General features: G+C 43.4%; 5 protein-coding genes across 5 annotated transcripts; 3 read left to right on the top strand and 2 right to left on the bottom strand.

The window, feature by feature from the left end:
- LOC110437658 lies at positions 15,218 to 16,912 on the bottom strand. Its single transcript, XM_021466188.1, has 3 exons — positions 16,463 to 16,912; positions 15,585 to 15,845; positions 15,218 to 15,463 (listed from the first exon to the last, which is right to left on the bottom strand). The coding sequence occupies exons 1-3, from the start codon at positions 16,833 to 16,835 to the stop codon at positions 15,441 to 15,443; spliced, it is 657 nt and encodes a 218-aa protein (XP_021321863.1). The 5' UTR covers positions 16,836 to 16,912; the 3' UTR covers positions 15,218 to 15,440.
- Positions 45,514 to 46,916, top strand: LOC110437639. Its single transcript, XM_021466143.1, has 4 exons — positions 45,514 to 45,674; positions 45,992 to 46,160; positions 46,246 to 46,467; positions 46,549 to 46,916. Exons 1-4 carry the CDS (start codon positions 45,514 to 45,516, stop codon positions 46,645 to 46,647), a joined length of 651 nt encoding a protein of 216 aa, XP_021321818.1. The 3' UTR covers positions 46,648 to 46,916.
- LOC8086110 (auxin-responsive protein SAUR71) lies at positions 50,301 to 50,931 on the top strand. Its single transcript, XM_002443562.2, has one exon. It carries the CDS (start codon positions 50,322 to 50,324, stop codon positions 50,673 to 50,675), a length of 354 nt encoding a protein of 117 aa, XP_002443607.1. The 5' UTR covers positions 50,301 to 50,321; the 3' UTR covers positions 50,676 to 50,931.
- On the top strand, positions 61,490 to 64,146 carry LOC8071503 (protein YIF1B). Its single transcript, XM_002443561.2, has 5 exons — positions 61,490 to 61,660; positions 62,854 to 63,026; positions 63,106 to 63,204; positions 63,296 to 63,447; positions 63,530 to 64,146. The coding sequence occupies exons 2-5, from the start codon at positions 62,856 to 62,858 to the stop codon at positions 63,909 to 63,911; spliced, it is 804 nt and encodes a 267-aa protein (XP_002443606.2). The 5' UTR covers positions 61,490 to 61,660; positions 62,854 to 62,855; the 3' UTR covers positions 63,912 to 64,146.
- LOC8071502 (phytoene synthase 2, chloroplastic) lies at positions 64,759 to 67,844 on the bottom strand. The gene is made up of 6 exons (XM_002442533.2): positions 67,351 to 67,844; positions 66,409 to 66,459; positions 66,119 to 66,291; positions 65,751 to 65,986; positions 65,285 to 65,477; positions 64,759 to 65,179 (listed from the first exon to the last, which is right to left on the bottom strand). Exons 1-6 carry the CDS (start codon positions 67,739 to 67,741, stop codon positions 65,030 to 65,032), a joined length of 1,194 nt encoding a protein of 397 aa, XP_002442578.1. The 5' UTR covers positions 67,742 to 67,844; the 3' UTR covers positions 64,759 to 65,029.

Genomic DNA, 71,758 nt, shown 5'->3' with positions numbered 1-71,758 from the left:
GACATACATTTATTACAGTCTCTTTGGACAAAAAAGAATGGGAGATTGGTGTCCGTTCCCCAGCTTCAATGTCGTTTCACAGTTTTTTTTTTTTTTTTGAATCTGAAGCCACCATTCGCCCCTGTTTTAGACTATATTAGCTGAAAGCTGAAAAAAGAGTTAAAGAAAAAATAAAAAATCACATAAAAATAAAAGACAACAAAAAACCTTTACCTTATCCTAACACTCTCAACTTATGCCTAAGCATGTTCAACTTGTTAGACTTTTCTTAGATTTGAAATATTTAGAAGTTCGGTTGTAAATTCTTTTCAAAATGTTGGCAGAATAATTGGTCATTGTGTGGCCTCATATTGGGAAGGTGCATGATGAAGAGGAGGGCTACAGATCATGCCGATACTGAGGGTCATCGAGCAACCTCGCCACCTTCATCTCCATGCATGCATGGCTGTGGTGCCAGGCTGAGGCACATCTTGTTCCCTACTGCGACACCAAACACAGTGATACACCTGAGGCATGCACGATGTCCACGAACGCGAAGCTCTACCTTGAGCGTGGTGACCCTGCTGTAGCAGACGACACAGCCACGCATCGCTCAGCGAGTCGGCGGTGAAGCAGTCTCAGACACAGGACGGGGCCAGCAAGATCTGACCAGCATCCTATATGTGCTGTCCATACTCCTCAGATATCCAAACAAGCTTAGAAAGGATGCATGGTGCGAGCTGATGATGATGCCCTGCACATTCACACTCACACCCCACATGCTATTGAGGTGTAGCTTGATCGAGATGTGAGGATCAATGGTGCAAGCTGAGTTCCCAACGCCTCTGATTCCTATGCTGCAGCGAGCCAGCGAGTAGATAATAAGGATCACTTTCCTCATTTGCAACAATTCAAGTGATGATTCTCTTTCTACTATAGCGCATATATATGAATGAAATAGATGATAATACTATATATTGTAGCTAGCTATATGCATGTCCGTTATTGTCATGTACACGGGGAGAAAGGATATGTAGGCCCGGGAGAACAATTAGTTGTCACTCTAGTAGTAATAATGTTGCATGCAGAAACCCTTTAGTCTCAAATAATACAAGTCTATCCAACTTCCATTTTGTGAAATAAAATACAGACTCATACGCTTGCAAATGCCCATCTGCAGTCATCCAACAAATAAATACATGTAAAAACTACTCCTGGGACTGGGACTAGGAGCAACTTCAATTCACTAAACTGGTATATATTGAAAGGTTCCAGAAATAAATCCAAGAAGAGTGAGCGTTCATGTTAAGTATAGAATTTCAACTCAAGTGGATAGTATTGTACCACTTAGAACGTAGAGCCATTGGAGCTGAGCCACAGGCGCGTGAAGACACGGAAATGGAGCCAACTGAGCTGGCCAACGAACAAGCACGGGTCGTCCAAATTAGTGGTCATTGGATTAATTGCCTGTCCATGCATAAGCTTCAAAGCAGTTGTCTTATAAGCGATGTACTGAACCCAGCGTCCATTCAATTTTCTTCCCATGGACTGGGCATGGTTGAAATGATGGTGACTGGTGAGTTCTGGTTTCCTAGCGCCTCCCATGTCTATACTATAACCAATAGGAAGTAGATGTGTATCTGGGACCTGCATCTATTCCTAATGCTAGTGGTGAGTCGAGTGTTGCTTATTTGCAGCGGTGCTGATGGATGTGTGTATATATCATCAGACCAGAAGGGTCTGAGAGTACAGCAGAAAATAATAACAACTGCACTCTGATCTTTTTAAACTAACCTGCATACAACCCTATTTCTGCTCTGCCTACCAGTGATGGGTGAATCATGGATTAGTCAATGACGGGACCACCAAATTTCCAAAATGATTTCTTCTAGTTAAGATGAGTGGAATATTTACTAATAAAAGCAAATCATTTCGTGGTAAAGATGATGGCCATATATAAATATAATCGAAGTGGTCATGCGAACAGAGGCATCATGGGAGCCTGTCATGTACCCTAGTTATTGAAGAAATCTTTAATCACCAATGTAAGTCCATCCTATTTTTCTCTTGGGTTAGAATATAGTTTGGGTCGAACTTTGTAACTTGGGGCCATAAATATGAAACCAACCTGGTGTTTCACTAATGCGAAATCTGTAATCTGAGACAGGCAAAATTGATTTTCACAGGCATCAGCCACGGCCGCCTATTGTAAAATGCTAGGGATGAAAACGGATTGGATACGGACGGATATCACCGATATCATATTTGTTTTCATATTTCTGGTCGGATTCGGATTCGAATACGGATAATATCAATCACATCGGATAAGATATAATTGGATGTCGACATCATAAATATACGATTTAAGTATTTGGATACGGATACGGTATCAGATGTTGAATATTCGGACTCGAATACGGACAGATCATAACCTCTCCAAACGAATTCGGTCTCGAATATGGTCGGAAAATATCCGTACCATTTTCTTTCCCTGTAAAATGCCACTGTGAATCAATGGTTTCTAGAAGCATTGACAAGACCTGCCTATCAACATTGAACTCCAGAGGCCTTGTGCTTACAATGCATCAATATTTGCCTCTGGAAAATGATTCCAAAAATTGGAAAATATACACCCAGTAGAACGACCTCGCAACCTCACCGCCATGGCCGCCTCCATGTACACACCCTCTCTGCATGATATCAGCTGTCATCTTAGAAGCCACCTCGTCGGATCCATGTATATTATGATTATTGACACATTAGTGCCATGAATCACCTTTTTGTACTTGTCAGTTAGTTTCTGGATACTTGTTTCAAGCTGTCCATGCCACTCGTCTCCATAGATGTTATGGATTAGGAGGCCAATATATCACCTACCTGTGGAGCTTAATTATGGACGTGGAACAATATTAATGTAACGTACATGAGGCTTCTGTGGTACGAGAGGTCACTGGATTGTTTGGAGGAGGCACTTTTTTCAATGATGACTTGACCACTTCTTTGGTGGGAGAGTAGCAACAGGGGTGGCACTTGTTTCAATGATGACTTGATCACTTCTTCTGTGGGAGGAGTTGCAACAGTCAATGCAAAGGCAGCAGGACAGTTCAACCTTTCATGCATGAGATGTCGGTCCGTGTATTGGCTACCTTTTCCACCATGTATGACTAAACAAATACGCTAGATGTGGTTCTAGTGTCATGGACTGGATGTATAGCCATGCTTCTGCATAAACCAACCATGGGTTGCTCAATATAATTCCTGACACCTCTCATGCCTAGAGATCAGGGACAGATCTTATTTGCTACCCTGCTATACCTAATGAGCTGGAAGCGTTGCTCCATTTGTGTTGCGTATATATTTATATCAGACTATACTAGAGGTTGGGGTGGGTGTAAACCCCGATACATGAAATTCAAACAATAACTACCCTGGCCTGACCCTAAAATACCTGAACCTGAATCACCCAAACCGGAAGTTTTTATTGTGGTTATTCATTATTGTCTCAAAAAAAGACTAGAACATTAAAATATGTACTGAAATCACAATTAATTAAAAGCACTAAACCATTGCTGATATCTGTTAAACCACACTTCAATTTGTCAGTATCTTTATTGCAAAATGAATTGATTGATCAATGTTTCCTCGCAGCTGATGGTACAAAAATGCATTTAGTGGTTTTACGTGGTCCCTTGATATGATCAACATGGGTAGGGAAAGCATAAACATGCGCTCTTAGGTAGCTTTATAGGTTAAGAGGAAATCGTTGTTGCAGTTATTCTTTTTGGCCCCTCTTGCTCCTGCTGGTCCAACAATATAAAAACACATATCCATCAGTGTGTGGCTCAAAGAAGCAACGATTGCAACTCAATAGTAGCATTGTGAATGAAATGTATCCCTGATCTAGGATTATCTCTAGTGCTTGGCGGTCATTATATATATTATAGGCATGCGAAGCATGAGGAAATCAGCTCTCACTTGTTCTTTACAACATTTAAGGCTATATATATTCTGTAGATGACTTTAATCTCACATCAGGTACGTGTGTGGCACAGAAGCTGGTACATAGGGGATGTAGCAAGAACGAGGACTATATGGCATTTACAGAAACGTTTTCAATGGCCTGCCGTTTCTTTGAAGCCAGGAATTGTCCACGGCAGATTTGTGCCTCCCAAGTTATGGAGAAGACGATGTGTCCAACTGGTGCAACCTGTGTACCAAGTATGTACAGACATGCATGAGCCGTGCAGCCCGACAAAAGCCCCACATGCACGCAAGACACACTGTCATATTGTTGGGTATCACGCAAACTTCGTTTTTGAGATTCCGTGGTTTTGTTTTGCTCGTGTATAATAATGAATAGCTATATGCATTAGCCGATGCAGAGGCTGGGATATTATTATATTCCCTTCTCTAAAAAAAAGATAGCCAAAAGCATGCATACAAGAATGGGAAACAAGTTGGAGCTCAGTTGCCAGGTTGAAGGGAATTACACTACTCTCACGAGCAGTACGTTCAACTTGCACTGGTGAGCTCAGTAGTACTCTCACGAGTCAGTACTATCGTGGCATTGGGAAAATGTTTATCCTGATTACTTTTGCTTCTCTTTACTAAATTGCATGCTGATCACTCTTTGGTCATTGTTTAATTTGTTGTCTTACTCTTAAATAACACCGGACAGGAGTATACATAGCTCAGATGCACTGGGAGATAGACACAATTCATGCGTATTTTGGTTACAAAAAACTTTACCAGATACTTTTTCATAGCTATATATTTCATAATGGCAGGTGGGTTTTTTTTTAGAAAAAATAGAATAGTTCTAATGGCTATTAATATAAATGGTCATCAAATTGAGGGCTAGATCTTTCTAATTATTGTGGGAATTTCTATGATTTATCTCTTTTTCTAGCACACCCGGTAAGAATTAACATGGAGGCTCCGTCGAGGCCTCCAATTAGTAACATTAAGTGTATGTCATAATGGCAGGTGGGTAACTTTTACAGGAAAACAGAATAGCACATTATATATTTCATAACGGCAGGTGGTTAATTTTTTTTAGAAAAAATGGAATAGATCTAATGGCTATTAATATAAAATGGTGATCAAATTAAGGGCCAAATCTTTCTAATTATTGTGAGAATTTCTAGAGTTTATCTCTTTTTCTAGCACATCTGATAAGAATTAACGTGGAGGCTCTGTTGAGGCCTCCAATTAGTAATAGTAAGATAAGATGGGATAAGGAGGGCATAAAATAATTAATGAGACTACTGCAGGATTGTTTTTTATGTGTGCGTGTAACTTTTTTATACATGAGCTGGGCATAAAAGAATGAGGCTGCACACTATCACAGAAATGATTTTAACGGTGCAGTGTAGCCTTTTTTATAAACGGTCGGCATAGAAAATATCCTTAAAATAGTCCTTTGTGCCCTAACTTCACCACCCCGATAAATCCAATTTATTGACACTTGCTTTACTATAATCTGACCTAACATTTATAGGTACACCTAAAAGTTGTATTTTCATGTATTTATTTGGGGTAGTTTCTCATGCCAGCTGCCTCTAAAGATTGGTGATTTCTAGGGGCAGTGAGTTAACCAGCCCTAGAAAATCCATTTTTAGCCATGGTTGATACAAATATTTGTAGTTGCCATAAAAATTTGATAACTTCTTTTTTTTCAAACCGAGACAGATGAACACACTTTATATGAAAATTGAATTGATGCTCAGTGAGATTTAAATTTTTGGATTTGACTGGGATTGTTTAGGGACCAGGATCGATATTCATTCATTTTTACCTCTCAGATTTTTAAATATAATATTTCGAGTTCTTTAAATGACCTCAGATCCATGAGGATATGGTGTATACAACAAAGTTGTAGTACTTGATGTTATCCAAAACTTTCCAGTTCATCTAGAGACCCAAATATTCAAAATTATATTCGGAGAAATGAATTCAAAAGAATAGCTCTGCATGATATCTATGTCATGTTTGCTTTACTCCTTGATGCTGTGACAGCAGCTCAACAAAAAAACTGAACAATCAATTTGGCTACGCGCGCATAAGCTTCCTTGATCTGCTGCGTACTGTGCTGCCGACTCCAACTAAATGTGACGCAAAAACACTTTCCGGACTCTACGATATATAGATGGCCGCTGCGATGAGAAAGCTTCTCCAGATGTGCGTGCGAGTGCTTGGTATAGATGTCTTGCCCAAGTTGGCGTTTGCATGTTCCTTTTATGTCCTGAAAGACAGCTAGCATATATAATTAAAGGAGTCAGTGCTGATACTCGTGATGGCACTTTAATTTGGAAGCGAACAACGTTCAATGCAATAAACTTGGACTCAGTGCAATATATAAACTTGGAGCAGGACTACAGTTGTTGGGTTCAAGGAAAGCCCCCAGCAAATTGATGGCTAAATAATCGACAAATAAGGAAGGCTATGATAACAACCTCAGATAAGAGCTGCCAATTTCTTAAAGGACATCACAGAAGACTCATAATTGGCACATTCGTGCATATGCTATTGGCACAAGTAAGAACTGATTTCCCATTGCCTCTTATGCCTATACTATATGACCACCAGCTGGCACTAGATATGCCTAGATAGACGGCAAATGTCATTCAAAATGCTACTGTTGAGTTGCAAGTGTTGCATGTTTTGAGCCTCGCGCGCCTATGGATGTGTGAGGTGGTTATATAGTATGCCACATGGGCGTGATTCTGTGCAAATAAAACATAATGCGCTCATAACTCTAAGACAGAACAGAACAGCAGCATTCCACATGGGCGAGTACATCATCAGAGGTCCCCGCAACCTGTAAGCAATTAGGTGAGAACCGGGCAGCTGTCTCATGCCTATATATATCGATATACGTATGGTAACACTAGTATATATATATATATATATATATATATATATATATATATATATATATATATATATATATATATATATATATATATATATAGGACGCATTTATTTTACACGTGCGTGTAGTCACTCTCATCTATATATCTCTAGATTTAAGATGTATATGACCGAACGAAATGTATATAGACAAAGTATATGATCATACTAGACCATCTAGAGTGATATGTATGTTAAGTATGCATGCATACATAGAGTATATGGTTATACTTATTATATATAATATATTAGTGGCATTTTAGTAATATATTTAAAATATAATTTTTTTTGAAAAATTTTCGTGTGGTAAGATCTATAGTATCTTAATATGAGTATATAAACATACTCAAACCGATAAACAAATATGAATACATACAAAATGTAGTTTATTGAAGATGAGAGTAACTACACGTATGTGTAGAAAGGAATTTCCATATATATATATAGATCGTTCAGGGACTACACCACATGTGCTTGTACTGTTGTACACATATAAGATGGCATATTGGACTTCTTTAAACCATCCTGGAATTGAGAAAAACAAATAATGAGTACCTTTTGAAAAAGAAGGAAAGAATAAGAGAAGTATGCTATATTAACTTTTATAACATAAAATCTGATACGTATCTTGTTACTCTTAGCTGGACTTTTAATGTCTACACCTAATTGCGCGCCACGGAAAAATAATGCACATAAGATTTATAAAAATGTTTTGAATGATGAAATGCAGACAAAAGGTATGAACCTCTGCTCCTAAGTCAAATAATTAAGAGTCATGTGCAATTATATTATTGGATATTAGTGAGTTACAAATTTCTAAGAACACAGCTAGTACAAAATAACATGTTGTAAATAAGAAAACATAGTATATAGCTAGGTGGATTGCTACCTCGTGCATTACATAAAGATCAGTATAGGCATTTGGTTCATATTACATGCTATCATACTACATGTTGTGTTGTTCAGTTGGACTAGCTAGACACAAACTATGAGCATGAGAAGTCGTCATCTCCATCGATGAGGCTCTCTGCACTAGCTACCGTGACGACTCCTGTGTTTAAACGAGGTAGTACCAGACTCTTCCTGTCTGAGGCCTCTGTTAAACAAAACACAGGATGTGGCACTAACCTCAAAGAACCTCATCACGTGGCTGTGCACACTATTGTTATGGTGAGAGCAGAGTTCCAGGTGCCTCTCATGTCTATACTCTATACTATAGTAGTAGCCGCAAGATATGTCATCCATGATACAGTATATATGGATATGCATGTCTCATTGACAATCTTGATGGAGTATGTATATACTTGTAATGTATTGAGCTGCAAGTTTGTGAGGGTTGTTTTTCTCTTTAGAGGTGTCAATGGATGTGTGTGTGTATATATACATGTTAGACTAGGAGGGCCCAAGAGGACAGGAAACCACAGCCGGCATGTGCAGACGCCACATGCCCAAGGTGGGAGTGTGGGACCCGACCAGACATGTTGAGACATTGCCTCCTCGCATGGTGGAGGACGTGGCCCGAGGAGCGGAGGTATGAGGCCTCCTGCTCAGGCTTGGCCAGAGGCTGCTGAAGAGGGGATGGCCCGGAGGCTTCGCGCTGCGCTCTTGCTAGTCCGGTGGCCCAAGGAGAGCCCATGCCCGAGGCAAGGGCGACCTTCGGATGTATAGCGGCGAAGGTCCCAAACAGAGTAGAAAAGCTAACGCACTTTTTCTTTTTGGTCTTATTGCAGTGGAAGCCGCTATGGTGCACGTGTCGGAACCTTCGAACAGCCGGAGGCCGGAGGTTCCACGGAGCCCGGCAACTGCGAAGAGGCAGGCGGAGGATCTCATGGGCCGGCAGATGCTAAGAAGCTCTGGCTTGGGCCGCACGTGGGCCTGTATTCCGGCCTACTAAACTAAAGTTGGTTAGAAGGGAGATTTACCTGAGTGTTGTTAGCTAAAATGGCCTGAGAAAGATATTATGTGGGAATATCCTACCACCATCACAGGGTATTTGTGTAAAAATCTATTAGCAGGATGTGTGCCCTATAAATTGAGGGTCGTAAATGTTTGATGGGTGGTTGGTGAATGAATTTATAACACTAAAGTTAGTTTGAGTCCTTTCCCATCAGAGCGACTAAGGACCACCGCCGCAGCGAGCGGAGGCCCTTTATCACTAAACCCTGGGATCACCTCCGCCGCAATTAGCGGAGGCCCACATTCCCATCGTCGGTGACCTCATCGCCAACAAGACACTTTGCCACGATGCAACAAATCGGTGAACATGGTTAGGCTATATAAAATGTAATGTAGTAACACTTAAAGAGATATTCTTAACGTGAGAGAAAAAAATAAGCATCTATATAGGAAGCCAAGTCTTCAATATAATGGAAAAATGGTTAAGAACACTATAGTAGTATAAGACATTATATTGTTTCCAAGTCTTAGATCTACAACATCGAACCAGCACAAATCCTCTCCAACCCCACTTTCCAACGCTGGTATAAATCCACAAAATCCATCCCCTACTCGGACAATCCTCAACCTGTTCCCCTTTTGGCCCATTGTTTTACCCCCACCACATCACGTCCCACTTTAGCATCTCTGTGACCAATCCCCCATATTATAAATCACACCACCAACTACAATCGGTAACTACTTCAAGCTTATAGTGTGATAGAGTACAATTCTTTGAGCATTGCTGCAGCTATTAAGAGTGCCAAGATCTGGTGTGAGGATCAGCTAGCTGGGAACATTATTGTTTTGGCATGAGGTGGGGTAGAGGCCATGAAAACCACACATTAGGAATCATATTGAGGTTGGCACCAATCTAGACACAAAATAGATGAGAGCTGAATTCCCAAAGCCTCTCATGCCTACTCGCGACTAGGCATGTGTAGATCACATATGCTTCAATTGCAACACTTTGAGTTTATTTTGGTACAAGTGTTGCATCCTTTTGTTGTAACGCATTTATATACAGAGTACGTCTTTTTTTTGCTTTGACAGCATTAATTTGTGCAACAAATTTGAGCTCTAGAGGACACACAACCATTGTTGTCTCGTTGCACTGCTATATATTGTCACCAAACCCAACTGCAACATGCACAACTATTGTAGCAAAGACACTATGAAAATAAGTAGCATAGCAGATATGCACAACTAGGCTATTAATGAATGAGTTCCCAATAGGTTGGTGAAGAAAGTAAAGATTATTATATCCATATATTTACAGATGAGTTTGATGACACATGTTGAATGATCCATGAAAATTAGTGTCATGTAACACCGCTGTTGTAGGGACGGAGACAGTGGGCCGACAATATATGCACTCTTAGGTTGCATGCATAAAAAGACAAAAAAAATCATTTTTCTCTTAATCATAAATATATAACTCTAGCCAACATTGTATTTCTAAACATAATACAAATGCACACACTTACAAACACATGCATACACAATGTGAAAATGCAAGCAAACACTAGGTGTACTCCAGAGTGCACACGAGTTCACCAGGCTATGCCCTCAACCTACCTCTAAATCCATCTAGAAGGAAATTACATCTGTGTAGATCTATTCTTTTGGTGGCCCATTTGGAGAGTGTAAAAATATGTTATCTGGTAAACTGGGTACTAGGATCGACTATAGTTCATCATCCATGAGGTTGGCTATCTTGCGTGATACCCAGCAATTTGCTGGTGTGCTGCATGATTCATGGTATCCAGTAGCTGGTACACAGCTAGCACATGTCATGCCTATATTGTAGCCACTTGATATGTTTGTAGGTCAGGGTGCCTCATTCACTGTTAGTTGGGCTTCAAGTGTTGCCTCTCTGTACTGTTTTAGCACATATGCACAAAACTGTTTCTAATTGTAGCTGTGCTTGAACTTAATTTGAGTAACAAGAGATGGAGCTGGAGGATGGCCACTGCTGACTGAAGTTTCTAAACTATCATTGTTTTTATTGTGTTAATCCCAACTGTGATGGACAAACTATATAGCATATGCATGAAAATATGTAGCAGATATAGAGAAACAGGTCAATGAAAAAGTTTCCTGTAAAATGTACTCTTAATGGTAGTTTGGAACCATCCAGTTCTGAATTAAAAGAGTTAAGGGAAATGGACAAATTTGCCATTCAATCCCTCAATCCTTGCATGTTTGGTTTGTTGGGTAATTCCTGACCAAGCTAGGATTGTAGCTAGGTTAGCCCAGCCCAGGTTCAACCAAGCAACATGGGGCTATTTGGTTGGCCTGCTATGTGTGGCCTGGTTGGTCTGAGTTGGTGTTTCGTTGGGTGAATAAGATCCAGGCTGCACAACTTGGGCCAACCAGGGGTGTGTTTTGTGGGTTGTAAACTGGATGCATGGTGCCTTCACCACTAGGAATCAGTGGCATTACCCCTCCCCATCATACGCCTTGTTATAAATGCGAGCTACAGTGACCCTTCGCTTTGTTCACCGGTCGCTCACCCCTCATCTTCCTCACTCCACCGCCCTCTCTACTTCCTATGACCACTTTCTCGCGACTGCTGCCGCCATCTTCTCGTGCTCCTCCTCGAGCCACTCCGATGGCTATCCAGCCCTCCCTGAGGAGTCCGGTGTGGAGTACCTTTGTCCTCGATGGTGCAGGGGTGCGTCCAGGTGCACCTATGTGTCACACACTTTGTCTCCGGCGCGCTCTACGCCATATGGGTCGCAGTCAAGGACCCATTCGCAGCAGTCCGTGGACAGCAACTCTGGCAACTCGTCCTTCATCATCGACACCGAACGGGATCCAAATCCTATGTGACATCTATTCCCCTTCAACCTCCCCTACGGTTTATGTTACAATGTGCAAATGCCCTTTTCCTGTTCAAGATTGATGAGATGGAATAGTTATTGTCAGTGGCGGATCTACAGGGTATGCCAGGTATGCACCGGCATACCCTGTGATCCAAGGAATTTATACCGTATATATACATGCTTTTGGGAAACAAAACAAAGAAAAATAACCTAGCCGCTGGGCGCTAGCTCACACGCAACGTGTTCGTGCTCTCTGAGTCGAAGATCATGACCACGTGATAGGAGGCCCACCGGCCCACAAGGCCATGCGGCCATGGCCACGCACATTCAGGTCTCGCCGTCACAGCTTTTCGAGCCCCTTCGATCTTGCGTCCAAACGCACACGCGACCAAGCCACATCATCACGCCGCCTGACCACCGTGATACCTTACTAGCCTGATCTAGCGATTTTCGGCTCATCGTCCACACTGTGTCACAGAGAAGTCAACTCCGCACAGCCGCAGACGAACGCACAAGTGATGGAGGCAGGCACGCGGCGAAAGCACCACACACCGGCACGGAACCTCATCCTCTCGGTAGTCGCCATACATTGTTGGGTTGGTCTAGGTGAGATTCAATCTTTTCTATTCGGCATCTTTCGCTCTTTGTCTTTCCATAGAAATTTTTTGTTTATTTAATTAATTTCTTTGCTATTGGCTAACACCATAAAATTATCCTCCATAGAGTGTAGCGCGATCAGGAATTTGCCCTAACAAGCGAGGACATTGCATGGTGACAGGCGACAGCGGCTGCTGCATGCTACCTCAAATCCTTTCTCTGAGTGTAAATCTCTTACTCTATTTTATACCTATATTTATGAATCACTGGTACGACGTTTGAATTATTTATATTGTATTTGTGGATGTTTTCAACTTAATTTTTGAATAAGACTTATCTTGTAATTTAGTGCATATATACTGAATTACATTTAAAAAACTTCAATTGTTACCGAATTGCTAAATGGTTTTACCGAATTGTATATTACAACTTTTGAACGGCATACCCTGAGTTAAAATCCTAGATCCGCCACTGGTTATTGTGTAATCTATAGTACATTTGTTTCTTAATTGCGGTTTGCTGTCGACCTCCCCTAGGGATTATGTTAAAATGCCCAAATCACATTTTTTCTGTTCAAAATTGTTGAGATGGAATAGTAGATTTGACCGTTAATTGTTGTTTGCTGCCATAGTGGTGACCAATTTCTGTTTTTTTCCCTTCTGTGTACAGGGAGAAAATTGAATTTTAGGACTCTAAACAATACACTTCGCAAATTTAGGACTTCAGATATCAACTTCGTAAAAATAAGCCTTGAAACACTGATCCCTTGATTTCCATGACATTTGATGTGTTTTTTCTCTTTCTTAGGACATGTTTAGTTCCACATATAATACAAAAATGCAAAATGCCAACTACTTTGGAATGATGAAATATAAAATGCTAAAATTCTCAAGATTAGTTTAGTTCAATCTAAAATACAGAATTTATTGCCCTAGTCAGCATCGTTGTACATCACAGCCTGATTATCGAGTGCGGCATCACCTTCTTCAAGTTCAAAAAGGCCAGCCGGCCGGTCCCCGGCGGCGGTGGCACCGACTCCGAGCCTATCATAAGATCTCGTCCGCTTGCTAAAATACGTGTATTTTTAGATTAAGAAATATAACAAATGCACCAATTATCATGGAAATCAAGAGACCAGTGTTTCGAGAGTTATTTTTATGAAGTCGATGTTTGTGGTCCAAAATTTGCGAAGCACATTGTTTAACTAATGTTTCAAGGGTTATTTTTACGAAGTCGATGTTTGAAGTCCGAAATTTGCGAAGCGCATTGTTTAGAGTCCTAAAAATGCAATTTGCTCATGTATAAGGGAACAACAAAAACACCTTAATCCATTAATTGCTGTTTGACCCTAGCCAAATGGATGGACCATCTGGTTCATCAAAGGGTGCGCCACCTAGATCCACAAAGAAATCATGGACTTGACCACCAAATGAGAATAAAGTAGGGTTTGGGGAACCAAATATTTCAACATTCACTAGTACAGATTTTCTTTTAGGTGGCATCGGCATTTTTTGAGTGAAGCCGGACACCCTTTTTGCCCGCCTCCATTATTCTCGGCTAGCCTAGCCTCCCGAACGACCGCCTTGGTTAAACATTAACGAAGGCAAACGCCTTAATGAGTCCTCCTCGGTTAATAACCCATTAACCGAGGCGGTTATTATAGAGCAACCGCCTCCGTTCAATGATTAATGGAGGCGGTCAATGTTGCTCAACCGTCTCGGTTAATAGCCTATTTTCGAAGGTGGCCACCTTAGGGTGTCTGCCTTCATAAATCTATTTTCAGAGGCGGGCACACTATAAGACCCGTCTTCGAAAAGGCCAACGCCCAACAGGCCCAAGCAAGGCCTGATAGCTATCTCCGATATAAATAGAGGGAGTTAGGGTTTCATGCTTCACTCACTAAATCGAGCACTCTGCCTCCTCAGCCAAGAGCGGCGCTCTCCCTCTGACTCCTTCCCACTGTGCCCTTCCTCTCCCCCGCAGACTCTCCTTCCCTCGTGCCCCTCCCTCTCCCACGGCACCCTCTACCTGCCTCGGCCCTCTGCCTCTTCCCTGTGCCATCTCCCTCTCGGCGCGACCTCACCGCCTCCCTCGTAGTGCGGCCTCGCGCCCTCCTGCTCGATGTCGCCTCCTAGTTACGGCAGCGGATCTGCAAGCACGTGAGCAAGGGCCGCACGGGCCCTCCCGGTAGCAGATTTGCAACCCCGACAATGGATCTACGCCCTCGTTGGCGGATTTTCATTGGGGGCCACATGCGGCGCAAAGCAGGTGGAGGGCACGGCAGCAGGCTTGCTCCGACCAGAGCAGATAGAGGGGCACTCCTGGTGGCGGCGCCACACCCTTAGCGAGCCAGGCCGGGGCAGATCCGGTGACACTACATGAGCGGGGCCCTCTTTTCCTCTTCCTCCCTGCGGATCTCTATGGCCTGTGATGGATCCGACATCAATGCAGCGGATATAGCGAGCTACGGCAGCGCACGTGCGGATGGGTAGCGTGCTCAATTGGACCTGATGGTGGCCTCGATTGGGCTCGCTATTTTTTAAAATCGATTAACGGAGGCAGACAAGTTAATGCATGCAACCGCCTCTATTAATCGATTAATCGAGGCGGGCGGGGCAACCTCTTCCATTAAGCCTCTATTAACCAAGGCTTTCGATTGGAGGCGGTTGAATACCCACCTCCATTAATCTATTTTGATCGCCTCCATCAATAAGCTAGCTATAGCTACCTCAGAACAGAAACAGATCACTCTCATAATCTAGATCTCCCAATCGACATAAACAATCCATGGGCCTCAAAAAGCTCATCATTGTTCCACAAATTGAAAACTTAGAGAAGATCAGATTATTAGAAAAAAAAACAAATAATAAAATAAAAGTGACAACATTATGCAATAAAAGATATCAGTGCCATGGACACAGAAGCAGTTAATCACGCATCGAAACAACACAGGAAAAAAATGCATCTGGAGGCAATGGATTTGAGGCATCAATCCTCACTTCTTGGCACACATGTCACCGCTTACGAGCAAGGATAAAATTCGGTTGCTTGCATTGTTTAACCGATTTAGAAACATTGGATATTTATATATTACTGTTACTAACAGCTTTCTTTAAGCTAGGCTGAGCTCATGCAATACTCAAAGTCCGGACATCAATTGCTCCACGCAGCCATCAAGACCTTTTTCGTTCATGTCGGAGGTGGATCATCAACTGCAATAACAAGACACAATCAGATATACATAAATCGCCTGCAGAGGTCCATTCGAATCAATAAGTAATGATTCCAACATTATTGTAGTGGGGAATGAAGAGAGTGAAAAATAGATGTTACATTGACGAGTCAGAGGAATAGCGTCATAGCTGCAAACGAAGCAGATGCTGGCAGCATTGTGGACAAGACTGTCAAAACATTTCATGGCGGCATTGTAATCGTCTTGTTCATCACAGGTCCAGGCAGCATCACGTACAAGACTGTCAAAGCACTTCCTGGCGGCCGTGTAATCACAGTCCTGTTCATTGCTCCGCCAGTTGCTATCTGCGGCAGAGCCGCTACTGACTGGCAGCACCATGGCAGCTGCTGGTTTCTCCCATTCTGGTGTTTGTGAAGAACGTACACATGGTCGTCAGTAGAGAAGAAAACATTGTTCACACTATGCAAACATGAAGTTCGATTGATGTGCACTCGCCATCACTGACATTTGTATATATTTTTCAAGTAAATCGATTACACAGCTAAACTCAAGAAGAAATGCACAACATGTTCATGGATTGCCATTCGGAAATCGGATCAAGGAGTTCGAGAAACTAGCTAGAGTATGAAACAATAGGGCAAGTACTATAAGTAGTAGTACTATACTAGCCTAAGAAGATCTTGCTCCAGAGTCCAAATGAATTAAATAATTTTGTTCACAGTATAAGCATCCAGTTGCTGGCTGCTGCACTGCTGCAGACGTGTGATAATCCAGCAGCTTTTCTAATTTCAATCCAGATCAGATCCATCAAGAACATTCGCAGCAAGAAAACCCACAGAGAGATATGCGACGACAGTAAGATCCGAGGTGAGAGGAGTGAGGACAGAGATTATCGAATTTCAATCCAGATCGGATCCGTCAAAAACATACGTAGCAAGAAAACACACAGATCGAGATATGTTTGAAGATGGAGAGAACGAAGTGGATCGACCGGATCGGAGTCGGAGGGCATGCGTACCGTAGCACACCGGCGGCGTGCTTAGGGCGGGTGCCGGACAGGTTGGAAGCAGCGCGAGGGCGGTCCAGCTGGACGGCGCCGGAGAGGACTTGATCACGAGCATGTGCATAATTCTGGTCAGAAGCAGCGCGAGGACGTTGACGATGGAGTACTCGTCGTCGAGCAAGAAGCCACGGAAGTGCAGGGCGGTGATGCAGACGACGAGCACGATGACTAAACAACCGACATAGTCCAGCAACTCGAGGCGTAACGGCGGCGGCGGCGGCGGCGGCGGCCGTCGTCCCCACCCTGCGTCGTGTACAGAAGGAACCCAGCCCCGGAACGCGTAGACCTCCGACGCCGACCACACAGCTTGGAAGTCGGACGCCGCCATCGTCGATCTACTATCGATCCCGGACGAGGGATCGATGCGCGACGAGGGTGGTGGCCGGCCGGGTGGGTGGAGTTGGAGTGGAGGGGAAAGCGAGAGGTCGAGGCCTGGCCTGGGCTGCTAGTGATGATGAGGGTGGTTCATGCGCAGCGGTGAGCTAGCTGTGTGTGCGGGCGTGGAACGGACGGCCGGAGATGTCAGTTGTCGGTTGCTTAATTTTCTGGAATTTGCTCGGCGGCCGTCGTCTGGCCGGCGGTGGTCCCCGTCGGTCAAAACGCGGATCGTCTTTGTCTTCACGCTTGATACATTTTATTCACAACTAGAATCTTCAAGTTCTCCTAGTGATGTAGGGTTCACTTAGTGTTTTAGCATTTAAAATTTAGTATAAATTTCCCTAGTAAATGCCTCCCAATGAAAATTTCCTAGTATTTTGACTAGTGGTAGTGTTTTATTACTAATTAAAAATACTTGGAGAACTTCATCCTTTTGGTAGTGATTGGTCTGCATACAAGTATAAATACGATTATATTTTGTTAATTAGTTTTTAAGGGTAAATGAGTTAATGTGACATCACAATGACATTATATGTCCTCAGGTCCGCGTGGACATGCATGGACGCCGGTCGGCCACCGCTCATAAGTCACCAGTCCTAGTACTTGCCGAGTTTTGTATATATATCACCTTCAGAGGTGGTTTGGAAGAATCATCAATCATGTATTGATTCCAAGATTGTACTGGAGAGTCAAGATAGTGAAAAAATAGGTGTGTTACATTGACGGGTCAGAGGAATAGCGTCATAGCTCCAAACGAAGCAGATCCTGGCAGCATCGCGCACAAGACTGTCAAAGCACTTCATGGCGGCCTTGTAATCATCCTCTTGTTCATCGCAGGTCCAGGCAGCTTCACCGTACCTACAAAACTGTCAAAGCACTTCCTGGCGGCCATTGTAATCGCCGTCCTGTTCATGACGCCGCCAGTTGCTACCTGCAGAGACACTACTGTGCCCGGCAGCACCATGGCAGCTGCTGGTTTCTCCCATTCTGGTGTTTATGATGGACAGATGTATCATGGTAGTCAGTAGAGAAGAAAACATTCACACTAAACATCAAGTGACCTGGACTCGCCTTCGAGGTGTCATTCCTTTGAATCACCCTAATTTGAGAAGATGTTCATATAGTACAATGGTTTGGTGGAGCCTTTGCCAAAAGCTATGCCTGACCTATATTGATGGTGACGCACGAGAGCGCTTCAAACCTTGGTGTTGATATCTCTCCACCCCTGTTGTTTTATGTACTTCTAATTGAAAACCGTTCCCCGGTTCATCCAGGCTACTAGTGGTGGTGGCATCATCAACGTCGTGCCCTACTTGTAGGCATCACTATCGGGTTCTGCAAGGCCCATTCACTTACCCTTCCATATGGGTGCACACAATTGTTTGCTAGATGGTGTCCACAGCTAGTCTCCTTGCATTGCCTTGATATCCTTAGGCTTCTTGATTGCATCATCTCACTATATCCCGCGTTAGCGAATCTATGATCCCTTCTCCGAGACCTCCTCACTCTCCGGTCATAGGTCCTCCCTCCCTTGAGGCTTCACCCCCTCTAAAGGTGTTGGTGTACGATGAGTGGATCCTGGATGTTCCTCATAAAGGATGTATATCACGACTATCATCTATCAACCCTCACTCTTTGCCTTATAGTCGCATGTGGAATGAAGTTCATCGGAGTTTGGCTGCTTGGTGGTGCATGGCTTGGCCATCGACGACCTACCCCCACCGTGGGCACTTATGCCTTGACCTTGTGATCTGTTGTACCCCTTGTGTGTTTGTTATTGTGGTTGTTCCATCATGTATGTTATTGTCTCCTTGCTTGAATTGTATCTCGGAGTCATGACCAAGCCATGTAACTAGCATTATTACTGGTTCTATCAGCATATGTGGTTATGAAAATTCAGATAGGGATATATCATCCCCTGATATCTAAAAAATGTATATATACAAGAATGAAACAACTAATATAGGAGTTCTGTTTTGTTTATATAGTGGCAATATTTCTTGCAATTAGGTTGGTTCGTGAAAAACAAATCAAGAGTACAAAAATGTATTCCTTATGATAGATTAAAGATGACAATTAATATATGAGTCTAAAATACTTTTATTACCAAAAAATTGACATTTTCTTTAAATTTCTCCATGGTGCTATTTTCACCACTATTTTCGCCACGTCCCTTTTTGAGCATTATCAGCATTTAAGCAAGTTCAGGCTGCTCGCTTGAGCCCCATGGTCTGCAGTTGGCATGCCCTCACGGCCAACCTTGAAATTCTTCAAATGTGTACTTGCGTTTTGATGCACATACCATACATGAATGTTTTAAATAACTGTTTTCAGTGCTATAACTTGGAGATAATGAATGTTTCACATGGACTTTATAGATTTATTTGAGAAATTCTATATAATATTTGGTTATTTAATTTTGAGGCAGTCAATGCATGAATTCATGGCTGCTTGATCTGTTATGTGTTCGCCAGGTCCCATCCAATCTATCTCTGGTGCGCTTCGAAGGGAACAAAATCTGTGGGTGGTAGGCCGGACCAATGATGGTGGTAGGCATGTGGGCGTCGTCGGTAAGCAACGATAGCACCGTGGGACGGGCACCGGGGGAGAATTCGGTAGGAAAAAGGTGGTGGAGTCGTGGTGATGCCTGGTTAAACTGGGTAGCAGGTGGGATGGGGGTGGATGCGAATCCAATAGCATTGAGTTGCCGGAATCAGGTAGCTAGGTAGGCAGGGCAGGGGTGTTTCCTAGAGACACCAAGAATGACTAGAGGTAGAAGAAGACCAGAAAAGCCGCTGAGCATTCAATCTTCATTCAATGGTAAGAAAAGAATTTGAGTGTGCAAACAGGTTAAAAACACTCAATTGTGGATACCCTGATTTACTGATTTTGTGTGAGTTTTGCTTCTTCATCAGGGTTGCGTACATTACCACTTTGATTGCCATGTTGTGTGGGGAATAATGGACACCAACAGTACGTCTCACATAATTAACTCATCAATCAAAAATCACATGCGGTATGTAACAGACCAAAAGAGTGTCGTCAATAGTGATAGGCAATAAAGGATGATGCCCATCACTTACTCTTATTAAGACGTCCATAACATTTTGTTTGTCAAAGTGTGCACATAGATCTATACCATGTCACTATATATTCATGTCACCTATACGCATCTAGCCTACCTTCATCATTCCAGACAACTAACACCATAAACTACAAGAAAAAGAGTATTCATGACATGATATGTGGTGGTTAAAAATATGGACCACACATACAATTTCCCATGGTTTCCCATGGTCATTAAATTGTCCATCAATAATAGAATTAAAGACCACACATACAATTTCCTATAATTAACTTTCAACTATGGAACAATATGTGTAGTCCTTTGTACTACTATAGTGTAACCAATCTCTTTTGAGTAACTACAACCACATTTTTCATCATTAATATTGTTCCACCATCTAGAATGAGGCATTAACGAATACATTTGTTTTCTTTAATAATATTTCTTGATTTACTATAAAGAATATTCACGACCCACTTCAGCATTAATAACCATTGTTTGACAACAACAATAGCAACCACATTGCAACGACCTGCAGCTTCATGACCCAATCATTGCTACATAATTATTAGTACAAGTGGTTCGTAACTCCTTATCACCACTGATTTTGCAAACCAATGTGAAAGTTAGAGACGATAGTAAGTACATCACCATTGGTTTCAAACCTGTAGCGAAAATGATTATCACCATCAGCTCATTATATATACAAACAAGTAGAGTGATAATTGATAAAAAAAATTAAAAAATGTTGCATGGTCCCTAGCTCGCTGTAGTACTGCAGCACAGCCTGCTCTCACCATTCGCACAGTAGACGAGAAGGAGACGATAGGAATAGTCACGGAAGGAGCATGTTGTGATATTTCAGGGGGTGGAGCACCGTTGCTGAGAGATCAACTCTTTGTGGCGAGCACCGCATGCCCTAAACCACCAACAATGAAATGACCCCGTATCCAAGGGTTTGCCTCTTCTTCCAAAAAAAGGACCATAGCAATGAAGTAGATGCAGAAGTCCTAAGAGGGAAAGAGAAGCAAAAAAACGAGATGTAGAAGAGATTTGGATGCAGACAAAAGAATTTTAGGTAGTTCATGACTTTCAAGATATACTTCACTCCTTATTGACATTTTCAGGCAAAAGCCAATGAGTCATTCTCACACAAGGCTTATCTTACCTTGCTAGTGTTGCGCTGTATAGAACTGTTCTAACCACCTTAGGTCGATATACACCCACATAAAAGGATAAAGCTACGACAACTCTATTTTAAATAAAATATCTATGTGACATAAATAAAGTAACCAACAATGAATAATAACACAATCTCTACCTACTATATATACACACTAGCTCAATCGACAAGCTCGTAGTTTTGCATATCATAACATTGACCATCTGGTCAAATAAATTGGCCTTGCTACAAGGGACACTAAGCACACCATTTTCTTCATATCCAAATTATTTGTCAACCACCATTATGAGTGAGTGCAATCAGGCTTAACATGCTGACATGGTCATCCCCCACCCACCCTGCTAGCCCCTCCTATCTTTGTTTGTCACCAACAAGCACCACTGGGATGTACTGTTGTAGAACCCTTCAATAGTCATCACCATCATAGCCACAACTAAAACCATTGGAATGCTAAAAAAATTAGTAACAATGCAAGGCTTAGCTCATGAACAATTGCAATGCACATCTTAATTAGGCGGTACTTATTTCTTGAGAAGTTAGTTACATACATATACATCTAATTAGTAAAGTTGTAATCATAGGCATGATGATGTTTACATCCATTATAAAATATGATTGGGGGGAAAGGGCATAAGAGAGAAGTTCGATCCAATCTAGTGCGCAACTGTTTGCTGAAGCGACGTAAGTTAATTTATAAAGTGGTCAATAAAGTTTCTTAATTATTAGTGTTGTGATCTATGTGCAGGTACATTAACTATATCTTGACACAAAGACTCAGCATGAGCATGCATCAAGGCTGAACATGAAGTCCTCATCAAGCACGAATTCGGTCAACATATGTATCATTGTCATTGTCAACCCAAAACATGAGTTTCCGCACTGAGTGTCTTTAAAATAGACAAAAGAAAACACCTTGATCTCCTTTTCAAAAATAGAAAAAATTAAGAAAACAATACATTAACAAGTTAAGAAGCTAATAAGAATAAATTTAAGAGTTGTGCTCTGGTGGTCCTCTTAAAAAATTGCACAGATCTTAAAGCATTGAATAATTAATTATGTTTGAAATCAGGACTTGTCTGCCCTATGCATGCCCAAAAGAAACCTAACTTCTACCCACAGGAGCCTAGAGTAACATCGTATGAATGGCAAGGAGGACGGGCGTGGCATCGGCCATCGAGGTGCCTTCCTAATTCTAAGGGACCATGAGCTAGAGCAGCTCGCAAGGGAAGCGAAGGCGGTGGAGGCCAAAAACTTGTGCCCGGTGAGGCAGAAGATGGCGATGGTGCTGGCACTGTGTAGGAGAGAATAGCTCCACAACAGCCCAAAAGGCACCATGACGCTAACCTCTATCTCACCGTACATAAGTTTCTTGGCCTCGACGGCCTCCGCCTCCCTTGGGCGCTGTTTAGACTCATGGTGCCTGATGCTAGGAAGGCACACCGAATAGGCTAGTACCATGGCCGCCCCACCATTTCCTACAAAAATGACTCTAGCAGTATAGGCTGGACTTCTTTTGGGAATGTATAGGGTCGGCCAGTCCGGATCCAAAACAAAATTAATTATATCTGTGTATCTTTTTTTAAGAGGACCACTGGAGCGAAACTCTAAACTTAATAGTTCAGCCATTTGCGCACCACATTTGTGCTGAGCACAAAAATAGCTGATTGTGTTTTTTCTGCGTTGATGTAGTGATTACATACAGACCCCTAGTTATGCATGCAGCGATGGAAATATATGAAACAGCAAGCAACCTATCACAAAATTAAAATAGTACGATCTTGTGATGGGATGACTGCAAAACAAAGAATTGGACATCGAAGAGCCATATATGATCGATGCTCAAGAAAAAGTACGCACAATGTACACGCACGAAATTAAATCAGCTTGTTCTACGTATAAACGTGAAGGTGATTATCCACCAGCTTCAATTTAGCGTGCAAAAGAGCCTATGGGTAGTGCAGTGCAATCAAAAATTTCTGTCCACGGCATCCTAGAGTTAGATGGTATGAACAGCAGGGCGGACGGCAGTGGCACCAGCCATCAAGGTGCCTTCCTAGATCTGAGGGACTATGAGCCAGAGCAGATCACAAGGGAAGAGAAGGCCGGGAGGCCAAGAAACATGTGTCCAGTGAGATAGAGGATGGCAATGGTGCCAGCACTGTGTAGGAGAGAATAGCTCCATGGGAGCATAGAGGCACCGTGTCGCTAACCTCTACCTCACCATGCACGAGTTTCTTGGCCTCATCGGCCTCCGCCTCCATTGGGCGCTACTCCGGCTCATGGTCCCCGACGCTAGGAAGGCACCCCGAATAGGCGGGTATCGTTGCCATCCGGCATCTACCCTCCTGTTCCTACAATGTGACTCTGAGTAGTGCATAGGTTGGACTTCTTTTAGGGATATATAGGGTCGGCCCAGTCCATATCCAAAATGAAATTAATTATATTTGTGTGACCTTTTTTATGAGGACCACTGGAGCAAAACTCTAAAATTAACAGTTCAGCCATTTACGCACCAAGTTTATATTGAGCACAAAAATAGCTGATTGTGTTTTTTCTGCCTTGATCCAGTGAATACTCAGAGCCAAATTATGCATGCAGCGACGATGCAAATATTGAAACAGCAAGCAAACCTATCACAAAATTAAAATAGTACGATCTTGTGATGGGATGACTGCAAAAAGAAAGAATTGGACAGCAAAACAATAATAGAAGAGCCATATATGATCGATGTTCAATAAAAAGTACGCACAATCGTACACACAAGAAATTAAATCAGCTTGTTCTGCATATAAGCGTGAAGGTGATTATCCACCAGCTTCAGTTTAGCATGCAAAAGACTGCTGGCTATGGGTAGTGCAGTGCATTCGAGAAGTTCTGCTCACAGGAGCCCAGAGTTATATGGTATGAACGGCAGGGCGAATGGCAGCAGCACCAGCCATTGAGGTGTCTTCCTAGTTCTAAGGGACCATGAGCCAGAGCGGATCACAAGGGAAGAGAAGGGCGGGGGAGGACAAGAAACCTGTGTCCAGTGAGGCAGAAAAGATGGCAATGATGCTGGCACCGTGTAGGAGATAATAGCTCCATAGGAGCACAGAGGCACCGTGTGTCCGTGTCGCCAACCTCTACCATGTGATACATGCTCAAGAAAAAGTACACACAGCACACGCAAAATTAAATCAGCTTGTTCTGCGTACAAGCATGAATGTGCTTATCCAGCTGCCTATGGCTATATATATATGGGGGAGTGCAGTGCAATTATAATTAATTGCATTTCAAATCTGGATTGGGCGGTCCTCTCTCCATTCCCAAAAGAAATCCAACTTCTACCCATAGGAGCCCAGAGTTAGATCGTGTGAACGGCACGGCGGACGGCCGTGACACCGGCCATCGATGTGCCTTCCTAGTTCTGATGGACCATGAGCCTGAGCGGCTCGCAAGGGAAGCAAAGGCGGTGGAGGCCAAAAAACCTGTGTCCAGTGAGGCAGAGGACAACAGCAACGGCGCCGGCGCCGGCACCCTGTAGGAGACGAATAGCTCCACAGGATCCCTAAGGCACCGTGTCGCTGACCTCTACCTCGTCGTGCACGAGTTTTTTGGCCTCGACGGCCTCCGCCTCCCTTGGGCGCTGCTCCGGCTCATGGTCCCTGACGCTAGGAAGGCACCCCCAATCGAATATATAGGCTGGTACCCCCGATCGATCGAAGAGAACGGCTCACGCTCCATAAAAAGTACACACAGGACACAGCACACATGAAATTAAATCAGCTTTGTTCTTCGTGTATAAGGTGATTATCCAGCAACTTCAGCTTGGCACACAATCGATAATTTCAGAGCCAGAGTGCAAGATCGATCGGATCCAACAGCGTTAACCAAACACATGTACAGAAATGGAGTCAGATGGGAGGAATGGTTTTACCCTAACACATATATAGGCGGCAGGGCGGCGGCGGCGCGTGCCGGAGCGGAGTGGCCGACAGGTAGGGATCCGATCGGAGCAGCACGAGGTCGTCCGTCGTCGACTCACCGGTGCTGCTGGTTCAATCGCGCGGTCACGACGGAGCACCGGATCAGAGTCGAGGAAGTAGCCCATCGATCGACGACGAAGTAGGCGGCCGGCCGGCGACGCAGCAGAAGATGAAGTGGAAGTCGATCCGATCCCGATCCACGTGGAGGGCACGTCATGGGCTGAGGATGCAGAGCCCTCTCCCGCCGGCGCCGGCGCCGGACCCTGGCTCCGGGCCGACGAGGTGGAGGCGCTAGCAAGCTGTAGAACCAGGAGAGGTTGAGGAGAGACTCCTAGCTAGTCCTGTATATATAAGCTCTGTCCTAGGTCAGAGTTCGAGCCTTCGAAGCTAAGGAAAGCATCTAGCGAGAATATGCTCACCGCCGGCGGAGAATATGCTCGCCGCTGGCATGTCTTGGTGCAGGCTGCAGCCTCGCGTGACACCACACCACACTAGCCAGCCCACGGTAGGCAGTAGCCCACCCCAAATTCAAGACATTCTAAATAAATAAACTAGTATAATTACTCTCCATTTTGTGAGAGTATCAAATTTAGACCTCAAAAAATATCATTTTATGAGTATACAGGGACCAGAATAACAGCCATTTCCCAGTTAATTAAGACATGTATACGGGAGGGGACTGTGATTGAAAATCGATCAAAATTCTCAAATCTTTATTAAAACTAGTAGATATGTTTGTGCGTTGCGATGGGAGGAAAAAAATATTCGATTTGTTTGCTATAGCTTGTTGCACAGCTACAGTGGCCATGGTAGCTTAATCTTAATAGGTGACTTGATGTTGTGAATGGTTGCTGTAACGATTACAAACGAACAGGTAGAAACAAGATGCCAATGTTAAATATTTTTGTACATCACAGATAGGTTTATGATTTAGTTGCACAGTTTGCACAGGAGATGAGTTTGCACTAGATCCGTTCCCAAGTTAATATGGGCAATAATATATCAGCATTGTATTAATTATATATTGAATTAAATTACAACCTAGATAGGGATTTTTTGGTCGTGGTACATATATGTTGTGTCCAATATCCTAACTTTGGTTTTCATACTATCATGTGTTGTTAAGTTAGATATCAAAGTACAATGACTTATTTTAACAATTCATAAAAATATTAGTTTTAATATCTTATTAAATTCAGCATGGGTTGGTCGTCAACGTGTTTAAGTTTTCACATGTTAGCACTTGTCGAGAGTTGCACTGGTATACGGATAATTAAAAGATTTGCATTGATATATGCAGATAACTCGGAGAAAATTTATTTTGATTAGATTGAATGAAAATATTCTTAATATTTTAGTTTATGATTTAGTTGGTTAGACCATTGACTGATTCATATTATAGTAATAATTTATATATTTAATTAAAACTAATAATTTAGTAATAAAAAATTATTTATTAAGGGTTAGAGTTTGAAATGTAATACTGTATTTATTTTTGCCTTTATCTTTATATTTAAAAAGCATAATACTTCATTAGAAATAAAAACAAAATAAAATCACGGAAGAGGCAATCATGGACATCACCGTGCATGAGCGGAGGTTAGGGAAGTTGCAGTCCAATCTGTGTTTTATTTTCACCCTTGGCTTGAGATAGTCACATAGTTTTTTCCTTATTAGTTCATCACGTAGAGGAGTCCAAGTTGGACTTTGCAACCTAGGGTTTCAAAGAAACCATAATTTAATAGCTGTGTCACGGAGCTAGGATAAATAAAGAAAAAAACGTATCATATCATATAACTTAACATGGTGTGATAGTTACTAAGTGCTAGTAGTCCCTTGAAGGCCATAGTTCAAATCCCAGGACTGGCTGATTTTTTTTTTGCTCAATTTCTTGTCATGAAACTGGATTAGACTGGGTTGTTTATGATTTGGGCTGATGGGCCGAAAAAATGATAAGGAGTAGTGGATTGGAGAGAGCAAGTGTGTGACTGTTAAGCCAAAGGAATGGGCCGGACCAAAATCAGGTGGTGAGAAATTTTGTCTCTTTATTATTAAGTATAGATATAGATATAGATATAGATATAGATATAGATATAGATATAGATATAGATATAGATATAGATATAGATATAGATATAGATATAGATATAGATATAGATATAGATATAGATATAGATATAGATTTGGCTAATTTTATTTCTTTAAAAAAATAAACAAGATAGAACCTAAGTGATCGGTGTACCAGAGGTCACAGATAAAACTGAAAATTGGCGAAAATCAGCCAAATTCTAAATCATGTTTTCCATGTTATATAAGGACTCAACATGATTGTTTACTCAGTGGTGGCCAAGTAAAGATCTTTTTGGAACAAAACCAAGGAGCAAAGCGCTTAAGACTTCCTTTCTCACTTTGTTGTGATCTCAGTTAGCCTCTTTGTGTCTCAACGATGGAGAGCGGAAGTTGGGCAGCGCTATGGTGGGTCACCACGCACGCAAAATGGAGGGAAGAATCTTTTGACTTTTATTACAACTTTTTCTTGTAAAAATTGCCACTCAAACCAGAAACCACAGTCAGATCTGGGCCCAGGCCCAGCCTCGGCTGGCTGGCCACAACCCACAGCCCAGCAGGACAGTAAACCACACACACTCCTACCTCCGTTTCTCACATTTTTCACAAATCTCTACTATAATTGAAATCTTCTCCAGGCAAATCCCACCTACAAGATCAACGACTCACAGCACATATCCTATAGATTAGACGGCCCAGATTAGAAGTATGATCACGACCTTACACACCCTCAGCCTCGCGTCATCTCTACTCTCCGTGAAAACTCCGTATCGCAGAAAATCTCCACCACGCGTGCGGCTCCGTCGCCCGCCGCGAGCACGACCGCCGCTGCCCGCCCCGGTGCTGCGCCGCCCGTCCTCACAGCGCGCTGTCCGACCATCGCCCGCCACCCGCCGCCGCCGATCGCAGAAAAAAAAAAGAAATAAACCGCCCGACGCCGCCGAGGGTTAAGTCGACGGCGCCAAGGGTCCGGATGTGGCACCCAACGTCGTGCCTCCGCAGCGCCGCGAGGTGCTCTCCCGCCTCTGTGAGCATCATGGTCGGTGACGCACCATCAGGGCACGAGCACCCGTTGATCGATCTCGCCGCCGCAACTTATAGGGCATGCCGCGATCCTGAACCGGCTCGGCCACGTCCCTCGGTGCATCCGTGCTGTGCCGGTCCCAGCGTGACGATGTCGCTCCTTGCCGCCGCCGACCCCTCCGACGACGACGCGCCGAGCCGCCCCACCACTTTCCTCAACGAGGCTGAGCACCCACCCTGCTGCTAGCGTGCTACACTGCTGCTGCTCGCGCGATCCGATCTGAGTTGTTCAGATCCGTTCATCCGTATAGCGATACCTACATCTCATTTCTAGGTAAACAATTTCCTATGCAATGCTTTATTTTTGTTTTTTTCTTTCGGATGAACAACAGGGAAACTATCCCTAGGTGTCCAATTTTATGCATAGTGGTTGCAAATTAAAATAACCACAATGCTTAAAAATATCTAGCTAATTACAACCTATGTCTCCAGCACACTAGCTTCCTAATAAATATTGATTATGGCACATGACTATTTTACTTATTGGGAAGAAAATTTCTAACCTGAAGTGTACAGCTAGATGTGAATTTTGCGAAGAAAATTGTGCTTACTAGAATGTAGTCTTTTCATGTTGCTTATACTGAAAATGGTCATCGATCCATTGTTTTTTAGTTGAAACATGGCTTATTTTTTTCTTGATTGGGCAATTGTTCTCTGTTAGTTGACTGTACCATTTGTGTTCAATACTTGTTATCAGACCAGCCTTTTATGGGATTCACATTATTTTAGTAATGCATTATTGGTTTTTGAAGTTAAGAAGAAACATTTTTATGGATATAGTTTCAATTGCATGGATATGATCATACATGAAAACAAGACGAGACTCAAGGGTAGTGGCGTGGTGCCGCTGCTGTTGCTCCTCTCTTCTTGCCGACACAACCAAGTGAGTTGAAATGTATTTCCAGGTTTTCATAAAACGAGTTTCAGGTAGCAAAAGAAGGAACTGAAATACAGTTACCAATTACCATGTAGTATTTCGATATCAATGCATCAGCTATCCTATTGAGAGAAGTAGGCTTCACTTGTTTTCATGAAATGAGTTTCAGGTAGCAAAAGAAGAAACTGCTTTATTGCAGTCCCATGTATCTGATTGCTGCTAGCCCCGATTGAGAAGTAGGCTTCACTTGTTTTTATCATCGATATATTATACTAAATCTGGCACTTAATAAATAATTGCTTTACCACTTTATTGTTTGGTAGCAAACTGAATAGATGGTATAACAAAATGTTTGCTCTAATGAAATGTGTAAGCAAACCATTGAGATGCAGTGTTGCTTGTATTTATGTGGGACTGCAATAAGGAACTTGCACTAAGAAATTACTCGCAGACAGGTTGCTGCTTCGAGAGAGGATGGTGGTGCTTGTTTCTTGATTAATTGTTTGAGTAGCCAGCTAGGTGTGTTGGATTTTACATGAATTTGTATTTGCTGGAATGGAGCTGATTACAGATGGGTTATATATGCACTAGCCTGCTCAACACACAGTCTATAGGTAAGCCATTCGATGGAATGCTCTTAAACTCATCCTAATAGGTTCTGCGTTGGTTGTACCATAGCCTACATCAGTGAAGGACTAGGGGTTTGCCCTCCTTCCAGTTTTTAGCAAGTTGTGTTCACTGAATTTTGCTATTACATTTCTGACAGTTTGTACTGAACCTTTGATTGGAGGCCTTTAAGGGCCTCAAATTATTTTTTGTTGTCTAGAGAGTTGACATTGATATGTAGGGTGCAACCGTCTCCAAGTGATCAAGTTCATCAAGAACTCATGTTACCTGGCATTTCTTGGCCATTTTTCTATAAATGTTTGGTCACTATTAGGTTTACTTTGCTAATATACAATATAATTTGCACTGAAAAGTATATATTATTTCGTGCAGGAAAATGGCCACCACCTCATAATTGTCGAGAAAGACACGTCATGCTGGGTTGCATAAGGCTTGGTTGAGCACGCGTCTGGCACTCATCCAAATACAAGGTAGTGGAACATGCCAAATTGTTATGAAAGTCCAGATGAGTCTCAAATTAAGATTTGCCAAAATTAGTGAGCCACAATGAAAGTGGTGTTTTTTGAACATAAACTTTTAGTTTACTGCATTATTGGTTGTTTGATTTATATTTATATTTAAACGTTACCGTAGCGTTAGCACGGGCAATATACTAGTAAATAGTATGTGCTGACTGCCATCTCAAATCGGCATTGGCTTTCGTGTGTGGTGGGCTGGTGTCCGCTCACCCTAGTAGCTCTTACGCTCTGCCGTCTGTGGATGGACAGACCTATATAGGCCCATGTGGGTATGCAGCCGCACTGAAGCCCAAATGCAAAATTAGTTTTTTTATAAAAAAAATAAACAGTACAACACAAACGTCTATCTAATATATGTAGAGTTTTATAGAACTTTGTACCCACGTTGTCCTAGCTCCATCAACCAGAGGCATGCCTTCTCGCGCGCTTCGGTGGCAAGCCAACCCTGTTGCCGTGTTGCGTGCTCACGCTGGCCAAACAGCACTGCAACATGTGGCTTGCGGCGACATAGCAAGTGTAACACCCAAAAATTTACAAATATTGAAATAGGAGAAAAATGATTTAATTTTGTATTTTTGTGCTCATGAAACATAGAAAAACAATTTTTTTTCCATTAACTTAAAATTTATCATAGGATTTAGCAACTTGTTGTGCATTCATATTGGAGCATTTATTTTCATTGTATTGTGTGATTTTGGGGAAAGTCAAAATATTTTCAAATGGATTTGAAAAGTGCTTTGAAAAGACCTTGAAATAAAAAAGAAAAAAAAAAGAGAACAACAAAACAAAAGAAAAGGGAAAACTTTTCCCCACCTGCTTCTGGCCCGAAGGCCCAAATTCTCCCCTCCCTTCCCTTCTTTCTCCGCGGCCCAAACCCTCTCCCCTCGGCCCAGCCGGCGCGTGGCCAGGCAGGCCCGCGCGCACTCCTTCCCCTCTCTCTTTTCTTTGACTGACCGACGGGCCCCCTCTTTCCCTGCCGCTGACGACCGGGGCCCGCACATCAGCGGCATCCTTTCTTCTTCCCTGGACCGTGCTCGGGTGGGACTCGAAGCCGGACACCGACCGAGAGCCAAGGATCCCGATTTGCCCGGGATTTCCTTGCCAAAGTGCCAAACCGAGCGCCCTATAAGACTCCCGGCATCCACCCGCGCACCCCTTTCCCATCTATGCACCAAGAAAGCCATCTAGGCTCGCCACCAAGCCGTGTCAGATCTCGTCGAGTTCTCCTTCACCAGCTCGCGCGGCCGACCCTCTTCCAAGCTCCCTCGGGTCGCGATAAGAGAGCTGGTGAGTTCGCATGGAGCCCCGCATCATTCCCATGCCCTCGGTTTGCGGTTTGGTGCCCTAAATCGCCGAGGCCAAGAACTCCGGCGAGCTCGGCCTCTCAGCAATGGCGCGCCGCCGTGGAAGCTCGCCGGCGGCTGGTTCTTTTCCTCTCTCTCTCTTGCATCTAATCTAAGCCGTCGCTCGATGATCCAACGGTTCACAGAGGCCGATACCCTTTCAGGTGGAATTTTTGTTAAAGAGCCCCTACTCTTTCCTGGAATCAAGCCGCCGTCCCTTGGCGCCCTCTGGAAAGCTCGTTTTGCTGTTTGGAAAGCGTAATCTCGTCGGTTCAGGCTGGAATACGCTTTCTGGTATTTACTAAATTGCCACTAGATTTGTTTAGCTCATAAAATCTTCGTTGTAATTCCGTTTTGACCCATTCCAATTGCGTTAGGTTCATATTCATGAGCTCTACATGTTAGTAAATTTAATTCACCAGTTTGAAGCTTTTTAATTTCGTGGTCCTATTTAATTAATTATTTATCTATAGGAAATCTTAGAAAATTCATATCTTCTCCGTTTTAAATCCGAGTTACGTGATCTTTACGTCTGTGAGATCGTAGCGATGCGTATAATCGTTTTACAAACTTTTCATACTGTTTTTATATGAATGGTGTACTGTTCTAATTGTAGCCTTGTTTGCTTCGTGTATGTTTGTTGCCGTATGTTTGTGATCGATGATCGGAATTAGTCGGTGAGCAATTCGTGGTGATCAAGAGTGCTTCAGTGATCAAGATCAGCAGGAGCATTTGGATTAAGGCAAGTATAGCATTTGGATTTTAATTCTATGACCATGATCCTGTGACTAGATTAATGTTAAGTAATAAATGATAAAAATGACTTTTTAGCAACTTGATGATTTGTCTGTACGTGATCACCCGGGACAACAGTGCAACCATGAGGGCTATAATGGCTCTGGCTTTAGCTCAGTATGAAGACCTTTTCTAGCTTGTTAGCGGTTACCCGAAAGGGCGCTAGAGGGGCTGAACCGACACGGGTATAGTGCGAGCCCCTGTCCCTATGTGTATAGGCTGCGCGTCATTGTGCCATTCGGAAGGGGGGTATCTATATCTGCTCGCAAAGGAAACCTTGCGGCCCTAACATGTTAGACGAACTTTTGAAAGGCTTCATAGTGATCCCTGCCGACCTTCCTTGGTAGTGGGTTAAGAGGTCGACGGGCCTCGGGCGAAAGGGTAAATCATGACTCATGGGTAAAGATGTACAACCTCTGCAGAGTGTAAAACTGGTATACTAGCCGAGCTCACGGTCAGGAGCGGCCTTGGGGACATCTACATTAAGGGTGATGATTCTTGTGTGTTAAATATGCTCATTGTCTATTATTTAATGCTTTACATTACTTATGTCACATTGATCATGAGATTGTGGGAGCTATACAATCTAGTTGCTATACTTGTGGAGTTCGACATGGACTCACTCTTGCTATTTCCCCCAAACCTCAGGAGAAGTTTAGGCTTGTGATCAACCAGTCAGTTGGATCCTGTAGAGTGGAGTTAATACCCGAAGTGTGGAGTTGTCTATCCGCTGTTTGCTATCAAAGGTTATCTCCTTTATACTAAGTACGTTATATATTTATGCATTGTCTTTTGATATTACCCCTTATTTGTAGCTATATGTGAGATTTGCCTTTAAACACTCACATATGGTGTATATCTGGTTTTGTTCTTAAAATCGGGTATTACAAAGTGGTATCGGAGCAATGCTGACTGTAGGACGCAAGCCTAGTTAGAAATTGGTCGTCTTAAGGTTTTGAAATTGCTATAAAATTCTTGCTCTACAAACCTTGGTATTTTCGTCTATACTATATCTCTATCCTTGCTATTTGTCTCTACCTTGTTGCTTAGTTTAAAAGTACTTGTTCTCATCTTCACTCCTTGATTTGATATGCTTTTAGAACTTTTTCTTACCACCTTCTGGCATCGTTGGAATAGGTGTTTTAAGATATCTACCCTTACTATGAAGAGAACGAATGTATCGCAAGTTGAGTGATGTGTGCTTAGTTGATTTGTTATTATGCTTATGTTTGATTTGGATCTTTGTAATGATTGCAATGATCGTGTGTTATTACTTCACAATTTCATTAGTTTATAGACCTAAGGTATAAGGATTAATGAAATAAGTAGTTGGGTTTGGCTATCTCTTGTTCCTATCCCTTGCTGATTTCTGGAGCAGTCTGCGATGATTCTGGAGTATCTCAAGTTTTGATCGTCCAAAGTCTATCAACGTTTTCTGGTAACAACTAGACTTCAAGATCTTTCTCTGACCTCAAGAATCACCCTCATGGCTATTATGGTTTAGAAGTTACAAAAATCACAAGATGATACAAATGTGCTGTCAAGAATCTGGACCAGTTTCGGTTGCTTACTGTTTAGACATATATAACTATAGAATTTGGAAAAGTGTTCTATAGAAAAGTTGTAGAGGATTTTCTAAGCTTTTCAAATATATAAGGATCATCTCCAGATGAGTTAAGTAGCTCGGGATATAACTTCTGGAAGCTGCTACACCTTTGCTGAGACATTTTCAGGATGGATATTAAGTTTGGTTGTTTTACCTGAGCTTAAAGACAGAACCTAAGGAGGTCTTCTACAGGAAAGTTGCTGGGAATTTCATAAGTGTTCTAACGGTATAAGCCACAACTCTATTGGATTCATAGAACAAGAGTTATGTCCATTTTACTACGCTGGTGTTTTTCATATCGCGAGGAAATTTCAGGATACCTGTTTGCTCTATTGCACATAAGTTCTTTGGAGTGTCAGAGGTTCTCAATGTTAAGTTAACCTGTCTGGAAAGTATGGAAGCTACCTTTCTTGGTCCCTTAGTTGACTATTCTTAAGGGGGGTAGCCTAATTAAATAACTATAAGGAGAAGAAGTGGTTAATGACTGCAACATCTACAAGGACATCAAGTGCTTGGTATTTGGTTTGTTTAAGATATCATCCCATTTAGAGAATATTAAGGGAGGTATATGTCATTGTTGATGCTCAGGGATTAAGAGTTGTGTATGAGGATCAGATGACACCAAAGTCTACAGAGTTGTATGTATAGTGTGAGAGTGAAGCAACTTAACTGTGATAAAGGTACCGATAATTGGAACTTAGTGATGAAACTAACCTTGGATAAAGAGACTCGGTACAGCGAATTTAAAAGTCTATGATGTGTAGCGTCCAAAAAAAAAAAAAGATAGGAGAATTAGTCCCTAATGTCCCCCAACCAACCTCGTCTTAAGGGGGTAGTACCTTGATATCACGAGTGGATGTCGTTTCAATCTATCTTGGAGTGATAATTGTCTCTTGAAATACCCCATGATCATAATAATCTATCCTTGCTCGTGTTACTGATATGGACTAAAAAGTTGGAGAAGTGGTCTTGTGATTAGAGTTATCTAAAGGTTTCTTCGGAGTAACCATCAACAATCTTGGAATTAGTTGAGCAAGTTAGTTTGTCAGGGTATGGTAAGGCGAAATCTTTCCTAACAAAAGGGAACTACTCGAGGAAGTGAACAATATCGAAAGGAAGAGTATCCATATCTCTTTGATCACCATCTTCCGAATCTCGGGACGAGATTCATTTTAAGGGGGGTAGATTTGTAACACCCAAAAATTTACAAATATTGAAATAGGAGAAAAATGATTTAATTTTGTATTTATGTGCTCATGAAACATAGAAAAACAATTTTTTTTCCATTAACTTAAAATTTATCATAGGATTTAGCAACTTGTTGTGCATTCATATTGGAGCATTTATTTTCATTGTATTGTGTGATTTTGGGGAAAGTCAAAATATTTTCAAATGGATTTGAAAAGTGCTTTGAAAAGACCTTGAAATAAAAAAGAAAAAAAAAAGAGAACAACAAAACAAAAGAAAAGGGAAAACTTTTCCCCACCTGCTTCTGGCCCGAAGGCCCAAATTCTCCCCTCCCTTCCCTTCTTTCTCCGCGGCCCAAACCCTCTCCCCTCGGCCCAGCCGGCGCGTGGCCAGGCAGGCCCGCGCGCACTCCTTCCCCTCTCTCTTTTCTTTGACTGACCGACGGGCCCCCTCTTTCCCTGCCGCTGACGACCGGGGCCCGCACATCAGCGGCATCCTTTCTTCTTCCCTGGACCGTGCTCGGGTGGGACTCGAAGCCGGACACCGACCGAGAGCCAAGGATCCCGATTTGCCCGGGATTTCCTTGCCAAAGTGCCAAACCGAGCGCCCTATAAGACTCCCGGCATCCACCCGCGCACCCCTTTCCCATCTATGCACCAAGAAAGCCATCTAGGCTCGCCACCAAGCCGTGTCAGATCTCGTCGAGTTCTCCTTCACCAGCTCGCGCGGCCGACCCTCTTCCAAGCTCCCTCGGGTCGCGATAAGAGAGCTGGTGAGTTCGCATGGAGCCCCGCATCATTCCCATGCCCTCGGTTTGCGGTTTGGTGCCCTAAATCGCCGAGGCCAAGAACTCCGGCGAGCTCGGCCTCTCAGCAATGGCGCGCCGCCGTGGAAGCTCGCCGGCGGCTGGTTCTTTTCCTCTCTCTCTCTCTTGCATCTAATCTAAGCCGTCGCTCGATGATCCAACGGTTCACAGAGGCCGATACCCTTTCAGGTGGAATTTTTGTTAAAGAGCCCCTACTCTTTCCTGGAATCAAGCCGCCGTCCCTTGGCGCCCTCTGGAAAGCTCGTTTTGCTGTTTGGAAAGCGTAATCTCGTCGGTTCAGGCTGGAATACGCTTTCTGGTATTTACTAAATTGCCACTAGATTTGTTTAGCTCATAAAATCTTCGTTGTAATTCCGTTTTGACCCATTCCAATTGCGTTAGGTTCATATTCATGAGCTCTACATGTTAGTAAATTTAATTCACCAGTTTGAAGCTTTTTAATTTCGTGGTCCTATTTAATTAATTATTTATCTATAGGAAATCTTAGAAAATTCATATCTTCTCCGTTTTAAATCCGAGTTACGTGATCTTTACGTCTGTGAGATCGTAGCGATGCGTATAATCGTTTTACAAACTTTTCATACTGTTTTTATATGAATGGTGTACTGTTCTAATTGTAGCCTTGTTTGCTTCGTGTATGTTTGTTGCCGTATGTTTGTGATCGATGATCGGAATTAGTCGGTGAGCAATTCGTGGTGATCAAGAGTGCTTCAGTGATCAAGATCAGCAGGAGCATTTGGATTAAGGCAAGTATAGCATTTGGATTTTAATTCTATGACCATGATCCTGTGACTAGATTAATGTTAAGTAATAAATGATAAAAATGACTTTTTAGCAACTTGATGATTTGTCTGTACGTGATCACCCGGGACAACAGTGCAACCATGAGGGCTATAATGGCTCTGGCTTTAGCTCAGTATGAAGACCTTTTCTAGCTTGTTAGCGGTTACCCGAAAGGGCGCTAGAGGGGCTGAACCGACACGGGTATAGTGCGAGCCCCTGTCCCTATGTGTATAGGCTGCGCGTCATTGTGCCATTCGGAAGGGGGGTATCTATATCTGCTCGCAAAGGAAACCTTGCGGCCCTAACATGTTAGACGAACTTTTGAAAGGCTTCATAGTGATCCCTGCCGACCTTCCTTGGTAGTGGGTTAAGAGGTCGACGGGCCTCGGGCGAAAGGGTAAATCATGACTCATGGGTAAAGATGTACAACCTCTGCAGAGTGTAAAACTGGTATACTAGCCGAGCTCACGGTCAGGAGCGGCCTTGGGGACATCTACATTAAGGGTGATGATTCTTGTGTGTTAAATATGCTCATTGTCTATTATTTAATGCTTTACATTACTTATGTCACATTGATCATGAGATTGTGGGAGCTATACAATCTAGTTGCTATACTTGTGGAGTTCGACATGGACTCACTCTTGCTATTTCCCCCAAACCTCAGGAGAAGTTTAGGCTTGTGATCAACCAGTCAGTTGGATCCTGTAGAGTGGAGTTAATACCCGAAGTGTGGAGTTGTCTATCCGCTGTTTGCTATCAAAGGTTATCTCCTTTATACTAAGTACGTTATATATTTATGCATTGTCTTTTGATATTACCCCTTATTTGTAGCTATATGTGAGATTTGCCTTTAAACACTCACATATGGTGTATATCTGGTTTTGTTCTTAAAATCGGGTATTACAGCAAGCCTTGGCTAAAAGTATTATTTATTTATCTGTTATGAAAGAAAAAAGTTTTTGAATAGCTGACAAATTCCACAGATAAGCTGAAGTGAACAGACCAATTTTGAATTTGTTTTTAGTTCGGTGCTTCTTTTCTCTAGTTGCCTTCTTGGTTGTTTGTCTAGATTTTAGGGTCATGCTTTTTTATTCTTTCTCTGGTATTTGATATTTATGGAAATAACAGAATCAATTAAAAGATAAATATTCTTGTAGATCATGAAAAAACTTGGAAAGGTTTCTCAAGAGAAAAAGCACTAGGCAGTGGTAGTGCACGGAATTCAAATTATGAATGTTAAGGATAAAATTGTGCAATGCACTTTTTTGTAAGATAACAAATTATGATTAAGGAGAAAATTGTGCAATGCACTTGTTTGTAAGATGACAAATTATGTATGTTCAATGTCTGGACTCATGTACAATGGTCAATGAAAGTTTCTTTTTTTGAAAGGGTATAGTAGGTCATACACAACCCACAATCCACACTTACACCACATTCGCGCACGCACACGTGTGCATCCATGCATATGCAAAGAAAAAGAGATTGAGAGGCTTTAGCCTTATGCGTGTGGGAAATCGCATGGTACCACCGAGAACGCGCATGTGTGCATGTAACCTACTTTAAAAAAATCTAGAAAAAAATCCCACTAGACAACCCTACCCGACCAAAGACCGTTGTGTAAGTCTCCTTAGTTTCTTTTCTGTTGATGAAAGGAAGTCTCTTTCATGTCTTAGGGCACTCCCAATACAGACCCAAGGATAGTTTCTATCTCTATTTATTAGACTGCCATATCGGCATTTTGATGACGTGGAAGGTAATTAAATGAAGAAAGAGAAGGAAACCGAGTCTTAGTTAGACTCGACGTCTACGCATGAAACGAGGCCGAAGAAACCAGCGATTTTCGTGTAGGGCGAGCGCACATCGTTTCCATGTTTCCTCTGCAGATCCCGTGCGCCATAGATGTGGGAGCTCGCTGGCGTGGACGAAGATTCGCTCGCACTCCCTCACCTCTGACTCTGTCTACGCTCTCACCCTACCCCGTGCCCCAACCTCTCCGCCACGCCCTCTCCTTCCCGCGCTCTCTCCGTCTGCGCCTCCCTCAGCTCTCTCTCTCTCTCTCTCTCTCTCTCTCTCTCTCTCTCTCTCTCTCTCTCTCTCCCTCCCTCCCTCCCCATGGCAGCACCCTCTCCTCTTCATCTCCTCCATGGAGCTCGACCGGTGGCACATCCTTCTTCCTCGAGCTCGTCTGGTGCATGGGGAGGCCGGATCCGTCCCTCGCACCGCGGAATTTGGCACTGACAGGGTCCACCTCGGTGGAACTACTACTGGCAACAGCAGATCTGGTGGCGGTGGCTCTACCATGGCAGATTTGACAACGGCGCCGGTGGATCTGGCCTTGGCGCAGGTGGATCCGGCCTCGATGGATGCGGCTTCGGCGCCGGTGGATCTGGTCTTTGTGCAGGCAAATCTGGCGATGGCAAGCTCCACCATGGTGGCCAGAGGTGACGGCGGGACGCACGGTGGTGGTGGAGTGGACACGACAGCGGTGGGCTTGGAGCTCTGCATGACCCTGGATGGGCTCAACGTTGGGCCCTAGATGGGCTCATGTCTGGCCTCGTATTTTTTTTAAAAAAAAATAATTGATTAACCGAGGTGAGGAAAGCAACCACCTAGGTCACGGATTAACCAAGGCCATCCATTAGAGGCGGTTGCCTTTGCTCACCTCCAAAAATGAAAAGAAAATGCCTACATGCATTAAGTTTATTATAGTAGTGTTTAGTGGTGGTACTTGCTCACCTGAGTTCGACAAAACCGACCCAACATGATGCACATATATTTTCTGCTAGATAATGTTTTAATAGTCGGTGACGCACCTATATATGGATACCGAGACACCACAAAGATGTGCATACGTGTAGGTGAGCATGTTTAAAAAATAAACAATTCAAGGGTCAAGAATATAGAATCCTGTCGACGAAATTAAAGTATCCCACATTGCATGGTGGAGTCCAGTTTCGATCCATTTCCTCCTTGCATAAAGAGTGACAACCAGGTTGGTGTGGTGTCCTAAAGCACCAGGCAAAAATGCACATACGCTACATGCCCATATCTTTGTTCCTCGATGAATGAGGACATTGCTTGGTCCCTGCATCCTAAATGTCTAGTCATACTCCATGCAAGCATATCTTGCTGACCCAAAGTGCCGTACACATAGTGTACCACCACCAGCACTAGAGAGAGAGAGAGAAGTGCAAGTACAACTGTACCATATAAGGTACACAGCTATCACGGTACCCTACATACTCTGTGATATGTCCACTAATAAAGTGACAGCACACTATACACCGAGCCGTTATGTATACTCCCTAATACAGTGTATTCTAAAAATTTTAAGACAACATAAAAAACACTCAAATGATGTATGTACCTATAGATTATTCCAATTATAGAGTTTCTTCTCAAATTATGGCTTCCTTTTTAACAAATATTGTCAAATTAAAACAAAGTCATTATGTAAAATGCATTGTATTTCAATACAAAATTTAAAAGTCACATTACACTCTATTTCAGAACGAAGGAAATATGTAGTAAGATATGCTCGAGGTCCAGGAAATTAAAGCAGCGCAGATGGCCATTGTGGATCCCAATCCAAGTATATTTGCATATATGCATCGTGTAACTAGACTTGTGGCTTTGTGGGGGTAGAGACTAGACAAAGAGAGACGAAGGTGCAAATATGTATCCATGGACAAGAAAACACGGTGTGTTGAGATGTGCTTTTGCCGAAAGGCAAGATACATATATACAGAGAGGCAAAAATAGCACGCACACTCACGACGCACCAGACCACCAAGTGCACGTTAAGATATTGTTGCACACACATGCATGCATGCATGCATGCATGCATGCATATGCTAATAACGTTAGTGATCGAGATAGCTTGTCCTGATAATAATCGTAGTGGAGCTCGCATCAGCATGCAAGTAAAGCCCGGATCGAATCGTAGTGGTTGCCCTTTATTTATGTGTCCACTCGTGTGCGTGAGTATGTGTACGGCAACCTGTCCTTTGCCTTTAGATCCCAACTACACACTCATATATGCTTGCTGATGCATCCACTACAGCACTCACGCGTCATCTGTCAAAGCAAGCAATCGTATATTATTGTTTATTATTATTATATTATATCATCTATTGCTAATATATATATGCTCTTCAATGAAATTATTTGTAGGATTTGACCTTACACAGTAATTAAGCCTTGTTTAGTTCGTGAAAAGAAAATTTTTAGATGTCACATCGTATATGCCAGCACACAATTAAGTATTAAACGTAGACTAATCAAAAAATAAATTATATAGCTCGGCTAGAAACTGCGAGATAAATTTATTAATCCTAATTAATTCATCATTAGCACACACCGAAAAAATAGCGGGCTATTTTTCCGCTATAGCGCCGCTATAGCGGGATATTTAAAACGCCGCGACGATATCAGTCATTTTTCCGCTATCAGCGCTATCTCCGCTATTTTCTGCTATAGCGCCGCTAAACCGCTATATCGGCATAGCGCCGCTATTTTTCCGCTAAGCCTGAAGTGTGCTTAGTGCTTGTCATTTCATTTATGTTTCAGACTTTTAGTTGCTTATCGAACTATGGCACTTGTGGCTTTATGCCTTTTGCTTTTGAATTTGAATTGTAATAAATAGACTATTAGATCATGGGTTGTGACTTGTGAGTTACTTGTCACTTGTGAGATTTTAGTTTTAAACTTTTCATCTGGTGTGTGCTGTATTTAAATAGCGGGCTATAGCGGCACCATAGCGCGACCGCTACGTCGTATGCGGTCGCTATAGCGGCGCTATAGCGGAAAATAGCGGCTAGAATCAGCCAGCGCTATTTTTGATAGCCCGCAATTTTTTCGTGGTTAGCACACGATGGTTACTGTAGCAATTATGGCTGATTATGGACTAATTAGGATTAAAAAATTTATCTCACGATTTACAACCAAACTGTCACTACTACAAAAAGAATTTATGGAGGCGGACGTTTTAGATTTTTGGAGGCGGGCAACCCCAACTACCTCTAACGAAAGGCTTTCGTTAATCCCACCTCAGTTAATCGATAAGAGAAAACAAAAAAAAGAAAAAAGCCTAGTGAGCGTGGCCCGCCAAGCCTATCTAGGCACTGTTGGCCAAATCTGCACCGATGGTGTGCTTGCACGTTAGATCTATACTACTGTCGCTACGCCTGCTAGTCGGATCCAAAAGTTGCTCACCAGATCCGCCCATCCGCTTGCTGGATCGAGTGGCTTGCGCCTGGATCTGCCGTACCCATCGACCCAATCCACCGCCATCACGCCATGGGGGAGACCAAGAGAGGGAGCAGGCCACAACTGGAGAAGGCACTCGTCCGTCGCTGTCACCATGGATCTGCGACAGAGAAGGTGAGGTGAAGGGCGGCCCTGGATTTGAGAGGGAGAGAGAGAGAGAGGATTAAGGCATACCACAGCCTTCTCGAGGGAGAGCCGCCCTATCGCCGCCGGACCTCGGAGTTGAGGGAGGGTGAATCATCTGTGCCACCAGATCTCAGAGCGAGGGAGGGAGAGCTGCAGAGGGACGGACGACCACCAGTGGGAGGGGGAGGCCTTTCTTACTTGGCTTGCGCACGACGCTCGGTGGAGAGGGAGCGGGGCCGTGCACGACACGACGCTCGATGGAAAGTAAGTGAAGGAGAAATCCTAACTTCCTGTTGCGTCTAAAAATCGATTTATGGAGACAGACATCTTAAGACGACCGTCTCTGTTAATATAGATTAATGGAGGCGGGCTTTTTAATGTGTCCGCCTCCAAAAATCGATTTATAGAGGCGGGCATCTTAAGACGACCATCTCTGTTAATAAGATTAATGGAGGTGGACTTTTTAATGTGCCTGCCTCCATTAATATTTAACTGAGACGGGCTATTCATAGATCGGTTGTGGCTCGCTTGGCTAGGAACAATGGAGGCGGGCAAAAGTGTGCCTGCCTCCAATCAAAAAACTCCAACGCCACGCAAAAGAAATCATGTCCTATTGTGTGCAATTAGTTTTTTGTCTACATTTAATACTCCATGCATGTGTCGAAATATTCAATGGGATGGGTGAAAAGTCTTTAGGTGGGAATTAAACAAGCCTTAGTAGAAAATTAGTACCAACAAGCATCCACAGATGTTGCCTCTTTGGGTAAAGTTCAAATTAAGTAGTTTGAGGCCGGTTCAAAAAGCAGAATTTGCTGAAATTACACTCCATCACAAGAATCCACGGAACAAGATGCGGTTTGAAATTGAAGCATGCATGGAAGCAAAAAGATGAGACAAAAGGCAATCCAAAAATGTCAAAGAGAGAAAGATCATGCATCTCACGAAATAATTCTAGCTAGACAACATTAATTAATAAATTTACCATAAATCATATTAGCTACTCACCTATTTAATTATCTAGCTAGCTAGATTCTAGTAGGAGCGAAAACAAAAGCTTCCTTGCATTGGTGAGTTGGTTGGGTTTTGTCCATGCATGCACACACAAGTCGCTGTTGTTTGTTGCCTAGTCAGGGACATGTCTTCGTGTGTCCCCTGCGGTACGGATGGACCCTGTACAGTCCCATCAGAGTGTCTATCGCTTGATCGACGATCGATAGAGAAAACTCATCAACTAATCCGTGCTCTATATATGGATAATCACGGATCAATAACTACGGTAATCATTGCATGCATGCTGTTAATTATTTTAAGATGTCCATCTGGCACTACCGGACAGCGGCTCTTTGCCTAGCGCCGCGGTATTTCCCGAGCGCGGAAAACAGAGCGCTCGGCAACGGTGGTCTTCCCCGGTGGCCGGACGAACACCGCTCGCCGAAGACACGCGCTCGGCAAAGACTCTAGTTTGCCGAGCGACCGCGCTCGGTGCAAGTCCACGCTCGGCAAAGGTGACGTTTTGCCGAGCGGTCGCGCTCGGCAAACCTAGTCGCTCGGCAAATGATTGACGGTCACCAACGTCGGCCCGTATCGTGTCCTCTGCCTAGCGCCCTGCCGTTCCCCCCTCGGCAAAAAAAAAAATTCGCCGAGCGCTTCATATATCCCACTCGGCGAAACTTTGATTTGCCGAGCGGCCACACCGGCGCTCGGTGAACCCAAAAAAAATTATTATTATTTTGGCTCCCAATTTTTTTCTGTAGATTTGGTATAGATCTATTGACCACATATTGAAATTGTAGCTTTTTTCCGTACTTTTTGCTATATTTATAGTGTTTATGTCTATTTTTTGAATTACTTTTCGAAAAGAGAATTTGAACTACAAGTCATTAGAATCTTTGGAAAAGGTGAATGGAAAATTAATATTCTTCTTAGGGAGCGTAATTTGAGGCGCCATGCAAGTGCTCACATGAAATATCGAAGGCCTAGTTCACGAGCCACGACGATTTAGTTGCGGGTGGATGGTTTTAAAATTCTAAATAAACGAGACCAAGTCCGGAAAATTTGAAACTTGTCCACTTGTCTTGTTATGGTATGTGTAGGCTATGAAAAAATTTTGAGAACGTTTCATTGATGTTTACGTTTAGGATTGTTGAAACCCAAGACTTACCCACATGAGTTCTATAACTTATGTGAAGATGTTCAGGGTTTCAACATTCGTAAACTGAAACGTCAACGAAATGTCCTCAAATTTTTTTCATAGGTTGCAAACACCATTCGAAGACACCTGAACAAATTTTGGATTTTTCGGGAAAGTTTTTGTTTTTTTAGATTTTTAAAACAATGCACTCGCAACTAAACAGTCGTGTTTCCTAAACTCGGGATTCGATATTTCATGTCATGACTTCAATGAGGCCTCACATGACCATCACTAACAACATTATCATTTTTCCAATCATAATTTCCACTCATGCAATGGATTTGTAGGTCAAATTTTCCTTTTGAAAAAAAAAATCAAGAAAAGGATAAATATCTTTTAAATATATCAAAAATTAAAGAAAAAATCTAAATTTTCAATATGATGTCAATAATGATCTTTAAGATCCACACAAAAATTTCTAGATCGAAAAACACAAAAAAAATTAGAAACATTTGCCTAGCGCCGTTAAATACGCTCGGCAAACAGATCTGCGCTCGGCAAAGGAAAAGTGGCTGCGCGGGCGATTTCCCGCTGGAAAAATTTCACCCCGAAAAAAAAAACGTTGCCGAGCGCAGGTGAAAAATGCCGCTCGGCAAACAACTCCAGTGGACAAAAAAAAAAAAAGAAGTCAACACTCTAACACACACAGACACTCACTCACTCTCTCATCTCTCTCTCCCAGCTCTCCCCGTCGCTCGCCCTCCGCGCGCCCTCCCCGTCGCCGCCGGCCCGCGGCCGCCGCCGGCCAGCCGCCGGCCCCCGCTCGCCGGATCCGCTCCCCCCCCTCCACTTCCCCCCGCCTCCCCTCGCCGAATCGACGCCGGCCGGCCGCCCGCCCTCCCCCCGCCTCGGCCCCCCGTCCCCGGCCGCCCGTCGCCCCCCGCCCCGGCCGCCCGTGCCCCCCGTCCCCGGCCGCCCGTCGCCCCCTGCCCCGGCCGCCCGTGCCCCCCGTCCCCGGCCGCCCGTCGCCCCCCGCCCCGGCCGCCCGTCGCCCCCCGTCCCCGGCCGCCCGTCGCCCCCGTCGCCTGCCGGCCCGAGGAGAAGGGGACTGTGGGCTGTGGGGAGCGCCACCGCCGTCCCCCACCACCTGAGGGACCTGGTCGAGCAGGAGCATGCAGGGCCCTGTTCCCGTGCTCCTCGTCCCCCCCACCCCGGCCGCCCCTCACCACCTGAGGCAGAGCCCCACCGCCGTCGTCCCCGTGCCCGTGCTCCTCGTCGGCCTCGTCCCCGTGCTCCTCTTCGGTTCACCGTCGGCCCTGTCCTTCTCTACTAGGTAATAAGGCACTCTGGTTGCTTGGGTAAAAAAATATTAATTTGTAAGCCTTAGGTGCAAACTGTGATAAGCCCGACAATGATTATATGAATGTGATGTCAATGCATATGCAAGTCTGGTTGCCGGTCATCGTGCCGTTATGTTTATTGCAGGTTTTGGAAAGCTTGCCGTGTAGGGAGGTGCGGCCGAAATTTTGAACTAACCTATATGCTATTTTTCTACAGAGCAAGACCCGGTCCGAGCCTGCCCGGAGTACCTTGACGACCCCTACTGTCTTCCTCGACGTCACCCTAGGTATGAATAACCCCTCTGTCCAGGGAAGGACTGCAACGACTTCAAGGCGTTCTGCATGTCCCACTTGGGCAAGTCGGGGTCGGAGGTGGACTACACTGGGCAGGAACCACCCACGGCGTACACCAACCCGGAAATCGGCGAACGGATCGTCCACGGGTGAGCTCTTCACAGCACCAGGTCGATGCACTCCAGGTTAGTCAAGGGTGACTTGCTGTCCATTAATATTTACACCTTAGTTACGTTTGGAAAACTGAAACTTTGGTACTATCTGTTGTAGGCCGAGCTACAAAATGAGAAGAAGCAGCGTGAGGAGACAGACGCGAAGCTTGTGGCCACAAGTGCGACGGTGGAGGCCCAGAATGCGGCGCTGGCAATGCAGCAAACAAGGCTAGAGGAACTAACGAAGTTCCTAGCAGCTGTTGGCGAGAAGTCCGGTTTGTCCTTGCCACCAGAGCTCCTCCATCCCCTCCCTTTGCCGGTGCCTGTTCTACCTACTCCTGTGAGTATAATAAATCGATTGCTTTCGCTTCTTTGCACAAATTCTTTCTGACAAATTTAAGCGGATCTTTTTGTTTTGCAGCAACAGTCGGCGGGTTCGAATCCTACTCCTGCAGCAATTGCAGAAGGCATACCCTCACCAGGCGTTCAGTACCCACCAGGCGGAGCCCCAACGTCTTGAGATGCAGTGGTAGTGCTTGTTGTGAACTTGTGTTGTGAACTTGTGGAGACAACTATGCACTTTGTGAACTTGAGCCGCACTTTGTGAACTTGTGGATGTGAACTTGTGACATTTGTGCTATATATGTTGTGCTTGTTGTGGTGAATGTGCCAGTGGTTGTATCTATGGTCTGGATAACATATATATATGTGTGTGATTTTTATTGTTTGATCAGGTGGATTGGAAAATAAAAATAAAAAAAACTGTTTTCTGTAGGTTTGCCGAGCGCAAATGACCATAACGCTCGGCGAAGATGTGCTTTGCCGAGCGCCATGACCATCGCGCTCGGCAAAGCTGGGAAGAGGCAGCGGCTCTGCACAGGCAGGTTCCCAGCTTTGCCGAGCGCGATGGCCATGGCGCTCGGCAAAGGTAGAGATTCGCCTAGCGCCGTTATAAAAGCGCGCTCGGCAAAGTTACTAGATTCGCCTAGCGCCGTTATAAAAGCGCGCTCGGCAAAGTTAGTAGGTTTGCCGAGCGCGCAAACACGGCGGCGCTCGGCAAAGTTGTTTCTTTTGCCGAGCGGGTTGACGCTCGGCGAACATTGTAGACGTGACGTCGACGATAACGTTAACGACTGTAACGACGTAACGGCGAGGATACTTTGCCGAGCGCGTATGTCGCCGCTCGGCAAAGTAGGCACGAGAGAAGCCGAGCGAGTTGGAATAATCGTGCTCGGTGAAATTCTTCGCCGTCAAAAAATTCGCCGAGCGGGGTTCGCCTAGCGCGCCGCTCGGGGAAGCCTTCGCCGAGCGTGTTTCGGGCTTCACCGAGCGCCTCGTGCGCTAGGCGAAGAGCCGCTGTCCTGTAGTGTGGGTAATATATTATATAAGACCATCAGGTATTGTCATTTGAGTTAAAAGTACGTTGAGCATATATATGCAAGGAAGTAGTTCGTCAAAGGCATTTAGCACAATCATCAAACTCGTTTAAATTGAAAAACAAATATACAACTGAGTGCGGTGATCCAAAACTGTTAGCAGATTGTAATAGGAGCATCTCCAATAGTTTTCTGAACTCAACTCTATGAAAAGTCATTCAAATAAAAATTGCTCCCTCTATATCTCTTTACCATTCAATAACCTCAATATATCTTGTTCTGCACTTGGGGGGCTATCGGCTCCGCTCTCTATAAATCTTGGATGAGCAACAAACCAAGAATAGAGAATAAAAATATTTGGTACCCTACCCAAGGAGTCCTAGGGTTTTGTTTCCTAATCTCCGGTTAGTGACAGTGCTAGCTTGCTGCCGTTTTCCATCGTGGGTTGTGGCCAACAGTGCTGAACTGCCTCTGACATCCTCTGCTAGAGCCTGGAGGTGACAATAAGAAGTTGGAGTTGTCATTGTGTCGTCTCACCTGAACTCCACTTCCTCATGGTGTCGATTGCATAAAAAGGACATGGCAGCATAAGCTCCTTGAGATAGAGTGGCACTACTACATAAAATTTTGTATCCAACGTTTCCAAAATGGTTTCAAAGATGGGCGGCCCGGTTGTCCGCCTCGGTTATTCGAGGCAGGATAGCCGGGCCAATAACTACCTTGGCTAATACACTGAACAAGACGATCATTGTAATAGAACTACTTCGGTTAATACGGTAAACAAGACGAGCATTGTAACATAACTGTCTCGTTTAATACACTTATTAATCGAGGCAGATATTTTAACACAATCATCTCGGTAAATCAACAACTGAGGCCTGCATTCTAACACAACAATCACATTAAATTAGGCCCAACCTGCTAACCCACACTAGCCCACTACTAACTCCATTATATAAACAAAATAGAAAATCCTAAACACCCCTCTCCCTTTCCTCGCAACCTCCCTCTCCTCTCCGCTCGGCCCTGCACCGCGCCTCTCCTCCTTCCTTGTGACCTCCCACTCCTACTCCCTCCTCCATCTCTCCAGATAGAGATGGCGTTGGCGCCGCCCTCCCCCACCCTCTCCCTCAGATCTGGTGAGCCCAAGGTGGCCCAAGCAGCGACACCTGCGGTGGTAGCGGCCAATGCTCGCAGGCAGGAGCAACGGTGGTGCCCTCCCCCACCCTCTCCTAGATCCGGTCTTCTCTGCCAATGGTGATGGTTTCGTGAGGGACTCTCTAGTGGCGTGCACGACCTTGCTCTTTAGTGGCAGATTCGGTCTAGGAGCACGACACAGGGATGAGGCCTTTCCTCCTGGCCAGATCCGGTGGCGGTGTGGCGTAGGGATGCCAGATCCATACGAGGATGCGGTGGCGGTAGTTGGGACAAGCGGAGCAGGAGAGCTCGCCGATTGGCTCTGAAATGGACTCGTCGGTGGGCTTTGTGCTTTCTTTAATTCACTAGCCCTGACGGGTATTTGCAAGGCACCCACTTTGGTTAAGGCCATGATTAACCATGATCTTTTTGTTCGAGGTGGTTGCAAAATCCGCCTCAATTAAGCATTTTCGGTCACCGCGGTAAAGTTTTGTGTAGTAGTGTGGCGGCCGCGGGGCATGCTCTTGTGGTGGCCATGTGTTATGTCCTTGTGATGTCATGTCATTGCCCCGGGCGTGAGGAAGTGTAGGGGATAGACAGGGCCTAGTGCCATGCAGCTCTGCCCAAGTGTCAAGTTTCAGAGGCCGAGCATCTATCAGATACCAGAGCCTAGGGGAAGATTCGACACGTCTATCAAGATGAAAAAATAGCTAGATATGGTAGTGCCACAGCGCCCACGACCTCCCTTGGTTGGCTACTATCTTCTAAGATCAGGATGTTCCGAGCCTCGCTAATTAAGCCCCCGAGCGAGGGAGACTTGGTTGTGCCCTATCTTCCCGGCCTACTTCCCAGAGGCTAGGGCCTTTCCCTAGGGTTGGGCTATCTTGGAGTCAACATTGTAGCCCGAATGTGCATGTGAGTGCACACGACGAGTATAGCCCCAAGCGTCTAGCCAATTGAAGGAATCAGTCCGGGGATCAATCTTTGTTTCATGATGCTAATAAGATTGTTTAGGTAACCCTTTGTTAGGTACTCTTTATGTACTCAACACTCCCGCTTGCTTCGTTTCTCACTAGTCGTTGAAAAGAAAGTTAGAAGAAGAGGAGGATAACAAAGAAAATGAAGATTATTGCTTGCATGGTAGCTAGATTAGACAAAATGTCCAACGAGAGCCGGTTACATGCACCAATTAAGTTTGGTAATAACCATAGTGTCACATGTCTCTTTCGGCCGGCTCAACACAATTCCGCGACACTGTACGGCAAAAAAGTGCTGGTCCACAGCACAGCAGACCTGTACTGTACTCCACTCCACTGCAAAAGCTTGCCCAACGAGATTTGCGAATATTCTCCTCCTGTTGTCAAACAGAAATTAAATAAAAAATATATACTAAAAACGAAACGAAAAAACAGAGAAAAAAAATGAAAAGGAATTAAAGAGCAGGAAACTGAAAAGGTGTCGTACCTGACGCCGTACACCCACTTGTACCCTCCACTCCTCCCCCCACCCACCCCACCCCACCTCGTCCCAGTACCCTCACTGGTCCGTGGGCCCAGGTACCTCACTGCCCCACTAGTCAGTGTCCCAGGAGCCACCCCCTCCCGCGGGCTATAAAACGGCTCCGCTCCCTCGTCCCGGCCGCAGCAGCACCCACCCCCACCCCACCCTCGCTCACCACACCATGAGGCAGCTGATCCGGCGGCTCTCACGCGTCGGCGACTGCTCGCCGCCGCCGCTGCCGTCGTCGGCCCAGGAGAGGCGGCGAGGAGGGAAGGGAAGCAAGGCGCACGCGGGGGTGCCGGAGGGCCACGTGCCGGTGCACGTTGGCGGCGGCGCGGAGGGCGCGGAGGAGCGGTTCCTGGTGCGCGCCGAGGTGCTGGGCGCGCCGGCGCTCGCGGACCTCCTCGGCCGCGCCGCGCAGGAGTACGGGTACCGCCACCAGGGACCGCTCCGCATCCCCTGCCCCGTCGCCGTCTTCCGCCGCGCGCTCGCCTCCGTGGCCGGCGACGACGACGAGGGGCAGGACGGCGAGTAGGAGGAAGCCGGCCGCCTAGCTTGTTGTTGGGCTGGGCTCGTGCGTGGGGTTGGGCCTGATTGTTTTTTGAGGCTTGGGCTTTTCTGGAACCTCATGGTTGTTGTCCTCCTCCCCCTCCGTTTCTGTTTATTTTCCATGTTAACTATAATTACCATATGCATGGCTTCAATCCTCCCTCCTCTTGGGCGTTGCAAACTTGTAACGAGCAGGGAGAGAGGTAGAGATGATGGTGCTATCAATTAATTGATCTTATCCATTTTTTTAGATCCATTTTTTTTTTAATTTTGCTATTATAGAACTTTTGTTTGTATTTTGTAATTATTGTCTAACCATGGCCTAAGTAGGCTTAAAAGCTTATCTCGTAAATTACAGGTAAACTATACAATTAATTCGAAAAAAGGTAAACTATACAATTATTTTCTTATCTATATGTAATGCTCTATGCATATGTCGCAAGATTCGAGTTGACGAGGAATTTTGAAAAGTTTTTGGATTTTAGGTGTAACTAAACAAGGCCTAAATAATATTTTAATAGTTTTCAAATTTTTCTAGATATATTATAGAATTTAACAGTGTTATTATTTTAATTTAGCGATAGACGATGTGCCTCAATCTACCATCATATATATGCTCTTAAATTGACAAGATGTCAACACACACATGTTTGTTATCGTCGCGTGTACGTACTAATAGCAAAAAGATAACTAGGGCCTTGTTTAGTTCACCCTTAAAACCAAAAAGTTTTCAAGATTTCCCGTCACATCGAATCTTGTGGCACATGCATGAAAAACATTAAATATAGACGAAAACAAAAAACTAATTACACAGTTTAGCTGTAAATCACGAGACGAATCTTTTAATCCTAGTTAGTCCATGATTGGATAATATTTGTCACAAACAAACGAAAGTGCTACAGTATCGAAAATTTTTCACTTTTCGAAATTAAACAAGGCCTAGGTAGCTAGCTGGGAGGACCTAACTAACCATGCTACCGCACGCTCAGTTCGTACTACACAACTAAGCTAACCTTTGATATCATGCATGGTCTAAAATTTAATTTTTTAAAAGTTAAAGACTAAAGTTTAAACTAGTTTTGTAACCTCAAGGGGTTATATAGTGATGTAAAGTAGTTCTAGTGACTAAATTAACTTTCGACCATGTGATTTAGTATTTTAACCTACACTATGTGAAAAAAGGTTATTACAGACGTGTGTTCAGGTATTTCACAGACGCTCCAAGGAGCGTCTGCAATACTACGTCTGTAATAAGGATTTATTACAGACGTGCATGTAAGCGTCTGTAATTGCAATTTGTTAGAGACACGCTGTACTTACAAGTGTCTGTGGTAAAATAACGCTCGTCTGTGTACAATCTTTATTACTGACGCGTGTTAATACCACACGTCTGTACAAGCTGATAATCACCAAAAAAAAGTACTGTTCGCATATAATCCAAACTCGCCCATAATACATCAACACAACACAAATCAACTAAATTAAGTTCAAATTTTCAAATATGTCAACACAAAGTTCAAATTTTCAGTTGTTTACACAATTAACAGTACGTACACAATTATGCGTATATGCATAGGAGCAGCTAGCTAGGACAAATGCACCCTTACAATAGCATCACAGATCATCAATATAACTATTGTTGTTGTGATCATCAATATAACTATTGTTCATGAGGCCACCAGCAGGGTCATGAAACGGACCATCTGGGTAGATGATCCACTCCAGAATGAATTTGGAGATCCTCTCTCTAATCTCGCCCAAGCGGATAACCGTTGTGTTCAAGTCAAGGCCCTGCAAAACACGACCAGTAGCCAAAAGATATAAGGTTTTCCTTACAAATAAAAGCATGCAATATAACAAAAATATTTTAGTTCAAGAGTGTATAATTAAAGTTCATAGCATGTCACTAAAAAGTTTAAAATGAGATAGTACGTATAAAGGTTTTAAAATTAGGTGTAAAAGTTCCAATTCTATTACTACAAAGTTTATAATGTGATAGTTTAAAGTTTATAGAACGTAGTTTAAATACTATTAATAATTGTAAGCGACAAATTTGAAATTAGCAGTAGGTATATATTTTTGGATGTGATTGTTCAAAGTTTGATAATTTCTTTAATGTAAAGTTTTGAAGCCTTAGTAATATTTCTTGTAATGTTGTATTTTAAAGATTCTTAACATAGAGTACAAAGTTTGTTATGTTTTGATTTTAGAGTGTAAAGTTTTGAACCTAAAGACAAAACATTTATAAAATCGAAGTTTAAAGCTTTGTACTAAAACTATAAATTTTATAATGTTACAGTTTAAAGTTTACATCTATATAGATCGTTCTTTTTTCATCGCCCTATTCTGCTTTGTTATGACGAGATATATAAATGGAGAGAAGGTAAAACATTGAACAAGGTTCCTCCTTATTCTAAGCCCTTCAGGGCATCAATGGGTGCTAGAAGATTGCCGAAGATAGGCAAGATATGCAGCCTGTGCCAGCGTGTGCCAGAAGGCAGCCAATATGCGTCCTCCTTATGTTAATCCAAATTTTGAAAAAAGCATGCAGATGAAGGTGCAAATGGTTACAAGCATAGTAGTGGTGCTGATCAAGAAATAAGGCACCAGAAACGTGAACCATTTTATGACCCTGTTTGGGTAAAAAGTAGGATTCCAAAACCACCTGCACTACACATGCATGTTGATGATTATGCTGGAATGGCTATTGAGAAGATGGCAAACCAAGCACCTGATGGACAAATTAGGTGTATGGAGATGACAAAACAGAGGTCACATCTCTCATTGCAATGGGCAAAGGATGAATTTGGGACTCATTGAATACTATTTACTAGCACACAATTCAGTTGTAAAAGATAATAATAAAAATTACATGTCATGTATTTTAGGCATCTATTTAGACGGCACTAATATGCTTGCCTTGTTGACACTTTATTATTCAAACATTATATAGACTTTGTCGAAGAAAATCATGTGGATGCAAAGATGCTTAACAAATCAAAAGGGGATGCTTGTTGTTCACCTCCTCCATGGCTCCCCACCGGCCGGGCTTGCCACCACAAGTCTCCATGGAGCCTCACCCTACATCTCGCCGGCATCAGAATCAAAGCAAATGTGTCATGTGAGTTCACACGACCGGCTGAAGAACTACAGTGATATTTCACATGCATGCACTCTTCTACGAGGTGCAAGAAATTGAAGTAAGGACAAATACATTAACTTATATGTGAAGGCGTGTCTCAATGGCCGAATAAATTCAACATCACATGCATTGGATGCTGGATTAAGTAATCAAAATCAGCCGGGGGCCCTATCTAGTAGCGCCCTTATCCTAAAACAAAACGGTAGATTCAAGAGCACACGAGCAGTGCATAATGGTTGAGGGAATATTCTGTATAAGTTATTATCAATCAATCATACACTCCTAGGTGGTGGCGCAAGGCGCAACGCATAATAGATGCATGGTCGCCGGGTAGTATAACACTGGCCACTGCTAAATTCCACTGACGGATGCATGTTGCATAATGGAGACACTGCAAGTGGCAAGTGCAGTCCTTGATGGTGATAACGATGCCATTAAGCCAAGGTTGGACGCCATGATTTGAGAGGTCGCACAATGGTGTCATATATTCGACTCACAAGACAAGATGCTGAACCTTGGGGTTTCAACCATTAGAGAAGCATCACATTCAACTAATCACAACAACTAATAAGTAAATAGATCTCGCGTACCTTAGAGTCAACCGCCTTTGTAAACGACAGCATACACAGCAAGTGGTGGGCCGCATAGAACCCACAAGTGTTGTCCATACCTTGTTGTAGGCACTGCGATCATATGATCAAACATGGTTACTAATATAAATAAAACACTAATTAACAACTAGAAGTGAAGCACTACTAACTGGAAATTTGGGGACATGAGTCAACTTGAATTCTGTCTTCCTTGTCTTGGCCTGATAGTTGGCATAGGCCCTTCACATACAAGAGTTGTTACAACATTAGTTGGACTCAATAACATATTTATAAGAAAGGGGCAATAATAGGTTAGAAAGTACTCACTCATCTATCACAGAGACCAACGGACTCAAATTTGTCTTCCCGCCTCTATTGGAGTCAAGGTACAACACCTTGTGCCAGCTAGGAACGATGACGACAGCAATCCAGTGATCGGACATTGCGATGCGAGCGGACAATGACATATGCTTTACTTGTTTTACACATTCAAAGGACGACACTACTGCTGCTACGTGACACACCTGTGTGTGTTAGATCGCTCTCATCATGCTCGTCCCTACCGCATGCATGCATGTCGACCGCATGTATATAACATAGGACAGCAACGGCTTAACTGTAGCCTTGTTTACTTCACCCTACAATCCAAAAACTTTTTAAGATTCTTCATCGCATCGGATTTTATTACAGTACATGCATAAAGAATTAAATATAAATGAAAAAATAATTTATTTATAATTTGTGAGACGAATTTTTTAAACCTAATTAGTACATATTGTCTTCGTATATAATTTAAATGTCGTTTTGGACAAGATGAAAGTATATACCATCGTACACTTATATGCATGCGCGCAATCATTTTTTTTGGCAACGTGGGTCGATGAGGCCTTAGTTTTCAAAAAATATTTGCAAAATTATTCAGCTTCTCCGCTATATCGAATATTAAGGCACGAGCACAAGCATAAAACATTAAATATAAATAAAAAATAATAACTAATTACACAAATTGTCTGTAATTTACGAGACGAATTTTTTAAACCTAATTAGTTAAAGATTAAATAATTTTTATTAAATATAAACAAAAATGTTATAATGTCCATTTTATCAAAAAATTTAGAACTAAACTAAAATCTAAATGAATAGAATGGGTGTCCGTACACGTGTCCGTATATGGCACGTGTAGCCCGAGTGGCAGTCGGTCCCTCGACGTCGGCTGCAATCGAGCAAACGAGCCGTACAACAATTATTGGCGACGACCGTGCCGACGTGGATGGTAGGACAGACATGAGTCCTACCGAGTTACCGTGCCTTGTTTAGTTCTAATTTTTTTTATAAAATAGACTTTGTAACAATTTTGTTTATATCTGATAAATATTATTTAATTATAAATTAACTAAATTTAAAATATTTATCTCATAAATTATAAATAAACTTTACAATTAATTATTATTTTATCTATATTTATAAACAAGACCCAATACTGATTACTGAGTCGTCGTCCCTGTCTAGGTAGGGTCTTGTTTACTTCTAAAAATTTTTATAAAATAGAAATAGTACCACTTTCGTTTGTATTTGATAAATATTCTCTAATTATGGACTAACTAGGCTCAAAAGATTCGTCTCTTCAATTCCGACCAAACTGTGCAATTCGTTTTTATTTTTATTTATATTTAATACTTCATGTATACATTTAAAGATTCGATGCGACAGAGAATCTGAAAAATTTTGTAAATTTTTTGGGAAACTAAACAAGGCCTAGGTAGCTAGCTCTAGGCAACATCCCTCGTGGTAATATCGATACCAGCGCGTGGCAGCCTGTGCTATGCTAAAAAGTACTTGTTGTGTTCTAAAATACTAAAACTAGGAGGATTCCCCGCGCGTTGCCGTGGGTATGAAGAAGAAAAATAAATATATAACTTTTTTATTATCATAATCATGGAAATTGTATCTATAGTGGATGATGAGTCTCGCTAATGTGGATGTCATAATTCTTTGTACTAGTTAACTTTAATGCAAATGATAGTAGATTGCCGAGGTGGACACCTTGCATGTCAGAAGAAAGTGATAGTGGCAAATGATAGTGGACTGCTGAGGTGGATGCTTTGCATTTTAACAGAAATAGATAGTGGGGTTGATAGTGGACTGCTGAGGTGGACGTATTGCATGTCAAGAGAAATAGATGGTGGGGTTTTGCTTTATAAGAGTTATATCATTTACGTATCATAGAAACAAATTTGACTAATTATATATTAAAAATATTAATATTTATGGTATGTAATTAGTATCGTTAGAAAATTATTCTAACTTTTTTAACAAATTTATATGAAGATATAAATAATGTACGTATTTATTACAAATCAAGTTAAAGTTGTGATACGAAAACCAATAACAATAGTTAATTTGAGACAGAGAGAATATACAAGGAGCTTTTGCTATTTAATTGGTTGTCACGGCTATCTCATCCTAGGCGAACGAATGACCCCTAAGAGCTAACAACTCCACAAAACTCTTTATATCCTTCTGTATTCATAGATTAGAAATATTTTAAGAAAATCCAACGGTTTTAAATTACATCGCATTTACTTATGTCAATAATAAAACAGTCGTCTGTATTTTAGAATTCTCGGTAGCCAACAATAATAAAGAGTGCAAGTTGGTTCTAAATTACGTATTGTACAAGATACAGAAAAGTAATTAGAGGATGAAAAAATTAGAGAACAATTTTTATTTAAATGATTTCCTGAATAGTGATTTAAAAAATAAGTTTAAGAAACACGGCTGATGAGGCTCTCGATTGTTGGTGGAGGCACAAGAATTAATTCCTTGACTCGCTACCTGCCAACTACCAATCCTATATAGCACTTGGTTCTCCTAATACATAGGGCTACCATTGTTTGAAAAAAAACACCTTGACGTACACTTCATTACATATATACACATATACAAACACTAGCTACCATAGTATGTGAAATACGACCAATTATAATCGTTAAATTTACAAAATTGATATTGGGGACAACCCAAAATGTTAACAGAGGCATCCTAAGCTTGCCGATCCAATTGGCAAGGCGGATCTAATTAGGCCAAAGCCCGCCTCAGAAAATTCATTTGTAGTAGAGGTGACGTCGGTGAGAAGAGAACGGCAGTTCTAAAAATGCCCCAATTTTCTAGAGGCTGGCTCGTAGCGTATCATATATCTTAGGATGAAAACGGAGTGTAGTACCGGCAGACAAGCTCCGAGCCACAGGCCCGACCACCGAAGACGAACTCCCCCTCCGGTCACTACGAGCGTCGCGGCGAGCTCTGCCCCGGCAACCGCGAACAGCGCGCAGGCAAGCTCCGCCTCGGGATCCCCAGCTGAAATTTTGTATTGATTGAATGGTGCCTTTAGCACTGATGAGTTACATCTTTTGATCTTCAAGTGATCAATTTCTTACGTTGCAGCTCTAAATTTCTTACATATGCTACCTAAATTTAAAGACACCTACCTATACATTGGCCAGGTTCCTATAGGTATAAGCTTCCATAGATTTGAATCAGAGATAGACAGTTATTTCAGACCACCTGAAGATGACTCCATTTCTGTGTTTCCAAAGCTGCCAACAGCATAGGGCAACAAATGTGTTTAAATGTTTCTGAGGACGGTTAGATGGGTAACAGATGTTGTGGATGTCACCCAGCCTGCCAGAGGAGAGCAAAATGGGGGTAGAAAATCTGATTGCATGCAGACCAGAAGGAATGGAAACATGTTCTTCCACAGAGGCATTTAACACCGTATGTGTCCTCATGTCTCCTGATCTGCTAGCCGGAGGAGCTAGGAGATTGGGAAGACGTTCAAGGTTGTGGATGCTAGATGGTGAGATCAGTTCGGACGATGACGAAGTTGTGGAAGATGTAAGTCCATCTTCGTCAAGCATATATTTTATTCAGGATCCTTTCCAAGTCAGTTTCACGGGGGATGAGATGGTAAGGGTCGAAACCATTCTTCGTGACGGTGTTGTGCTTCACCATTTATTTCGTTCGACTAACTACAGAGGACAGGTTAAACACACTCGGTTGTTAGCGTCTAGAATCACAACCAGATTTTTCAATTTCTGTTTTAGCATTCAAAATTTAGTATAAACTTTCCCTAGTAAATACCTCCTAGTGAGGATTCTCTAGTGTTTTAACTAATGGTAGTGTTTTATTACTAACTAAAAACACTAAGTGAATCGTCGAAGCAGTGGCTGATCTGCGACCTCCTCGAAGGTCAGACCCTGGAAAGGGCCTGTACTGCAGCCGAGGTTTTCATGAGTAAGGCGTCTAGGATAGATTCAGGTCAGAGATTTGAGGGCAGGCACGTCAGGGTTGGCTGAGCAATACTTTCTAATATTTGCACCGGCGATGGTTTGCCAGGTCAGACCAATTCTCTGTTGTGGTCTGTGCAGACTCGAGGTTGAAGATGAGTTTGAAAATCCAAAATAAAGTGAAGACCCGGATTCCATGAGTTATTGGGCCTAATTCCTCATTGGCAAGGCAAAGGATTCGTATTGGAACTCACCCAACTTTCTAGCTGATATCCAAAGTCAAGTCCAGCATGGCCGGCGTAGACGTACAGGCAAATTAAAGGCAACAGCTAGGTGCCTTATAATGATCACAAGGAAATTAATTAATTAATCCCATGAACTAATTACCTATACATACACACACCACATTTTACATCCATGGGCATATGCTTCCATGGCTCTACCACTATACTAATAAGAACTGATTCAACTCCCACATAAAAGGTGTACCGGTGAATGTAATGTGCAGCGTGTACGTGTGTGCTGTCTATTCATATATATATATATATATATATATATATATATATAATAGCAAAATATTAATGCGCATGAATATTTTAAATATGTATTTCTCAGACACAGAGCAAAATTAAATAGATGTTTCATTTATGTGTGACAGCATTATGTTGAATATTTTCAAAGAAATCACTTACAATTGCTCTCCATATTGACAACTGTTCTTGTTATGTGTCGGACAAGAGATTACATACCTCAACGACAATATTTGAACATCAAGCTACCCTTGATATATCCCTGTCACTTTTTTTTATCCTCGTCACTTTGTGCTACTGATTTTCTGTCACACATAAATTAAACATCTATTTTGTTCTCTCTTCTCTCTTTAAGATACAATATATATTCAATATATTCCTTCATGCACACCTATATTTTATCTATTACATCAATAGACATCATATACATACACACACCACACTTTACATCCACTGCTACAAGAACACAATTTATCTAACAATTTCTCTTGAGAAGAACACGATCTTAGCAATTTCCCTCAAGAAGAACACACCCGTCTCTTGTAACTAACCATTACTTTACCTCTAGGCCCTGAACACAACTTCACCCATTCTTCTTCTGGAAAAGGGGAGACCAATTCAAGGTCAAAGTTCCTCAGCAAATGGCTCCATATCACCTTTGTTTGCATATAAGCAAAGTGCTCTCCAGGGCAAACATGCGTACCTGCGCCAAATGGTTTGTAGTAGAACTTGCCCCCAACTTTGTCCTCCTCCCTCTGTGGACCAAATCTACTTGGATCTTATAAAAACTATGTGCGGTTTCTACAACATAGAACACCGTAACATGAAAATGTCCTTCACAGTGCAAGATTTTCTCCTAGTGTCCAGATAAAAAATTGACCAATCATTCACCGTGTTCCTCTCTCTCTCTCGTCTTTGGATCCTTTGTGCATGCAAAAACCACACAGCGGTCCCCGAGTTCTTGGAGCCTCTTGAGTAGAGCTCGACGCCGAGCGTTGGATGAACAAGACTGTGTCGCCCGCCAGCAAACAAACTCCATGACGCCGCAAACGGTGGGGGAGGTCGGGTCACTTGAGACAGAGGGCGTGGATGCAAAGGAGCAGAACACCCTGGTGGCAGCGGCCGGCATCTGCGAGCCGAGGTGTGGTGTGGAGATCGGAGGGAGGCGACGTAGGGAGGCAGGTCGTGAGCAGGTTTAGAACGTAGATTTACCTCTCTCTTTAGTCTTTAACTTTGAGGGGTAACTCGGACCCCTTATTATATATCAAGTCAAGGAAGCCAAACCGGAGGCATGTTAGTAAAGGTCAGCTACAAAAATATCTCGTCTATTGATCAAATCATAGCGAAATGTTTAAGATGGTGACTCATGCACGACTTTTTGGCGTGGCCCAAATCATGACACGGCATAAAAAGCTTTCAGCTGTGCTGGCTAAGGATGAACGCGGATTGAAGTGATGCCTATCTTATATCCTAATCTGTTTTTCTACGTTGAATTTAGATCGAAGTGAATAATATGTTGATGTTGATGTGAATGTGGATTTCTTCGGATGTTGGAAATGATACCGATGTGGAGCGAAATCGGATCAGGTACGGATTTAAATAGCCCTGTAATACATGCACATGTAGAAACTTATATGTTTGTGAAGAATTGATTTAGTATAAAGAGCCAATGACACGCAGTAGACAATAATCTTATGGATTCCATGTTGTGGCTATTACACGGACACAATTAATACTTAATACAATACACACTCAAATGATAAGTTATTAGCCAATAAGTGATAACAACAAGCAAATTCTCAACTCAAAACGTAAAATAAACTCATCACAAAATAAGCGTTCCCAACTAGCAAACTTTTAAAAATCCTAAATTCATCTGTTTGCAGATAATCCACATCCATCTGATTTTGTCAAATTTATATCCTATATATAAACCGTATCCGTGAGCATAATCGGATTCATATTATCTATACCAGCATGGATACTAAAAGTTATTCTCTATATTCCCTTTAGGCCTGCTGCCTCTTTGCGGCGATCATGGGCCAAACGGGCCAGGCCGGGCCGACAACAGCCAATGGGCCTGACGTGGCATCGCAGAAAACTCGTGACCGTGATTCGTGAGGACACGTCATCGCGGCCACGCAGGCAGTGGGGCCACGGACGGACCACCCCTCTCTCTCTCTCTCTCTCGCGTCTCCTTCCGGCCCAAGCAAACAGAAAACAAAAGAGAAAAAAAGAACCCGGACCCACCAAAACAGTTTTCCTTTCCCTTGGACCGCGTGGACCCACACCAGGGGGGGAGGAAGAATTGAAGGAAGGAAACCCGCACCGCGGACCGCAGGCGCAGGCGACTCCCGACGCGTCTCCGGCGACCGGCGACCCCTCTCCCTCTCCGCCCGCGGCGCCTCCGTCGGCTCGCCCAAGTAAGTCGTCGCGCTGCTATCTACCTCGCGTGGATCCCGATTCCCGAGCCGGTTCCTCGCTCGCTCAATCGGACCCAAATCTCTTAGTAGTTCGTTCGTGGTGCCCTGCGAAATTAGGATCCGTCCGCCCACCAATCCTGCGGTCTGGTTCGGTTGGGTTCTTCTACCCCGCTCGCTCGCTCTTCAGCGAGGGAGATCGATCGACGGGTCTCGGTCAACCCACGGGCCCTGGGCCTTGGAACAGGAATCCGTGGGGTACCCAATCGAGGTGTGGGTGCTGCAAAACAGAACAGATTAGGACCTGTTTGTATTCATAGGATTTATTAATTGTTACATGTACCATGGTTTTGGAGCGCTATGAATGAAGCGTTTGGATAGAGCATAGTTTGTAGTTTCGGGAACCATAGTATTTGCTAAAACTATATAGATTTTTGGAGTTTTGAGTACTCCACCCTGTACCCTTTTGTTTTTCTTTCTAAAGCATGGTTTCCAATGTTTATGGATTCTACCAAACTGTAGCTTCTTACCTGTTGATGGTTCTTCTATTAATAAACTTGGTCAAAGCTAGGACAAATGTTAAGCGACATACAGTTCGGAACAGGGGGGAAGTGCCTAGTTATGATCCATAACCCAAGGAAAACTGGCAGATATTTGCTGCTTTGTTAACTGTAGAGTGAATATCTGTTTATGTAATTCTGCGTGCTTTAGCAACGGACCTAACAAGGAATTTTGATATTTATTACACGCAACGCTTCTTGTCCGCCGCCTCCATGAGTTGGACTCTGTAACTGGAATTTCACTCCAGTTGATTATATATTTGCTGGTACTTCTGGGAGATGATCTGTCAAATTTGTCAATTATCTTTACAGTTTGCAAATAAATTCTCTCTTCCATACATATGTAGTGTAGAATTTAGAATAACCGCCATCATCGTTTTGCATCCATTTTTTTATATCTATTATTACAGATTGTTGATGAAATGCTTGGGAATTAAGCAAAACTACAGAACTTTCTGCCTTTGCAGTGACCTAAGTTGCTCCCGTATATTTAAATGTGGTTTATGTAACACATGCTAATGTTGTGCTATCTCTCATTTGTTCGTTGGCCACAAATATGTCAAGTTTATGTTATGATGAATTATCATACGATCATTTTGGTCTGACTTCCTTTTTACCTCTGCTTCATCACTGCAGCCATGTATAATAATTATGGGAACCCTCCAGGGATGCAGATGCCCCCACAGAACTCTCAACCTGTCCAGTTTGACAATCCATTATATGGTGCAAGCTCAGGTCTTATCAGATCTGGGATTGGAGTATATGGGGAGAAGTTCTTGGGTTCTAGTTCAGAATTCATGCAAAGCAATGTATGGATCCTCCAACAAACCTTATACTTTATGTCTTTTTCTTGCATTCTCTCTAAAATTATTGTTTCAATTCTTGCAGATCAATAGATACCTCTCCAATCCACAGTATTACTTCCATGTGAATGATCAATATGTCCGGAACAAGTTGAAAATTATCCTGTTTCCATTCTTCCACAGGGTAAATTATAGTATTTCCTAATAACAGTGCATATCTAGTTCTTCAATCTAGTTGGCTAAGATAAACCGGGATTGCCTCAATATATTTGCAGGGGCACTGGACTCGAATAAGTGAGCCGGTTGGTGGCCGTTTGTCCTACAAACCTCCAATCTATGACATAAATGCCCCAGATCTGTACATCCCTTTCATGGCATTTGGAAGCTTCATCATTCTTTCTGGGTTTACGCTAGGTTTCATGGGAAAGTGAGTTGTTGACAATTATTCTTCAATCTCCAAATGGTTCTGACCTAATGTCTCTAATTGATTGTACATGATACTTGTGCAGGTTTACTCCAGAAGCTATAAATCTGCACTTTACAAGGGCACTCATCGGATGGGGCTTCCAGCTCATGCTCCTGAAGGGCCTGCTCTACTCAATGGGCGGCGGTGAGGTGCCACTGCTCGACTTGGTAGCATATGGCGGATATTTATTTGCTGGGCTTTCACTCGCTGTCGTTGCGAGGCTCATATGGGCATACTCATACTACGTCATGATGCCATGGATGAGCCTGTGCATGGGAGTGTTCCTGGTGAGGACGATGAAGCGGGTGCTCTTCACGGAGATGAGAAGCAGTGAGAGACACTCGTCACGACAGCATTACTTCCTTCTCTTCATGGCAATAGCACAGTTTCCCCTATTCTTCTGGCTTGGCAGCATAGGTGCATGATACGGTTTTGTGCTGCTTGTACTTTCTCACTATTAACACTGCAAAGTGGTATTTAAGTGTTTAGATGTGTTGTAAAAAACAGTTGGAGGATGGTCTCAAACAGCTTATGATGTTTTATCATCGTTAGTAAGTTCTTGACCAGGTTTTGAGATGTGCTGTTGTATAGATTGTGGGTTCTGCGGGTTCTGATGCTGAAGTTATGTGTGATCTTTAATCATTTTTAACTGAGTTCATGATGGCTATTTTTCCTTCTATCATTTATTTATGTTAGATATGTGTGCTAGTTAGTATTGTCGACATGTTTTCAATTCAGTATTGATGAAACGTTCAGTTACCTAATTTTCCAGTATACTGTACAGTGTACACGGTGCTCTGTCCGGTATTCAGAGTTTGAGGTGAAAAAACAGGGCACCATCAGTAGGTGCAGCTCAGCTTTCACCATCGGTTCACACGATGGTGTATCACAGATGTGGCTGACAATGTGGCCTCTCTCCCAGCCATGGGTTCCACTTGCAGCGCGTGCACACTTCCATGGCTCTCGGCCACTGCAGTCTGAGCTGCATCAGCCACAAGCCCTCAGGCCTAAACCAAATGCAGAGCAGACCAGTCAAGAAAGGGATTAGATTTGCCAGCTTCGGCACTCGCCAAGAACTAGAGCCAAACATGTTCAGAGCCTCAAGGCCATCATGTTAAAAATGTTAGTACTGTGTTAACGCCATCCATCATTACTTCGAGAAATGTAAGATTAAGGTCATTGTGATTTTTTACCCAAAGCAGAACACCTGAACAGCCTCTCACACAGTAATCAATCTGGTGAGTCTGAATTCTGAAGATAAATGCACAGAGATCATCCAAGACAATTGGCAAGTATGCTTCTCGAATTCTAATTCTTCATTCCTTCTGGTAACAAGAGCCGAGTATTGAGGGACATGGAATCAGTCCCCTCTGAACTAAGAACTGTATGTGACAGGCAAGGATTATGCCATGCAGGCAGCTGAAGCTGATTATATACAAGAGCAAAGAAACCAAGCAAAAAAATGGGAGGTGAGGGGGTAACAAACTGGGTTTGGAAAAGAAAAAGAAAAAAACAAAACAAAAACATCTGATCTACAGATGGTTCATGATGCAACAGCAGCCCTTGCATATGCAACCGGTAATGACAGCAGCTTCTTGGCCTTGCCGACGTACGCACGCTTGGTGAAGTTGTTGTAGTCGTTTGCCTCAATGGCATCAAGGATCTGCCTGTACAGCCAAAGAGACGCAAGAACCTGAAACCAAAGAATTGTAAGCGATTCAGAGCCACTGCTTGTCTCCTGAAAATTTTTAATCATAGGCACATAAATAAAAGAGATAGAATTTCTAGGCTCACATACCGGCCATCTGCTAGCAGAGTCTAGATGGGCGACGCCCTTCTCAGCCTCATCAAAGAACAATCTGGCACGCTGAATCTGGCCCTTCATGAACCTCCTCCACTTATCTGTCACTTTCCCTCTGAATATGTCTTCTTCTGTAAGACCTGCCTGTGCAAGCTCGTCCAAGGGAAGGTATATTCTCCCCCTCCTCGCACTGAAATCCATCCACAACAACAAACAAATTACATCACAATCAAGAAACAAAAAAAAAATATTCTGAACAGCGACAAGCTCACATGTGTTCACAAACAAATAGACAGTAAAATACAGTACGCCTCTAGCACTTTGAATATTAGATCCTGGACTAGATTGTATCGCACAAGTGTTTGATATAAAAATTTATTGGGTGCTGTATCAAACAGATGTAGGCCTGGAACTGATCCAAAATATATTCATATGCTTAATTGTGGATAAAGCCAGTACTTACTCTTCGCCTACATCTCTGAGAATATTCGTCAGCTGGTTAGCAATGCCAAGAGCCAGTGCAGCATTGTACACGCTCTCTGTTGAGGCCTTTGAGTCAGGGGCAATGCCCATGACAGGAACTGTCATGAGGCCAACCGTGCCAGCGACGTAGTAGCAGTAGAGGTAGAGCTCATCAAAGGTCATGTACCTCGACTTCCACAAGTCCAGCCTCATTCCTTCAATCATGTCTTTGAACGGCTGTAAAAGGAAGAAATCGTGAGGTTTCAGGACAGTCAGTAAATCGCAGTAATTGTTAAATCTACTAGTACGTAGTAGCTTTTAGCAGACCTTCAGACATTTATGGTAATTTCAGTTGGTGGATGGATTTACCTGGATATCAACCGGGAACTTTGAGACCGTGTCTGAGAGGGCGGCATCGTACATATCATACGGGCGGCCTTCGAAGAGATCCTCCAATCGCTTCTCCCAGCGATCAAGAGCAGTTGGCGTGATGTAAGATGCGTTAGGACCGTCCACTAGCTCATCAGTTCTTCTGCACCACACTGCACAAGGGAAAGAAAACATATGTTGCTTAAGAATCAACGACATCACAAACAAGAACGACAAGATTAGTTTCGACACGAGCGATGGGACAATTAAACCCGCAGCTTAAATCATACCGTAGATTGCCCAGACAGCTTTGCGCCTCTCAGGAGTCATGAGCTGTGTGCCTGAAAGGTAAAACGAGGGAAACATGAGCCGCGAGAAGATACATGATACAGATGATATCCTTGCGAAAAGAAATGAAAATACAAATGATATCAGAATGAGCAAATCTCAGTATTAATCAAGAAGCTGCATCCTGCTGCTAGCCTGCTACCCATAGGCCCATGCCCATATGGTCAAGGCAATAGAAAAAATCATTCAGTTATAAAGGTCAGAGAGATCTAGAGAGGGCCCTTAAAAGAAGCAGAAAACAAAAAGAGATTAAATCAAGCCCATGCGTCTCCTGATCACCTAAAGCCTTCCAGCCATAGTAACCTTATTCAAGAAACCTATATTATCAGTTGCCAGTAGTCGGCGGCCACAATTCGACACCTTGAAAATAGAAAGCAGACAGCCGTTAGGATTGATTGATTATTTGTCCCCTGGAGAGAGAGTCATAGAAGATATGGCACCCAGCACCCACGTGCACACTATCTTCTTGTTACCTACCGAGGTCGGCAGGATCGATCTCTTGTGTATCAGCTGGAAACATGTGCAGTTGCCCAGGGCCCAGAGTCCAGAGATCCTCCTGACTCATGTGGGTTGCAGCACTAATCACACTCTTAATAACAAACTAGTAGTATTAGTGATAAGACTAAGACTCACTAGTCCCTCAATCGCACGCACTACGCCCAGAATCGCATTCGGTGAGTAGGAAAATGGCTCCACTTGGCTTCCATTTGGCATGTTAATTAAATTCTACTACTACTACTGTCGGTAGGTGGAGTACTATACGTATGCAATAAAGAGATACTAGTAGATATTAAATTGCTGAAATTGTTAACAGCAGCACTAGCACTGATACTGAATAACAAGAAGGAGAGCAGCAGCAGTGGCGTGGCTGGGGGGGCACTGACCGAGGTAGAAGGTCTTGGCGTACTCGGCGCAGACCTCGCCGCAGCGGTCGTAGGCGTCGCCGAGGAGGCCCCAGCCGACGACCCCTTCCTCCTCTTCCTTCTTCTCCTCCTCCGCCCACCGCGTCGTCCGCTGCGGCGCCGCGGTCTTCACGAGCGCCGCCTGCCGCAGCACGACCTCGTACACGGCCTCCTCCGACGCCGTCCTCACCGCCACCGCGGGTGCGGCGGCGGCGAGGCTGGCGCGCGGCGAACGCGCGAGGGACGCGCCGCCCCGCCTCGCCGGTAGCGGCGGCGGCGGGGGTAAGAGGACGACGCGGCGCGGGCGGTGGTGGTGGGAGTGGGACGGCGACGGGTGGTGCGCGGCCCAGACCACGGACGAGCCCGCAGCCATTCCGGGGACGAGGTGTCGCGCGGGCGGCGGTGGGAGTGGGAGGCTGGGAGTAGACGCGGGGGAGGACCGGCGTTGGGCGTTGGGGTGGTCGGGGAGGAGGAGGGCTCGGGGGGTGCGCTGGTTTAAATGGGTGGCTGGGGAGTGGGGACAGAGGGTAGCCGTTTCAGTTTGGGCCGTTGATTTGGAGGTGCACGTGGACGCATCACCAGCCATTCAATTGCCTCACAATCACAAGTGGCGGTACTGTAAAAGTGCACAGCCTTTTTTTTTTTTCTTTCTTTTGGCTCTTTTCTTTTCCTTCACAAGTGGCGGCTGCTGTTGCACTTGGAAATGGTGGCTCTCCTGTTTTTTTTTAATTATTTCAGTAGCTAGGAAAAGAGGAATCACATGGAGAAAAAAAATAAGAGCATGGCTGGTGCGCTGACATCCATGGATGGACCATGGGGTTTTTATAGTTCATCCCAAAAACTAAAAACTTTTTAAGATTCCTCGTCACATCGAATTTTACGGCACATGCATGGAGCATTAAATATAGATGAAAACAAAAACTAATTCCACAGTTTGTCTGTAAATCGCGAGATGAATCTTTTAAGCCTAGTTACTCTATGATTGGACAATGTTTGTCAAATAAAAACGAAAGTGCTATAGTGTCGAAATCCAAAAAAATTTCAGATCTAACAAGGCATGACATCAATGCTTGTTGGAGCTATATGAAGAGGAAAAGGTGGAGAGAGAGAGAGAGAGATTAAAAATGAGCAAGTCAAGGAGGTTGTTGCCTCTTCCCATATTTTCCTTTATATGTAAGGCATTCTTGATGGAAGAAAATAATGTAAGAACATCTCTACTACATTACCTAATCCATATCTCCAAAGATTTATATAGGTGATCTCCTATATTGGTCTTCTAGTTTCCCCCTCGATCTCCATCAGCGGATTATCATCAATACCCTTTTTGGATGGATGGGGAAAGGTGATGGATAACCTATATACATTTATAAGAGAGAGAGAGAGAGAGAGTTTTGAGTAGTTACTTATAAATTTTAGGTATTGGGGATATGATAAGTAATCAATTGGAGCAACCTTAATCCCTTGTATGATAGCTTTTTTTATTAGGATTGATATGAATAATCTACTGGAGATGCTACCTTGGTTCAATGGCTCTCTGTGCTTTACTATTCTACCCTGACAGTCCGCTGGGAATACGGGAGTTTCTCGTGCCACGATGTAGTAATTATGTGTAGATAATCTTACAAGTGTATCTAGCACCTAGTAGTTCTTTTATTTTACTCAAATAGTCAAATGTGTGTGCAAATGTAATTACTATTCGTGATCTAAGAGTATACATTAACATCCACAAGCATATGCATGCTGGTTTATTTCGTACCGAACTTCCTCTGAGAGTATATAAGCTAGCAGCATCCACAGGCACTCTACTACACACATCATCCCTTGGAATTAACACATGTATCATGCATGCACTATCTAATTAATCTGCTAGTGCCATGACCTGATCTGAAACAGTGTTAAAACCATACTCAGTTAAGAAGGGCTCCCTGCACGATGCATGCATGGCTGGATCTGGGGAGAGATATGTGTGCATGCCCATGCATGTGCTGAGACAGGTAGCCGTCACAGATAAGAATAAGAAAAAAAAATTGTATATACGTATGTGTGTGTATATATATAATAGATTGTCGCCAAGCGGATACGGTCCAACATGCATGTATATATAATCTCCAGCGCATTGATAATTGCGCCCCTGTAATCGCGATCAGGCAACTAATATACATACTCCCTCCATAAAAAAAAATCGTTTAGGACAACAACACGGTCTCTAAAGTCTAACTTTGACTCTTTATTTTTATAAAAATATTTATCAAAACATGATATATGTATTGTTTTATGAAAGTATTTTTCAAGACGAATCTATTCATGTGGTTTTTATATTTTCAAACCCAACAATTTAAAAGTTATTTATAATTTATATTCTTAATGTTTGACTTAAACCATATTCAAAACAACTTTCTTTATGGGTATGGAGGGAGTATATACTATAGTTAACGTCACATGCTCCTAGTAGTTAGCTGATAATACTATAATTAGCCCTTGTAGTGTAGTAATAGTAAGAGTGTTATACAAAGTTGATAAGTACAAGTGCTTAGCGCCAGTGCGGCGTGTCGCAACACCCCAATAGAATCGAGGATGCCCAAGATCCTTTCCGCGACGGTGACATGTCGCAACACGTCACTATATAGCTAGAATCGAGTATTTGTTAATACTAGCAGTGATCTAGTACTAGCCTATTATTATTTATATTTATTTATGCATATAATTAATTGCTAGTAGCAAAGTGATGCAATGATGCTGTTAAAGTTTCCAAGTAATTAACTGTGTGCGTGGTTACTAGAACTAGTAGTGTGGAACAAGCTGATTGCTTGGTCGGTATACGTGAATTGGCATTTGTGGCAATAAGTTATCGATGTTGCTAGCGTTCGGATGTTCGGCGTAGTGCTTTACTAACCGCGTCTCATTTAGAAGGGAAAAAAGTCAAAAATTAAGGAAAACCCACCCCAACGATCTCCCATCCCGCCCCTACCCCGCCCTGCACGGACGAGGAAAAGAGAATCAGAACCGCTCTCCCCATGCAAGAAACCCACCTCGCTCACCATGAGCACAGGATATGCCCGCTCCCCACCTCACCAGCCCCAGCACCTATGCCTCCACTATAGGAGAAATGTATTGGTGAATCAGTTAAAATATATTATAATATCTCAAAGAAGGAGTGCTACTGCAACATGAGGCTGAAGAAAGTTGAAACACTAAGAAACGTGTTATTGCAACAACAAAAGGACACTAGTTGAATTAGTGCTGGCTAGAGCAAGTGAAACACTAGGATATATTATTACAATCACAATTAACAACTATTGCAACAACAAAGAAACAACTACTGCAACATGCAGATTGAAAACAACTAGAACACAGTGCAAAATTACAACAACACCATGAGACACCCACTGCAACATGCAGATTGAACAAACTGAAACACATGCTGCAACATCTCAAAAACCAATGCTACTGCAGCATTATCTGAAACCTACTACAACATCCAGAGAAAACAATTGCAACATGTGCGAGAGCTGAACACAAGAGCTCACGGAATCCTAGCCTACTGCAACATCAATTAAAAACATACCACAACATTTGAAGAAAAACATTGAACACCGCGATTGCTAAACTCGAGAGCTCACTGTAACCCTAGCCACCATCACATCTCTTAGATCTAGATGGGGGAGGAGGAGGAGGAGGAGGAGGAGGAGGAGGGAGGAGAGCTCAGATCCAGATCTAGAGGAGGAGGGAGGGGAGGAGGCCTCAGATCCACATCCAGAGGAGGAGGTGTCAGATCCACATGCAGACACAACCTACGTTGTCAGATTTGTTGTCGTCATTCTCGTCTCCGGTGGGAGAAGTGGAAGCTGGGTTGTTGGGGCATAGGGAAGTAATGGAGGTCATGGAAGGGGGGATGGAGGGAGGGAGGGAGGGAGCACCGGCGGGCAGGCAGGATGGCAGACTAGGGGCACAGTGTAGCAATGGAGGTCGCGGGAGGGCGAAGGGAGGAAGAGAGGGAGCATTGGCAAGCAGGCTGGATGGTAGTGAGGTGATGCGCGATGTCTGTCCTAGTGAGTGGATATAGGGCGACAGTAGAATGCCACAAAATGAACGAGGAAAGAATAAAGAAGGTGGGCGGCACAGGATGGGCTCGGATGCATGCAAGATCAGGAAGAGTGGGTGGACGGGATTGGTCTGTCGTCCGGACTTTTACGGATGTCGGACGTCGTAACAGTATCATTACCGATAAGCTATTTTCATTCCATGGCAACAAGACATGCAGTTGACCTCATCAATACATTTCAAGATGTACGTATGTCCCAAACCTAATCCGTCATAGGTGTTGTTGTTCAGACTTGATAGTGCATTTTGTCCATATTTAGTAGTTGCACACTGAGACTGGACTTGCGTA

Source organism: Sorghum bicolor, chromosome 8, assembly GCF_000003195.3.
Source record: "Sorghum bicolor cultivar BTx623 chromosome 8, Sorghum_bicolor_NCBIv3, whole genome shotgun sequence".
In the NCBI taxonomy this organism is placed as follows: domain Eukaryota; kingdom Viridiplantae; phylum Streptophyta; class Magnoliopsida; order Poales; family Poaceae; genus Sorghum; species Sorghum bicolor.
This window is presented reverse-complemented; position numbering and strand designations above follow the sequence as displayed.

What these genes read in the sequence shown, in the direction of transcription:
- LOC110437658 (XM_021466188.1), bottom strand. Translation starts at nt 16,835, where the DNA reads ATGGCGGCGTCCGACTTCCAAGCTGTGTGGTCGGCGTCGGAGGTCTAC. An exon ending in CACGCCGCCGGTGTGCTACG is followed by an intron (nt 15,846 to 16,462) that starts GTACGCATGCCC and finishes CACAAACACCAG; the next exon opens with AATGGGAGAAACCAGCAGCT. An exon ending in TATTCCTCTGACTCGTCAAT is followed by an intron (nt 15,464 to 15,584) that starts GTAACATCTATT and finishes TTGTTATTGCAG; the next exon opens with TTGATGATCCACCTCCGACA.
- LOC110437639 (XM_021466143.1), top strand. Translation starts at nt 45,514, where the DNA reads ATGCAGGGCCCTGTTCCCGTGCTCCTCGTCCCCCCCACCCCGGCCGCC. An exon ending in GCCCTGTCCTTCTCTACTAG is followed by an intron (nt 45,675 to 45,991) that starts GTAATAAGGCAC and finishes CCCTCTGTCCAG; the next exon opens with GGAAGGACTGCAACGACTTC. An exon ending in TGCCTGTTCTACCTACTCCT is followed by an intron (nt 46,468 to 46,548) that starts GTGAGTATAATA and finishes TTTGTTTTGCAG; the next exon opens with CAACAGTCGGCGGGTTCGAA.
- LOC8086110 (XM_002443562.2), top strand. Translation starts at nt 50,322, where the DNA reads ATGAGGCAGCTGATCCGGCGGCTCTCACGCGTCGGCGACTGCTCGCCG.
- LOC8071503 (XM_002443561.2), top strand. Translation starts at nt 62,856, where the DNA reads ATGTATAATAATTATGGGAACCCTCCAGGGATGCAGATGCCCCCACAG. An exon ending in CAGAATTCATGCAAAGCAAT is followed by an intron (nt 63,027 to 63,105) that starts GTATGGATCCTC and finishes CAATTCTTGCAG; the next exon opens with ATCAATAGATACCTCTCCAA. An exon ending in ACGCTAGGTTTCATGGGAAA is followed by an intron (nt 63,448 to 63,529) that starts GTGAGTTGTTGA and finishes ATACTTGTGCAG; the next exon opens with GTTTACTCCAGAAGCTATAA.
- LOC8071502 (XM_002442533.2), bottom strand. Translation starts at nt 67,741, where the DNA reads ATGGCTGCGGGCTCGTCCGTGGTCTGGGCCGCGCACCACCCGTCGCCG. An exon ending in CGCCAAGACCTTCTACCTCG is followed by an intron (nt 66,460 to 67,350) that starts GTCAGTGCCCCC and finishes TTTACCTTTCAG; the next exon opens with GCACACAGCTCATGACTCCT. An exon ending in CTCAGAGATGTAGGCGAAGA is followed by an intron (nt 65,478 to 65,750) that starts GTAAGTACTGGC and finishes GATGGATTTCAG; the next exon opens with TGCGAGGAGGGGGAGAATAT.